Here is a 72,089-nt window from a genome sequence, read left to right on the forward strand (position 1 = left end):
AGCGAATAATGGTAATACAAGGTACATGTGTCACATGTAATAGTATATATATATATATTGTACTAAGCTCTACACCAGAAATAGAAAGTAGTCCCTCTGCCTTCTGTCTAGGTGCCCTGAGTTATGTCCTGTAAACTGTCACAGGGACCCAGACACACATGTGTAGTAGGGGAATATCCCTGCTGAGATGCCAGTGCTAGAGCACTCGTTTGCTGTGGAGTTGAACGCTATGTGAGCAGTTCTTACCTTCAATGAGCAGAAGTCTCTTTTTTCAGATTTCAATATCTCTGTGGGTATCTGGCAGAAATATGGAATACTCTTTACTGCTAAGACCCTGTACACCACTCCCACTAAAGGGGGCTTTACACGCTGCGACATCGCTAATGCGGAGTCGTTGGGGTCACGGAATTTGTGACGCACATCCGGCCGCATTAGCGATGTTGCTGCGTGTGACACCGATGAGCGATTTTGCATCGCTGCAAAAACGTGCAAAATCGCTCATCGGTGACATGGGTCTCCATTCTCGATTATCGTTACTGCAGCAGTAACGATGTAGTTCGTCGCTCCTGCGGCAGCACACATCGCTCCGTGTGACACCGCAGAAACGAGGAACCTCTCCTTACCTGCCTCCCAGCCGCTATGAGGAAGGAAGGAGGTGGGCGGGATGTTCCGGCCACTCATCTCCGCCCCTCCGCTGCTATTGGGCGGTCGCTCAGTGACGTCGCTGTGACGCCGCACGGACCGCCCCCTTAGAAAGGAGGCGGTTCGCCGGTCACAGCGACGTCGCCGGGCAGGTAAGTATGTGTGACGGGTCTGGTCGGTGTTGTGCAGCATGGGCAGCGATTTGCCCGTGTCGCGCAACAGATGGGGGCGGGTATCCACACTAGCGATATCGGGACCGATATCGCAGTGTGTAAAGTAGCCTTTAATAAACTGTGTAAAGGATTTTAAGTAAAAATCCACAATAAACCAGCGCTAGATGGGTTTTTATAATTTTATTAATAGACCACAAATAAAAAATTTTTTGCTATCCTTGTTTCAAGACAGAGTATTTGATAATATACAATACACTGATTATTACTAAAACCAAGGACCACATAAAACAAGGACCACATAAAATAAAAAATGAAAGTAATGAGAATAAAATTATTTTGTATAACCAATTAACTTCGAGGTGATACAATATTCACATTCATTTAGTTTTACCAGTCTAATGTAATGCCCCGGCCGGTGGCATATATTTTGTTTGGTTAATAATTTAGACTTATACAATGAAAGATGTACTATACCACCCCTGGCTAACTTACAAGTTTTAAGTTGTACAATATAAGTTTGCGACGTTATATTCGCCCCCAGGGCCTGGGGGAATAAACCTCACAACAACTTGACCGCAAAAAACACCCCGGATTTCTCCATTGATTAGGCTGGAACCGCTATGTACAGGATTGACCTGTTAGACTTCCAGAGCGGACGTTTTGAGGCCAGTGGCCGCGACTAGTGCTGGCTCTGGGGGAGATGTATGGTTACCGACATCCCTCTTTACAGAGCCTTTATAACACTTCACAAGGCCACAAACCAGCCGGTCCCGTATTCTCCCAAATGTACTTTCGAAATCAAGCAGTACGAAGCCACTGAAAGCACCAAGATGTTGGCTGCGGACAACAATAAGATCAGCGGTAACTACTCAGCCTCTCCAGCGGGCAGTCCAGACCGTATCCAGTGTCAGCTGACTGATTCCACACAGGAGGAAGTTGCTTGGCAGGTTAGCACCACACAAGGCTCCGATCCGCTTCCAAACGAGCAATGCAGAACCGCTGGAGGTACCAATGTATCCTGGTTGCAGACAAAGGAAATGTCAGCGGTAACCTCTCAACCTCTCCAGCAGGCAATCCGTACCGTGTCCAGTGGAAGCCGGTTGATTCCACACGAGGGAGAGATTACTTGGCAGGTTATCAACGCACAGGTGAGGTAGGCTAAAAAAAAGAAAACTGATCCGACGCGCGTTTCGGGGGCGTGTAACGGCCCCCTTCCTCAAGGATAACTCAGCTGTTGCCTAGAGCACTATTTATGCATATATTTAATTGGTTATAATTTGCATAAAATTAAACAATGTTTAAATTCAACCAACATTCAATGACCACTACATATATCAATTTGTGAAAGACCGTTCATAATAGCCATATAATATAATTATGTGCAAAGGTTTTTCTAAAGGTTTTTCTAAAAAGATATAGCCTTGCTTGTATCATCATATACTGGGAAGACAATGTGTATATATGCATATGCTTTTTTTCAACAATAAATTTAACAAAAGGACATCATAAAGGTGTAATATAAATTTGCTATAATATGAAAAGCCCCTTATATCTACATCAACCTTGGGCAAGTGAAGCACCAATTTTAATATATATTATGCATATATACACATATATCTCCATGACAATCGCTTTTTTTTTTTTTTTTTTTTTTTCCTTCTCTCCGTATTATTATCAGTACCTATTACTCCTCTACCTATAAAAATATAAATTAATTAAAAGCAAACAGTTCTATATCATTATTGAGTCCATATGGTTTCAAGGTGTTCAATTCAAAAATCCATTGGCTTTCTGCTCGTGACATTTTTTTAATGAAATCGCCACCTCTCCAATCCTTAGTTATTTTTTGTACGCCCCATACTTGGGATCCTTTAAAGGACCCTCCATGTTTTAACACATAATGTCTGGATAGGGGGTGCTTAGTACATTTATTTTTAACACTTCTAATGTGCTCACCCACCCTTTTCCATAGGGGTCTAATAGTTCTCCCAATGTATTTTTTCTGACAGGGACATTGAATGCAATATACTACTCCCTTTGATTGACATGTAATAAATTCTCTAATCATGACTTCTGACTGCCCCTGTAAGAAGGATTTCCGTGAAATATTTTTTGTATTCTTACATACTATACAGCTTTTGCATGGAAAAAAACCTTTCAGGCCAAATAATCCTCCCTTATTAGGTGCTGTAAGATTACGTAAGGGAAGCAATAAAAGAAAAACAGAAAGCCTTAAAAGAATTAAAGAGGGTAGGTAGTGATGAGGCATTATATAATTATAGAAAATTAAATAAAATATGTAAAAAGCAAATTAAGTTAGCTAAGTTTGAGACAGAGAGACTCATTGCGAGAGAAAGTAAAAATAATCCTAAAATATTCTTTAACTACATAAACAGCAAAAAACTGAAAAGCGATAGTGTTGGCCCCCTTAAAAATAGTCTTGGTGAAATGGTGGAAGGGGATGAGGGTAAAGCTAACCTGCTGAATGACTTTTTTTCTACGGTTTTTATACAAGAAAATGCCATGGCAGATGACATGACCAGTGATGCCATAAATTCACCCTTGAATATTACCTGCTTAACCCAGCAGGAAGTACGCCACCGCCTCGAAATCACTAAGGTTGACAAATCTCCGGGCCCGGATGGCATACACCCCAGAGTACTACAGGAATTGAGTTCTGTGATAGATAGACCATTATTTTTAATCTTCTCAGATTCCTTAATAACAGGGTCGGTACCGCAGGACTGGCGCATAGCAAATGTGGTGCCAATATTCAAAAAGGGGACAAAAACTGAGCCGGGAAATTATAGGCCGGTAAGTTTAACCTCTACGGTTGGTAAAATCCTTGAGGGTTTCTTGAGAGATGCTATACTGGAGTATCTCAAGAAAAATAACCTTATGACAGAGTATCAACATGGGTTTATGAGGGATCGATCCTGTCAAACTAATTTGATCAGCTTCTATGAAGAGGTAAGTTCAAGCCTGGACCAGGGAAATGCAGTGGATGTTGTGTATATGGACTTTTCAAAAGCTTTTGATACGGTGCCACACAAAAGGTTGGTACATAAAATGAGAATAATGGGGATAGGGGAAAATATGTGTAACTGGGTTAAAAACTGGCTCAGTGATAGGAAACAAAGGGTGGTTATTAATGGTACGTACTCGGACTGGGTCTCAGTTCATAGTGGGGTACCACAGGGGTCAGTATTGGGCCCGCTTCTTTTCAACATATTTATAAATGACCTTGTTGGGGGCATGCGGAGTAGAATTTCAATATTTGCAGATGATACTAAACTCTGCAGGGTAATCAATACAGAGGAGGATAATTTTATATTACAGGGAGATTTATGTAAATTGGAGGATTGGGCTGAGAAGTGGCAATTGAAGTTTAATGTAGATAAATGTAAGGTCATGCACTTGGGTAGAGGGAATAACATTTATGATTATGTACTTAATTGTAGAACACTGGGTAAAACAGACACAGAAAAAGACTTGGGTGTATGGGTGGATGGTAAACTTCACTTTAGTGGACAGTGTCAGGCAGCTGCTGCCAGGGCTAATAAAATAATGGGATGTATTAAAAGAGGTATAAGTGTTCATGAAAAAAATATAGTTCTACCTCTGTACAAGTCACTAGTGCGACCGCACTTAGAATACTGTGTACAATTCTGGTCACCGATATATAAGAAGGACATAGCTGAACTGGAGAGGGTGCAGAGAAGAGCGACCAAGATTATTAGAGGAATGGGGGGGCTGCAATACGAAGACAGGTTATTAAACTTGGGGTTATTTAGTCTGGAAAAACGAAGGCTTAGGGGAGATCTAATCACAATGTATAAATATATGAGGGGACAGTACAGAGACCTTTCCAAAGATCTATTTACACCTAGGCCTGCGACTGGAACACGGGGGCATCTGCTACGTCTTGAGGAAAGAAGGTTTAATCATAATCACAGACGAGGATTCTTTACTGTACGAGCAGTGAGACTATGGAACTCTCTGCCGCATGATGTTGTAATGAGTGATTCACTACTAACATTTAAGCAGAGACTGGACGCCTTTCTTGAAAAATTTAATATAACCAGTTATGTATATTAGATTTTATGACAGGGTATTGATCCAGGGAACTAGTCTGATTGCCGGATGTGGAGTCAGGAAGGAAATTTTTTCCCCATTGGAACTTGTTTGCCACATTGGGGTTTTTTTGCCTTCCTCTGGATCAACATGTTAGGCTACGGGTTGAACTAGATGGACTTAGAGTCTCCCTTCAACCTTAAAAACTATGATACTATGATACTATGATGATACGTATGGTGGGTGCCACTAAATTGCCAATATTGTTTGCCTTCCTATATATGAATATAACGTCGCAAACTTATATTGTACAACTTAAAACTTGTAAGTTAGCCAGGGGTGGTATAGTACATCTTTCATTGTATAAGTCTAAATTATTAACCAAACAAAATATATGCCACCGGCCGGGGCATTACATTAGACTGGTAAAACTAAATCAATGTGAATATTGTATCACCTCGAAGTTAATTGGTTATACAAAAGAATTTTATTCTCATTACTTTCATTTTTTATTTTATGTGGTCCTTGTTTTATGTGGTCCTTGGTTTTAGTAATAATCAGTGTATTGTATATTATCAAATACTCTGTCTTGAAACAAGGATAGCAAAAAATGTTTTATTTGTGGTCTATTAATAAAATTATAAAAACCCATCTAGCGCTGGTTTATTGTGGATTTTTACTTAAAATCCTTTACACAGTTTATTAAAGGCTACTTTACACACTGCGATATCGGTCCCGATATCGCTAGTGTGGATACCCGCCCCCATCTGTTGCGCGACACGGGCAAATCGCTGCCCATGCTGCACAACACCGACCAGACCCGTCACACATACTTACCTGCCAGGCGACGTCGCTGTGACCGGCGAACCGCCTCCTTTCTAAGGGGGCGGTCCGTACGGCGTCACAGCGACGTCACTGAGCGACCGCCCAATAGCAGCGGAGGGGCGGAGATGAGTGGCCGGAACATCCCGCCCACCTCCTTCCTTCCTCATAGCGGCTGGGAGGCAGGTAAGGAGAGGTTCCTCGTTTCTGCGGTGTCACACGGAGCGATGTGTGCTGCCGCAGGAGCGACGAACTACATCGTTACTGCTGCAGTAACGATAATCGAGAATGGAGACCCATGTCACCGATGAGCGATTTTGCACGTTTTTGCAGCGATGCAAAATCGCTCATCGGTGTCACACGCAGCAACATCGCTAATGCGGCCGGATGTGCGTCACAAATTCCGTGACCCCAACGACTCCGCATTAGCGATGTCGCAGCGTGTAAAGCCCCCTTTAGTGGGAGTGGTGTACAGGGTCTTAGCAGTAAAGAGTATTCTATATTTCTGCCAGATACCCACAGAGATATTGAAATCTGAAAAAAGAGACTTCTGCTCATTGAAGGTAAGAACTGCTCACATAGCGTTCAACTCCACAGCAAACGAGTGCTCTAGCACTGGCATCTCAGCAGGGATATTCCCCTACTACACATGTGTGTCTGGGTCCCTGTGACAGTTTACAGGACATAACTCAGGGCACCTAGACAGAAGGCAGAGGGACTACTTTCTATTTCTGTTGTAGAGCTTAGTACAATATATATATATATACTATTACATGTGACACATGTACCTTGTATTACCATTATTCGCTGTATATGAACCCCTTTTCTCCGGGCATTATTTGTCTATAGCATTTTTCACGAACCTGAGGCAACTGAGAACCCTTCAGTGAAGGAATTCCACTAACCCTCACAATACCAACCAGGGGCCTCCCTGCAGTAACTCAGGTAGTTGTACCCATTCTCTTTCCGCATTCTATGTGTTCTTCTTCTTTCTTCTTTTTTTTCTTTTTTCTTCTTTTTATTTCTATCATGTAGTTCAGGGGTTTATAGATATATGTCCTGCATCTCATATTTCCTTTAGTGGTGCTTCTTACCCATTCTCATATCATTTACCCTAGTATTTCATGATCCTGAGGCGACTGAGAACCCTTTAATAAAGGAATCCTTTTTCACTTGAATTGTCAAGTGATACTTACCAGTGACTATCACGTAATGTTACAGGTAGTTGCATTTTCTTCCTCTTCTTTCTCTCCTTTCTTCTTTGTCACACGGTCCAGACTGCCAGGACCCAACTACCACCATTTTTCCCCCCTAGAAAGACACGACACCGTTCTCTTATAAATTAAAATACTTTTATTTGAATTTTCCATTTTGGAGAGAGGCATGGAGAAAAAACCACTCTCATCTTTTGGCATAAAATTTGGTCGCAGCTTTAAACCAGGCATTAACTTGCCAACATCACGGGGTTCAGGTAAATGTACCGCCTTCCGGCCGTCCGGCGCGGGTATTTCACCACCACTTTTTCTACCCCTTCCGCTGCTGCGACTTAAACACAGAAAACTCAATCAACTTGGAAAACAAAAAGGGAGGGAGGGTGGGAAAACAGGTCCGGGTCCTGCAGCCGAGAGGCTGGAAGCTGGGCAGCACGGTGATATGTATCCAGGAGGCGGGGCTTAGGCCAGTCACACCACAGGAGGCGGGGGCGGCAGGTCAGTGTCTTTCTAGGGGGAGACCTCTATTTAAACATGCATAGGGGCCAGCAGTCAGGGGGCAGCATCTCAAGTTTCTGGCTGCAGTGCCCCTCAGACTGCCAGGACCCAACTACCACCATTTTTCCCCCCTAGAAAGACACGACACCGTTCTCTTATAAATTAAAATACTTTTATTTGAATTTTCCATTTTGGAGAGAGGCATGGAGAAAAAACCACTCTCATCTTTTGGCATAAAATTTGGTCGCAGCTTTAAACCAGGCATTAACTTGCCAACATCACGGGGTTCAGGTAAATGTACCGCCTTCCGGCCGTCCGGCGCGGGTATTTCACCACCACTTTTTCTACCCCTTCCGCCAAGGAGCAGCACCGCGCCAGCAAGCTGCGACCCCCCCCAAAAACTGAAATACCTGAGCCGTCCCAGGCATTTCCGAAACCACCATATCCATAACATCATCATTTTGGGGTGTACCCATCCGAGCTTAAGGACAGCCAAATATTGCCTTCCAGCTGGCGGTGCCAGACCAACAACCTCTTTTTTTTTTTTTTTTTTTTTTTTAAAAAACACTTTATTAACAGCACAACTTGGGTAGGCCCTGATCGACCATGCGCCAGGAGAGATCCTTATCACATTCTTCCATAGCTCCAAGCCACCTGGGCCAGAGGGTAACCTTCGACCGGATCGTTGTAACACTCCACACTAAAACAGGGAAACTTGTACCTCTCTGACCGGATAAGGGTAAGAGGCCTAGCTAGACGGCCTTGGACCAGCTACTTGAAGCCTATGTGTATCACCAAGTCGGTTGTAGAAAAGAGAGCTCACGCAATCTTGATCGCCTCTGATAGACCCACAGCTGAGCCAAGCTCCGGCAACCTTTCCAATTACTTTCACTGTAACAGGAACCAAGAACCGACCACCAAGGCGAAGAGGCGAAGATCCGCTCTCCTCGCAGACAACATACATGGAAGTAACCTCGGACCCAATCACTGGGCCGACTTGGATCTGAAAGGCAAAAACACTGTCAGAACAGGGAATTCTCGTAACCATCAAACACCTCGTCTCTCCAAGGTGGTACTGACAAAAAGACAAAAACCCACAAAAGTTTTTTTTTTTTTTTTTTTTTTTTTTTTTGGATAAACAAATCACAATCATGTCATTTTACATTAGCCCTGTACACTGTTCTGAATCTCCTTACGTGTCGAATAAAACCCGATTTCAAAAAACCAACTCCGACCTGACGTCCCTCATAATGCATTTCCATTGTCGTTACCTGATCCACTGAAAACTGTGCTCATGTATGCTGGCTCCTGAAGCCTTGTAGCACCCCAACTCTGGGAGAGTACGTGCCGGGTACCACGGCTGGCAAACACCAAAATAACGAGTAACCGTCGCATTACCAACCAAAAACCAGCCCACAAAATGGAGGACCAACTACGTAACGCTAAAATGAAGGGCCGTCGTCATGGGTAAAAACTGGTCCCATACACCCGCTCGCCTAAGAGACATAAACGACAACGTCGGGACACCCGCCGAGTGAGGGAAAAAGATCCAAAATATCAATGTATAGATTTGCAATGGGGCGAACAATCCAAACCCCCACTTTTTTCTTTTTTTTTTTTTTTTTTTTTTTAAAACAAAACAAACAATCTTCGGCTAAAAAAGAATAGGCCTACTGTGCTCCACTCGCTTACCATAATCATCCAACCCTTCAATACCTTTCACCCCACAAGACCCTCATCGCTTCAGTACCGTTCCGCAATTTTAAAATGGGAAGACCGACCTCGTAACAGTTTGCTTGCAACCGAAATTGGTGCACATTCGCTGAATACTGCAGGGTGTGTATTACTAGAGGGTGGCTTGTAAAATCGTCACGCACATCAACCACCAGAGCAACACCCGCTGAATAACGTACCATCGAACCGTCAGGTCAATGCAAAATGGAGGCCCGGATCATAGGCCTAACTTCACCGAGCACCCCACCATCTAGCTGAGAACTCCAACCTTGATCCTGCTGGTGGGTTGAGTTACCAAAATACCTGAGATTGGGATTGCAATAAGGTGCCCGATACTAACCCGGAACCCAGATGCCTGTTTTGCCTTCAACCCTGCGTTGACCCATAATCATTCCAAGCCACAAAAACCTAATCAGCCTGATTACTTATTCGAGGAAAGGGCTGTAGTTGGTTAAGGCTTTTACCCACCGGCATCGTCGGACCACTGGTCATTCTCCTATTTCCCAGTCCACCCCCCCTTTTGTGTAGCTGGAACCGAAATAGGGGGAAAGGCGCAATCAAAGTTAGGTTAATGGACCATGTCCCCCCGGGCCCAGCATAAGGAGCATTTTTTTTTTTTTTTTTTTTTTTATATATAACTATATAAACACTTTGTATCGCAAATGATCCCAAACAGCTGGCCCTGCAACGCCGTAATACTCCATCTACAAATCTGTCTGTTCCTGCTCTTGAAACTATTATGGCATGGCACGGTGGCTCAATGGCTAGCTGCAGCCCTGGGGTCCTGGGCCCAAATCCCGCCAAGGACACCATCCGCAAGGAGCCTGTACGTTCTCCCCGTGACTGCGTGGGTCTACTCCGGGCACTCTAGCCTCCTCCCACACCCCCATAAACATACAGATAGGGAATCCAGACCGTAAGCCCCGATGGGGCAGCGTCCCCAATCCATGCAACGCACACAAAAACTAAAAGTGAATTTATACCTTTTAGAATATGTATGTGGAAGTAATTGTCCAGAAAATATTAGCGGGCATAATTATTCTGCGAATAGCTAACATTGCCGGTTTTCCCATCTCACTTGTTTATTTTCAGTTCTTACGGTAAGGAAAACCAATTAAAACATACGTAATTAACCAAAGAGGGAAAATCTAGTAAAAAAGGATGAAAATTACTTCACTACAAAAAAGAAGCAGTTTTAGAAAAACAATCAAACCATGCAAATGTACAGAGATATACTTCTCACATTTCGATAAAACTAACTGTGACCAATATAGATCCCTTCTTTCAATTACAGCATGACATTAGGGGTAAAACAGGGGGGTTAGATCCCGTGATCCCATAATATTGTCACTAATCAATAAATCACTTGAAGGGTCAGTTAACCGGTGGCAACAAGATTATTACAAGGAATGGAGGCCGCCTGTATTAAACTAAGGTTGAAAAATTAAGATATGTTTAATTTTTGAAAGACGTCTCAGAGGATATCTCATTTGTACCTCTTCCGACAGGCCTACAAGCTGCCGTAACCCTCAGTCCGATACAGCGCCGCACAATCAGCTCTGCCCTCATCTACTGTCTCCTCACCCATCCCCTGTAGACTGTGAGCCCTCGCGGGCAGGGTCCTCTCTCCCCCTGTACCAGTCTGTGCCTTGTACGGTTTATGATTATTATACTGGTACCTATTATGTAAAAACCCCTTTCGCATGCAAAGCGCCATGAATTATATGGCGCATAATAAATAATAATAATTTGTATAAATACCCGTGTGGTCAATATAAATAAACTGCCACCAAACTTAATCCTCCGAAATAGGGAAGGCTTCTTTACAGTTAGAGCAGGTAGATTGTGGAATGCTGTCTACAAGGGGTAGGAATGCTAGATACCATCACAGCTTTTAACAGAAACGGGGGAGGGCGATTCCCTCAGCACCAATAACATTGTTATAAATAACTTAGTGACAACATGTAGAGCTGGGCGGGACGCCTGTTACCTGTGACGTCACGTTATCCTCCCTAGGGGGACTTATCCCACCCCGCATTCCCCATCAGGGTACTCACCTGGTGATTCAGGAAATGACAAGACGACTGGATCTAGATCTACCCACGTAACGCCTGCTACGACGACGCTCACACCTATCCAAGGGTTAAGATGACAGACTCCGGACATGGTGGCTACCCATGCCAAAGCTTGCTACCGTGACCCCTGCACATGACCGTACAACGCGATAGTCGGCACCGCACCCACCGCCGCCATAACATGCTGAAATCCCCTGTGTGACAACGGGGCGGGGCTGTTAACAGTCACCATTGTCATAATGTCAAATGGAGTGTGTTTTGGCCTGGGAGGGGGCTTGGTGTAGGTGTGGTATCAGCAGGAGGGAAAACACGCCACCTGCTGACTGTTGCTTCTTGCCCCTGTTCACTACCAGCCCCCCTCAATTTGAACATTGAAGTCCTAACAGAATCCCTTAACCCGCCCGCTCACTGGGAGGCCCACATGGTCCCTGGTTCATTCCCAGGCTAGCCCCCTTGGCATTCCCGGGGCATACAAACGGAGGGGAGGGGAAGTTCAGTGCGTGTGGGATGGGGTGATTTGACTCTTGCAGGTTAGTGCCTGCATACTAGATTCTCCCCTACCGTGCCTCCAACCTGCGCTGTGACAGGGACTGCACTGAGTCTGCACTTCAATTAGGCTGTGTGCCTAATTCATGCGTCCTGCGTCCCCTGCACAGTCTATGGAGACTGTGTAGAGGCCGTACGCACGTTGCATAGTAGAACGCAGCGATTCAGCTGTTGCCCGAATCGCTGTGTTCTAAGAAGTGACATGTCACTTCCGTGCGCTTTGCCGGCAGCTCCTGCTCTGTCTATGGCAGGAGCTGCAGGCTGAGCGCACGTTCTCTACCGGCACCATGCGCCTCAGAACGGAGCTTTTCAGCTGCGCTCTGAGGCACACCTTTTAGGTGCCGTGCAGAGCGCACACAGCCCTACCCAGCTCCTCCTCGGCACTGGCGACGGTGTCTGGTCGGCGGTTGCTGGGCGGCGGGTGGGCGGGGCCAATGACAAAGAGCGCGAAGCGCTCTTTTTCAAACTTAATGGCGGCTCAAGCTGACCGGCGGGCGGGTAGTTCCCTCAGAACGCCGCTCGCCGGCGCACGTAGCTTGAGCCTCAGCAGGGAGGGAGCCGCTCATAGCAAACAGCGCCGTGAGCAGAACGCTTTCCTCCATGCTGATTTTAGGGGAGGAGGGGGGGGGGTGGGAGGAGGGGGGGGGGGGTGGGGGGAGGGGGGGGGTGAGGTTGTTAAATAATGGCGAGCACAAGCGGACCAGCGGGCGGGTAGTTCCCTTAGAACGCCGCGCTCACCGGTCACACATCGCTTGTGCCTCAGCATAGAGGGAGCCGCTCACAGCTAACAGTGCTGTGAGCTGAAACGCTTACCTCCCTGCTGATAGCTCTCTTACCGCCTCCAGGAGCGGGTCCCTGTGTCCGGCTGCCCAAACAGGTCCGGGTCCTGCAGCCGAGAGGCTGGAAGCTGGGCAGCACGGTGATATGTATCCAGGAGGCGGGGCTTAGGCCAGTCACACCACAGGAGGCGGGGGCGGCAGGTCAGTGTCTTTCTAGGGGGAGACCTCTATTTAAACATGCATAGGGGCCAGCAGTCAGGGGGCAGCATCTCAAGTTTCTGGCTGCAGTGCCCCTCATTGTGTTATAGCCCACGTGTCATGATAACACTTGTACCATCTTTTCATTTAGATTCCACCTACAATTATTTACCGATTCCAATTCTGAAATAGGCTTTCATGATCTACTCACTAGAATTCTCAAGTGCATAAGGTACTGAGACATATACATGTTCACACCATTATAAAGAACAAAGTATAAACATTGAGGTTTTTCTCACACCCATGTTCCTGTGTTCTTTGATATGATATGTGTTCATTTCCTTCACTATATAGGATTGCAAGTTTTCCATTTGTACCTTAATGGCAATGACGCTATACAATTGAACACATATCATCCTGTTATCCATATAGGTGTGTATTTACCTGCTTGACTATTTTTGGTTGTTTGATCCAGAATGTTTCTCCAGATAGGTCATGTGGAAATTTTCTTTCCTCAGTACAAATGTTTTCACTATGGCTTTGGAAAAATTTTTTGTATGTGCATCATGGTCATTTGACCCATTGTACTCTCAAGTAGCAATATATTGTACTGTTATGTTGTACTATGTACTAATTACGTGTTTATATGGTTTTGTAACCCTTTATGATCTTAGATAACTTTATCCTTGATAAAGACCTAAAAACAAGGTCGAAACGTTGGATGAATTATCCTTTTGCACAAATAAAGAATTTTCAGCATTCCAAGAGTTCTTTTCTTACGTTATTGATCACTATAGTGTGCCAGAGCTATTTCTATTGAATTGACTCTTATTTTTTCTGAGCACCTGCTATATACACAGTGACCCAGACATATTCAAGTTTCATTCAGAAGGCAGAGGGAAGCCTTAGCAGCTGAGCCTATATCTTGGCTTGTGAGCATTAGAACAGGCCGGCGATTACAGGGTAACATGAAAAATGTCCAGCTTGCATTATGACTAGAACATGACAATATCCTTTTAAGTACTAACCTATGATGCGTTCCTAAGCAGTTGATGTTATATGTTCTACATTTCATTTTCTGCATACTTTACAAGTAGTAGAATTTGCTTTGATATAGGCAACTGGATTTTCACAATGAAAAGGCAAAGGATAACGCCCGAAAAAGACGCCATACATTATGTCAGTGCCATCACTGACAAACCTGGATTGACCATGAAATACATCAATCCCCTTAAAGGTGAGTTAAAACAAGTTTTAACTAAATTGCCTTAATATTGTCATGCATTAGAATGACTGTCTTAGGTAATGATAAATATTTTCTACAGGAAGAGGAGTGTTTGCTGAAACTGAAATCGAAAAAGGGAGTTTTGTTGCAGAATATCGAGGCGAGCTCACGTATGCACTTACGATGGTAGACAACTACTCGAGATTTATGGTTGTGGTACAAGTCAAAGATCTAATGGCCCATACTGCAGCGAAGGTCTTCCAAGCACACTTATGCAGACCTCATGGCTACTCAGAGAGAGTCCTCACAGATCAAGGCACAGCCTTTGAAGCGGAAATCTTCAAGGACTTCTGCAGCTTTTACCGATGCAGGAAGATGCGCACTACACCCTACCATGCTCAAACCAATGGTTATCAACCTGCTCAGGACTTTACCCCATATTCCAGATGTGGCCTTACAAGTGATTTATAGAGGGGTAACAATACGTTGGGATCACCGGATCTAATCTCCCTTTTTATACACCCTAAAATCTTGTTTGCTTTAGAATAAACAATAACATCATAAAGGTATAGCAGTACCGTTTCAAAGTTTCGGTGTCCCAAGCAGCATTCCATCAGCCTCTGGAAGGTTCCTGGCAAATTGCACAGCTCGAAGGGCATGCTTTTGAACTCGCAGAGACCCATCGGGGTGGCAAAGGCGGTCTTCTCCCGGTCTGCCTCAGCAACGGACACTTGCCAATAGCGACTAGTGAGATCAAGGGTAGAAAAATAATTTGCAGTTCTCAATGCAGCTAGCTATTCCTCAATACAGGGGAGTGGTGCTGTCCTTCTTCTTTAACAGGACCAACGGAGCTGCCCAGAGGCTACAACTGTCACGGATAACCCCAGCCTCCTTCATGTTGCTCAACATGTCCTTGGTACACTGGTAATGTGCAGGTAGTTTTGGCTTATATCTCTCTTTGATGGGTGGGTGTGCACTTGTGGGGATGTAGTGTTTGACCCCTTTTATTCTTCAAAAGTCTAGCGGATGTTTGCTGAAGACTTGCTCGTATTCTTGCACTAGCCTGTAGACCCCCTTCTTGTGATGTGAAGGTGTGGAGTCAGTGCCTACGTGTAATTCCTTACACCACTCCTCTGGCTGACTTGGTGAGCTGTCACTGAATGGGTGGGCTGAAGCAATGGTGGATGCTGCTGTTTGGATAGCATGTGTATCTACTGAGAACAGCTTATCAATGGTGGCAAATCGGAGCAGCTTAATCTCTTGCTCTCCGCAGTTCAACACTCTCATGGGCACTCTTCCCTTCCATATTAATGAATAAAACTATGATGTAAATAGCATATAGATACCCCACAAATGCAGATAAAAGTAGGTTATGGGAAAAGGGGGAAGAGAGAAACAGGAAAATAGTGGAATAAAGTATACCTTCCAGGTGGGAGAGGAAATGGCAGCACAGCCAGTGGAGGTGAAGCAAGGGGAGCCTGCAACTAAAGAGTTGAGAGCGTTATCACATGGTGACTGAGCCTGATTGTAACGGGAGCATAGAGGTGCCGATCCTGTCTTACCTGCGTTGGTGTAGAAATGGGTGTCCTGTGGTGGAGTCAGCTATGTGCAGTGGTGGCCGTGGGTTCTTTTATGTGCGACCGTAGTAATAGCTGCGCCCACTTCCTGTATGGGAGTGGAATGCAGTGAGGGTAATGGAACGCACGCCTGCGCATTTGTGTTTAACGTCGCGCATGTGCAGAACGGAGAAAAGGCTGCGCTCACTTCCTAATGAAAGGGAGTGAGACGCATCTGGGAAGGGAAGGGAAAAGATTAGGGTTTGGGGATGATGAAAGGGCTTTCTACGGGCAAGGATGGCAAAGGGTGGCAGTGACGGAAAGTCAGGCAGCCAGTCCTGTCCTGTCCTGTCCGTCCGTCTTTTTGTATCATGAATTGGAAAGACTGCAAGGGGGAGGGGAGGTGCTTGTGTCCAAAAGGAGGAGTTATTCAGATTCATTGCAGTGGGCGGCGGCTGCAAAAAGCACCATTCTTCTTGTTTTTGCTCTGCAAAACAGCCTTTTCAAGGGTTGGCTTGGGTGACAAAATGTCTTCTGTAGGCGTGGGTTTGTCTCCCTCTCCCTAAGATGTGTCCGGTATAGGCCAGGGTGCCACTCAAGGCCGTAACCAATTCGGGTTATAGCTTCTCGGCCTTTTGGCTAAGATCAAGTGTAGTTTCGGAGGACGCTACCTTGGTCGGTACTGGAAGGTGCCTGGGATTGCACGTCTGCCGGCCTTGAGGAAGTGTGTGCGCCTTCTGGTGACACATAGCCCTCTTGTGCCTGGACGGTTCCCAGGCAACGGGAGGCGATCACCTTTGTTATTTTGAAGTCCTACTGATAAACAGAAAAAAAAAAAAATTAAATCTGTTCTTATCAGTTTAATATCTGATACGTCCCCTCTCTGGGGACCATATATTAAATGGATTTTTAGAACAAGGAGATGGAAAAAATCTTGCTCTGTCCACTGCACGCATTGACCTGGTATTGCAGTACCTCCAGGACCGGTGCACCCCTTCTTAACCCAGTTTCCAAAAGCAGAACTCAATTCACCTGATTCAAATGAGCCCCATTAGTTAATTGAAAGAAAGCAAAAACTTTATATGCACCTCAATTTGGCCAATTCACTTTTCACACTTTCACCCTTTTTTTTATCTTTCACACCTTTTACTTGCTTTATTGATGCAAAAAGCTGTGCCAAATAGCAAACTCATCTCCACTCAACTTGACCAACTCTGCTATGTCCCGTGCAGTATCTTATTCTCAGTCTTATCTAGATCATTTGCAATTGAATAGAATAGATCCCTTTTGGCTGCTTATGACTGTGTAAAATATGTAGTTTTACTGGGCTGGGATGAGAGAATCCATTGAAGCATGGTGTAGGGATTGTGGTTCCTGTGTGCTAAGAAGAGAGGCTGGCACCAGCCAGAAAGCCCCATTGCAGCCAATAATCACTTAATAACTTTTTCAACTTGTCATCATATGGGAGGCCTTCCATTCCTTGTAGTAGTCTAGTTGCCCACCTTTGAACTGACTCTAACTTCTGAATGTCCTTATTAAAATGTGGAGCCCAAAACTGGTTCCCATATTCCAGATGTAGCCTTACAAGTGATTTATAGAGGTGTAACAATACGTTGGGATCACGGGATCTAATCTCCCTTTTTATACACCCTAAAATCTTGTCCCAAGCAGCATTCCATCAGCCTCTGGAAGGTTCCTGGCGCATTGCACAGCTCGAAGGGCATGCTTTTGAACTCGCAGAGACCCATAGGGGTGGCGAAGGCGGTCTTCTCCCGGTCTGCCTCAGCAACGGACACTTGCCAATAGTGACTAGTGAGATCAAGGGTAGAAAAATAATTTGCAGTTCTCAATGCAGCTAGCGATTCCTCAATACGGGGAGTGGTGCCGTCCTTCTTTTTTAACAGGATCAACAGAGCTGCCCAAAGGCTACAACTGTCACGGATAACCCCAGCCGCCTTCATGTTGCTCAACATGTACTTGGTACACTGGCAATGTGAAGGTGGTATTGGCTTATAGCTCTCTTTGATGGGTGGGTGTGCACCTGTGGGGATGTGGTGTTGGACCCCTTTTATTCCCCCAAAATCTAGCGGGCTTCCCACCGGTAACCCGCTCCCCAGCTTGGATGGATGCTGAGGGAGCCCCTTTTGCCCGCAGGCTCTGGCCCTGGGAACTGTAGCCTTGGCGGTGACTGTGCTTCCCTCTACGGTGTGAGCTGTTGCCTTCAATCGGGTCTTGACTGCTGGGAAACCCTGGAGGTTCCTGTCGCTAACGGATTTGACCGGTTTTACGGCGACTCCTAGCCTGGTCGGGGTCCGTAGGCCCTGCCGGATGGTGCTGGCTTCTCTTCACTCCCCGATCTGGTACCGGCGGGCCACCGCCCATCCCCGGTCCGTACGGTTCACTCCAATCAGCCTCTCCTGCAGAAGGTCACCACCGTCTGCCAACCTTGCTGAGTGCCCGGGCCACACACCCGGACACGGTCAGTCTCCTCTCCTCTTCACTTCTCTAACTCCAAAACTGATCTCTAATCTGACTCCTTTTCCCGCCTCCAGGACTGTGAACTCCTCGGTGGGTGGGATCAACCGCCTGGCCCACCCCCTGGTGTGGACATCAGCCCCTGGAGGAAGGCAACTAGGATTTGTGTTTAGCTTCGGTGTGCCTAGCCGGAGTGTAGAGTGTGTTGGTGTAGTACCTGTGACGACCTGGCTTGTCCAGGGCGCCCATGTGGGGTGTTGGCAGTGTATTTGCGCCTGCGTTCAAAGGTTTGCTGAATGGATAACTGAACGCTGCGCTGGGACAAGGACGTGCTTGATGATGGTGTTATTTCTGAGTAGGCAACTGCAGGTGCAGGACCGGAGGAGGCTTGTTCGCAGGCAGCATGGACAGGGGATTGGCTCGCATGCACAACCAGCGAAGACGTAGCAGTGACATTAGCAAGCACTGCTCCTCGACTGTGTTGTACTTCCCACAAAGTCGGGTGCTTGGCTGACATGTGCCTGATCATGCTGGTGGTGGTCAGGCTGCTAGTTTTGGTACCCCTGCTGATGCTGGCACGGCAGGTGTTGCAAATGGCCTTTTTAGAATCATCTGGATCCAACTTAAAAAACTGCCAGACTCGGGAAGACCTAACATTTGTACAGGCACCTTGTGTCGTGTTGTTGTTCCGGGGAACGGTTGCCTGACTTCTGCCTGGAGCCACCACCCTGCTTCTTACTGCCTGTTGGGATGCTACGCCTCCCTCCCCCTGTGCACTGCTGTCCTCGCTCTGCATATCCTCCTGCCAGGTTGGGTCAGTTACTGGATCATCCACCACGTCGTCTTCCTCTTCCGCACCCTGCTCCTCCTCCTGACTTCCTGACAATTGTGTCTCATCATCGTCCACCCCTTGTTGAGACACGTTGCCAACTTCGTGAGAACGTGGCTGCTCAAATATTTGGCCATCTGTACATACGATCTCCTCATGACCCACTTCAACATGAGCTGGCGAGAGGCCAGAATGTGCGAATGGAAATGTGAACAGCTCTTCCGAGTGTCCAAGTGTGGGATCATTAATGTCCGAGGACGTGTACTCAGCCTTGTGGTAGGAAGGAGGATCAGGTTCTGAAATGTGCGGTGCAGTATCACGGCTACTGACACTTGACCGTGTGGAAGACAGAGTGTTTGTGGTGGTGCCAATCTGACTGGAAGCATTATCCGCTATCCAACTAACAACCTGTTGACACTGGTCTTGGTTCAAGAGCGGTGTACTGCTGCGGTCCCCAAGAATTTGGGACAGGACGTGCGAGCGACTAGATGTGGCCCTTTGTTGTGGCAAAATTAGAGCTTGCCCACGACCTCGGCCTCTGCCTGCACCACCATCACGTCCACTTCCTTGTTCCTTGCCAACGCCCTTGCGCATTTTGCAATGCTGTGCTGACGTGTATTCACTAGACTTGGGCGTTATATCAAAGTTTGTGCAAATTGTGCACCTGTACGCTGCCACCGACAGGCACACACGTGCGGTTTTTAAATGCAAGCACGGACGCACTAAGAACCTAACAGGTTTTAGGAGCAAAAATTAATGACGAGAACTCTGACACTATCAGCCACTGCTGACTGACGTGTATTATACACTACACTTGTGCGTTATATAATAGTTTGGTAAAAACGCACACAAGTGCACCTGTACGCTGCCACCGACAGGCACACACGTGCGGTTTTTAAATGCAAGCACGGACGCACTAAGAACCTAACACAGGTTTTAGGAGCAAAAATTAATGACGAGAACTCTGACACTATCAGCCACTGCTGACTGACGTGTATTATACACTACACTTGTGCGTTATATAATAGTTTGGTAAAAACGCACACAAGTGCACCTGTACGCTGCCACCGACAGGCACACACGTGCGGTTTTTAAATGCAAGCACGGACGCACTAAGAACCTAACACAGGTTTTAGGAGCAAAAATTAATGACGAGAACTCTGACACTATCAGCCACTGCTGACTGACGTGTATTATACACTACACTTGTGCGTTATATAATAGTTTGGTAAAAACGCACACAAGTGCACCTGTACGCTGCCACCGACAGGCACACACGTGCGGTTTTTAAATGCAAGCACGGACGCACTAAGAACCTAACACAGGTTTTAGGAGCAAAAATTAATGACGAGAACTCTGACACTATCAGCCACTGCTGACTGACGTGTATTATACACTACACTTGTGCGTTATATAATAGTTTGGTAAAAACGCACACAAGTGCACCTGTACGCTGCCACCGACAGGCACACACGTGCGGTTTTTAAATGCAAGCACGGACGCACTAAGAACCTAACAGGTTTTAGGAGCGACAATTGCTGAGAAGTCTGACACTATCAGGACTGTTTTAGACTGTGTACACCAGCCCCAGATATGATGAAGGCTGGTATACGGTCACCACTAGGAATGGCTATATACCCTGCCTGCCTGCCTGCCTGCCTGCCTGTATACTGCTACAATAGTCCTGACAAGGACTCTTTTGGTCACTAGCCTGTATTCCAACCTGGCTATACCCTGCCTGTATACAGCAACAATAGTCCTGAGAAGGACTCTGTTACTGTACTCCGACCTGGCTATACCCTGCCTGCCTGTATACAACTAGAATAGTCCTGAGAAGGACTTTTGGTCACACTGTTTGCAGCCCTGCTACGGAAATAGCTATAAAGGGCCGCAAACCTTTCCCTGAAGCAGCGACCCTCTCCCTGCACTGACTGTCTGGATAGCTGTGAGCAGAGCACAGCGCGCCCGCCGGTATAAAGGCTCGGTCACGCTGTGCAGGCCGGCCAATCACTGCAATTCCACAACTAACAGGGCTGTGGCATTGCAGTGGTCTGCCAGCCAATCCCTGCATGAGGGCTGGCTCTCAAAAGAGCGCCAACATGCAGGGATGAAGACCACGAGTACAGCACGAGTATCGCGAGATTACTCGGTCCCCGTCGAGTAGACCGAGTACAGTGATACTCGTGCGAGTACCGAGTAGTAACAAGCATGCTCGCTCATCACTATTTATTAGTAAAATGGCTTACACTCCCCTTTTTTCCACTTTTTTCTTCACTACTTTTATAAAGAAATTTTTCCTTTCTTTATTCTTAATGCAATTTTATATAGCAACACCACCATTTTTTGCCACGAACATAATTTTTCTTGTCCGTCATCCCGTTCACCCTTACAGGGTTGTGGACAGATGCACTTGTCACTACACTTCTAAGACTCAATACAGGGTCTGGAGCTCAATGCTCCCTTTTTGTTTTTTTTTTCTTCTTTTTTTCTTTTTTTCATTTTGTCCTTCTTCTTCTTCTTTTTCTGATTTTTGTCTCAAAAAGCTGATGAAATTTGAAACACTATACCCCAGTGATTTTATAAATGTTTCTCAATATATCACTTGAGAACTTTTATGGCCGGTATTGTAACAGTTGACCATCCCGGCAGTATTTGAAATACAGCAGTCAGTCCTCTGACGTAGCTCCATATGTGTATATATAGAGGTTCTTCCTCCTTTGATTGCATACTGTTCTTTTTTTGCCCTGATGAAGGAGACAGTGATCTCTGAAACACATTGACCGGAAAAAAGAATAAAGAGATGAAATAATTAACATCAGTTTCCTTTGGTGACAGCGCGGCACGCACCCGATTTTCCTCCTATACGTTATTGCTCTTCTACTAGGGGCTGCGGCTGTCGCCATTTGTAACGTGCATTTAGGGGTTGTGACTGGCACAACCTTAATAGGTGAGTGCAACTACTATTAATTATTTGTTACCTTACCAGGTAAGACCCTAATTTGTGCGTCTGCTCCAGAGTTATTTCCCTGATTATTAATATCTGACAGGCAGTGATTGATCCTGCATTCTCACCTTCCTCTCTGTTGCACATTCTTATTGTTCCTATATGCTCTCTATTTCCATCAGACTTTTTTTGTCCTTCGGTGGGGCTCTAACATATGTGCACCATTTATTATTTATTTTTATGGATTCCTTTCTTTTTTCATGCTAGCGTTCATTATGCAGTAGTCATTCATGATATATCTTATATTTGTGAATCCATTAGGGCTCTATATGTCTGGTGCATCACATTGGGTCTTTTCAGTGCACAATAGGCACCTTTTTCTGTTATGCTCTGCTGCCACCTTATGGACATCCTATCAGTGATGCCAGAAAAAAATGGACATGTCTCCGTGCAGCAATCACGGACACGCGGGTACGCCGCACGGAGACACGTGCAGTGAAAAATCACTGATGTGTGAGCAGACCCATTCATTATAATGGATCTGCGTATCTCAGTGATTCTGTTATGTTTAAAAAAAAGCACAAACGTACCAGAATCACTGACGTGTGAAACAGGCCTTATAGTGTTTTGATTTATGTATGTATTATACAACTTCTGTGGATCTTGTATGAGTGACTTTTCTTCATTTTATTGGATTGTTTTAAAATATTGAAATAAAGTCACGCTTCCTATGCATCCTTTTGTATTCTGATTGGCTACTATAATACAGTTTTTAGGCACTGAGATCGATACCAGAGGCATGGTCTTCCGCTTACCAGAGGATAAGCTCAAAAGGCTAAGGGACATAATAGAAGGGTTTAGTGCTGTTAAGAAGGTGGCATTAAGATAAATGAAATATATCTTCTCGGTCTTCTCGTTTTCTTGCTGAGTTGTGCCAATGGACAGAGTTTTTTCTAGACATTTGCTATTGGAAACTCAGGGAACCAAAGCTCCTGGATAGAGTTGAGCGCGGTTCGTGGTTCGTGGTTCTCCAGTTCTAGGCTCGAGTGATTTTGGGGCATGTTCTAGATCGAACTAGAACTCGAGCTTTTTGCAAAAGCTCGATAGTTCTAGAAACGTTCGAGAACGGTTCTAGCAGCCAAAAAACAGCTAAATCATAGCTTGGTTTCTGCTGTAATAGTGTAAGTCACTCTGTGAATCAAACTATTATCACATTTCAGTGTATAGTGTGCGTGAACAGCGCCTTCAGATCACTGCTGTTTCTATAATGGCGATCGCCATTTTTTTTTTTTTTTCTTGTCTTCCTTCCCTAAGTGCGCGCGTCTTGTGGGGCGGGCCAGCATGTCAGCCAATCACAGACACACACACAGCTAAGTTGACTTTGAGCCAGAGAAGCAACGGCATGTGTGATAGGATCTGCATGTCACATGTCCCTGCATTATAAAACCGGACATTTTCTTCACGGACGCCATTATCTGCCTTCTGCGTCTTTGGTGTCAGACATCACTGTCGCAGCTCCGTCCTCCTGAGTCCTATAGCCGATACAGCTGTATGCGCTGCATACACAGCGTTAGACAGCATAGGGAGAGCACTTTATAGCAGTCCTTTTAAGGACTCAAACCGGCAGGGTCAGAGAGCCATACGTGACAGGTCCTGCAAACAGCAACAGCATCTGTGTAGCCAAGGTCAGGGATTTCCTCCCTGCATTTCACCATTAGGAGGGAATAGAAAGGCAGGCTTCCATTCCTCTACCCAGAGCACCACAATCCTGCCACTGTACCCTCCTGTCCTCTGCACACTCCAACTCATTATAACTAAGCCATTATACTAGCAAACACTCAGTGTACCTAGTGGCATCCTATCTGTGGCTATTGGACTTTGCTATAGTCCCACTAGTGCAAAGACATTTGCAGAGCACGTCTGCCTGCATTGCACACTCCAACTATTTTAAACTAAGCAATTTTACTAGCAAACACTCAGTGTACCTAGTGGCATCCTATACGTGGCTATTGGACTTTGCTATAGTCCCACTAGTGCCAAGACATTTGCAGAGCGCATCTGCCTGCGTTGCACACTCCAACTAATTTTAACTTAGCCATTATACTAGCAAACACTCAGTGTACCTAGTGGCATCCTATACGTGGCTATTGGACTTTGCTATAGTCCCACTAGTGCCAAGACATTTGCAGAGCGCATCTGCCTGCGTTGCACACTCCAACTAATTATAAGTAAGCCATTATACTAGCAAACACTCAGTGTACCTAGTGGCATCCTATCTGTGGCTATTGGACTTTGCTATAGTCCCACTAGTGCAAAGACATTTGCAGAGCACGTCTGCCTGCATTGCACACTCCAACTTTTTTAAACTAAGCAATTTTACTAGCAAACACTCAGTGTACCTAGTGGCATCCTATACGTGGCTATTGGACTTTGCTATAGTCCCACTAGTGCCAAGACATTTGCAGAGCGCATCTGCCTGCGTTGCACACTCCAACTAATTATAAGTAAGCCATTATACTAGCAAACACTCAGTGTACCTAGTGGCATCCTATCTGTGGCTATTGGACTTTGCTATAGTCCCACTAGTGCCAAGACATTTGCAGAGCGCATCTGCCTGCGTTGCACACTCCAACTAATTATAAGTAAGCCATTATACTAGCAAACACTCAGTGTACCTAGTGGCATCCTATACGTGGCTATTGGACCTTGCTATAGTCCCACTAGTGCCAAGACATTTGCAGAGCGCATCTGCCTGCGTTGCACACTCCAACTAATTATAAGTAAGCCATTATACTAGCAAACACTCAGTGTACCTAGTGGCATCCTATACGTGGCTATTGGACCTTGCTATAGTCCCACTAGTGCCAAGACATTTGCAGAGCGCATCTGCCTGCGTTGCACACTCCAACTAATTATAAGTAAGCCATTATTATAATTATTATTATTATTTATTATTATAGCGCCATTTATTCCATGGCGCTTTACAAGTGAAAGGGTATACGTACAACAATCATTAACAGTACATAACAGACTGGTACAGGAGGAGAGAGGACCCTGCCCGCGAGGGCTTACAGTCTACAGGTAATGGGTGATGGTACAATAGGTGAGGACAGAGCTGGTTGCGCAGTGGTCTACTGGACTGAGGGCTGTTGTAGGTTATAGGCTTGTTGGAAGAGGTGGGTCTTGAGGTTCCTCTTGAAGCTTTCCACGGTAGGGGAGAGTCTGATGTGCTGAGGTAGAGCATTCCAAAGTATGGGGGATGCACGGGAGAAATCTTGTACGCGATTGTGGGAAGAGAAGATAAGGGAGGAGCAGAGAAGGAGATCTTGTGAGGATCTGAGGTTGCGTGCAGGTAGGTACCGGGAGACTAGGTCACAGATGTAGGGAGGAGACAGGTTGTGCATGGCTTTGTATGTCATGGTTAGTGTTTTGAACTGGAGTCGTTGGGTGATGGGAAGCCAGTGAAGGGATTGGCAGAGTGGCGAGGCTGGGGAGTAGCGAGGGGAGAGGTGGATTAAGCGGGCCGCAGAGTTTAGGATAGATTGGAGGGGTGCAAGAGTGTTGGAAGGGAGGCCAGAGAGCAGGAGGTTGCAGTAGTCGAGGCGGGAGATGATGAGGGCATGCACTAATGTTTTTGCTGATTCTTGGTTAAGGAAAGCACGGATCCGGGAGATGTTTTTGAGTTGTAATCGGCATGAGGTGAAGAGGGCTTGGATGTGTGGCTTGAAGGATAGAGCAGAGTCGAGGGTCACTCCAAGGCAACGAGCTTGTGAGACTGGGGAGAGTAAGCAACCATCGAGTTTGATGGAAAGGCTTGTTGGAGGAGATGAGTGAGGAGGAGGAAAGACAATGAATTCTGTTTTGTCCATGTTAAGTTTTAGGAATCGCACAGAGAAGAAGGATGAAATAGCAGACAGACATTGTGGGATTCTGGTTAGTAGAGAGGTAATGTCAGGTCCATTATACTAGCAAACACTCAGTGTACCTAGTGGCATCCTATCTGTGGCTATTGGACTTTGCTATAGTCCCACTAGTGCCAAGACATTTGCAGAGCGCATCTGCCTGCGTTGCACACTCCAACTAATTATAAGTAAGCCATTATACTAGCAAACACTCAGTGTACCTAGTGGCATCCTATACGTGGCTATTGGACCTTGCTATAGTCCCACTAGTGCCAAGACATTTGCAGAGCGCATCTGCCTGCGTTGCACACTCCAACTAATTATAAGTAAGCCATTATACTAGCAAACACTCAGTGTACCTAGTGGCATCCTATACGTGGCTATTGGACCTTGCTATAGTCCCACTAGTGCCAAGACATTTGCAGAGCGCATCTGCCTGCGTTGCACACTCCAACTAATTATAAGTAAGCCATTATTATTATTATTATTATTATTTATTATTATAGCGCCATTTATTCCATGGCGCTTTACAAGTGAAAGGGTATACGTACAACAATCATTAACAGTACATAACAGACTGGTACAGGAGGAGAGAGGACCCTGCCCGCGAGGGCTTACAGTCTACAGGGAATGGGTGATGGTACAATAGGTGAGGACAGAGCTGGTTGCGCAGTGGTCTACTGGACTGAGGGCTGTTGTAGGTTATAGGCTTGTTGGAAGAGGTGGGTCTTGAGGTTCCTCTTGAAGCTTTCCACGGTAGGGGAGAGTCTGATGTGCTGAGGTAGAGCATTCCAAAGTATGGGGGATGCACGGGAGAAATCTTGTACGCGATTGTGGGAAGAGGAGATAAGGGAGGAGCAGAGAAGGAGATCTTGTGAGGATCTGAGGTTGCGTGCAGGTAGGTACCGGGAGACTAGGTCACAGATGTAGGGAGGAGACAGGTTGTGCATGGCTTTGTATGTCATGGTTAGTGTTTTGAACTGGAGTCGTTGGGTGATGGGAAGCCAGTGAAGGGATTGGCAGAGTGGCGAGGCTGGGGAGTAGCGAGGGGAGAGGTGGATTAAGCGGGCCGCAGAGTTTAGGATAGATTGGAGGGGTGCAAGAGTGTTGGAAGGGAGGCCAGAGAGCAGGAGGTTGCAGTAGTCGAGGCGGGAGATGATGAGGGCATGCACTAATGTTTTTGCTGATTCTTGGTTAAGGAAAGCACGGATCCGGGAGATGTTTTTGAGTTGTAATGGGCATGAGGTGAAGAGGGCTTGGATGTGTGGCTTGAAGGATAGAGCAGAGTCGAGGGTCACTCCAAGGCAACGAGCTTGTGAGACTGGGGAGAGTAAGCAACCATCGAGTTTGATGGAAAGGCTTGTTGGAGGAGATGAGTGAGGAGGAGGAAAGACAATGAATTCTGTTTTGTCCATGTTAAGTTTTAGGAATCGCACAGAGAAGAAGGATGAAATAGCAGACAGACATTGTGGGATTCTGGTTAGTAGAGAGGTAATGTCAGGTCCATTATACTAGCAAACACTCAGTGTACCTAGTGGCATCCTATCTGTGGCTATTGGACTTTGCTATAGTCCCACTAGTGCCAAGACATTTGCAGAGCGCATCTGCCTGCGTTGCACACTCCAACTAATTATAAGTAAGCCATTATACTAGCAAACACTCAGTGTACCTAGTGGCATCCTATACGTGGCTATTGGACCTTGCTATAGTCCCACTAGTGCCAAGACATTTGCAGAGCGCATCTGCCTGCGTTGCACACTCCAACTAATTATAAGTAAGCCATTATACTAGCAAACACTCAGTGTACCTAGTGGCATCCTATACGTGGCTATTGGACTTTGCTATAGTCCCACTAGTGCAAAGACATTTGCAGAGCACGTCTGCCTGCATTGCACACTCCAACTTTTTTAAACTAAGCAATTTTACTAGCAAACACTCAGTGTACCTAGTGGCATCCTATACGTGGCTATTGGACTTTGCTATAGTCCCACTAGTGCCAAGACATTTGCAGAGCGCATCTGCCTGCGTTGCACACTCCAACTAATTTTAACTTAACCATTATACTAGAAAACACTCAGTGTACCTAGTGGCATCCTATACGTGGCTATTGGACTTTGCTATAGTCCCACTAGTGCCAAGACATTTGCAGAGCGCATCTGCCTGCGTTGCACACTCCAACTAATTATAAGTAAGCCATTATACTAGCAAACACTCAGTGTACCTAGTGGCATCCTATACGTGGCTATTGGACCTTGCTATAGTCCCACTAGTGCCAAGACATTTGCAGAGCGCATCTGCCTGCGTTGCACACTCCAACTAATTATAAGTAAGCCATTATACTAGCAAACACTCAGTGTACCTAGTGGCATCCTATACGTGGCTATTGGACTTTGCTATAGTCCCACTAGTGCCAAGACATTTGCAGAGCGCATCTGCCTGCGTTGCACACTCCAACTAATTATAAGTAAGCCATTATACTAGCAAACACTCAGTGTACCTAGTGGCATCCTATACGTGGCTATTGGACCTTGCTATAGTCCCACTAGTGCCAAGACATTTGCAGAGCGCATCTGCCTGCGTTGCACACTCCAACTAATTATAAGTAAGCCATTATACTAGCAAACACTCAGTGTACCTAGTGGCATCCTATCTGTGGCTATTGGACTTTGCTATAGTCCCACTAGTGCCAAGACATTTGCAGAGCGCATCTGCCTGCGTTGCACACTCCAACTAATTACAAGTAAGCCATTATACTAGCAAACACTCAGTGTACCTAGTGGCATCCTATACGTGGCTATTGGACTTTGCTATAGTCCCACTAGTGCCAAGACATTTGCAGAGCGCATCTGCCTGCGTTGCACACTCCAACTAATTATAAGTAAGCCATTATACTAGCAAACACTCAGTGTACCTAGTGGCATCCTATACGTGGCTATTGGACTTTGCTATAGTCCCACTAGTGCCAAGACATTTGCAGAGCGCATCTGCCTGCGTTGCACACTCCAACTAATTTTAACTTAGCCATTATACTAGCAAACACTCAGTGTACCTAGTGGCATCCTATACGTGGCTATTGGACTTTGCTATAGTCCCACTAGTGCCAAGACATTTGCAGAGCGCATCTGCCTGCGTTGCACACTCCAACTAATTATAAGTAAGCCATTATACTAGCAAACACTCAGTGTACCTAGTGGCATCCTATACGTGGCTATTGGACTTTGCTATAGTCCCACTAGTGCAAAGACATTTGCAGAGCACGTCTGCCTGCATTGCACACTCCAACTTTTTTAAACTAAGCAATTTTACTAGCAAACACTCAGTGTACCTAGTGGCATCCTATACGTGGCTATTGGACTTTGCTATAGTCCCACTAGTGCCAAGACATTTGCAGAGCGCATCTGCCTGCGTTGCACACTCCAACTAATTTTAACTTAACCATTATACTAGCAAACACTCAGTGTACCTAGTGGCATCCTATACGTGGCTATTGGACTTTGCTATAGTCCCACTAGTGCCAAGACATTTGCAGAGCGCATCTGCCTGCGTTGCACACTCCAACTAATTATAAGTAAGCCATTATACTAGCAAACACTCAGTGTACCTAGTGGCATCCTATACGTGGCTATTGGACCTTGCTATAGTCCCACTAGTGCCAAGACATTTGCAGAGCGCATCTGCCTGCGTTGCACACTCCAACTAATTATAAGTAAGCCATTATACTAGCAAACACTCAGTGTACCTAGTGGCATCCTATACGTGGCTATTGGACTTTGCTATAGTCCCACTAGTGCCAAGACATTTGCAGAGCGCATCTGCCTGCGTTGCACACTCCAACTAATTATAAGTAAGCCATTATACTAGCAAACACTCAGTGTACCTAGTGGCATCCTATACGTGGCTATTGGACCTTGCTATAGTCCCACTAGTGCCAAGACATTTGCAGAGCGCATCTGCCTGCGTTGCACACTCCAACTAATTATAAGTAAGCCATTATACTAGCAAACACTCAGTGTACCTAGTGGCATCCTATCTGTGGCTATTGGACTTTGCTATAGTCCCACTAGTGCCAAGACATTTGCAGAGCGCATCTGCCTGCGTTGCACACTCCAACTAATTATAAGTAAGCCATTATACTAGCAAACACTCAGTGTACCTAGTGGCATCCTATACGTGGCTATTGGACTTTGCTATAGTCCCACTAGTGCCAAGACATTTGCAGAGCGCATCTGCCTGCGTTGCACACTCCAACTAATTATAAGTAAGCCATTATACTAGCAAACACTCAGTGTACCTAGTGGCATCCTATACGTGGCTATTGGACTTTGCTATAGTCCCACTAGTGCCAAGACATTTGCAGAGCGCATCTGCCTGCGTTGCACACTCCAACTAATTTTAACTTAGCCATTATACTAGCAAACACTCAGTGTACCTAGTGGCATCCTATACGTGGCTATTGGACTTTGCTATAGTCCCACTAGTGCCAAGACATTTGCAGAGCGCATCTGCCTGCGTTGCACACTCCAACTAATTATAAGTAAGCCATTATACTAGCAAACACTCAGTGTACCTAGTGGCATCCTATACGTGGCTATTGGACTTTGCTATAGTCCCACTAGTGCCAAGACATTTGCAGAGCGCATCTGCCTGCGTTGCACACTCCAACTAATTTTAACTTAGCCATTATACTAGCAAACACTCAGTGTACCTAGTGGCATCCTATACGTGGCTATTGGACTTTGCTATAGTCCCACTAGTGCAAAGACATTTGCAGAGCACGTCTGCCTGCATTGCACACTCCAACTTTTTTAAACTAAGCAATTTTACTAGCAAACACTCAGTGTACCTAGTGGCATCCTATACGTGGCTATTGGACTTTGCTATAGTCCCACTAGTGCCAAGACATTTGCAGAGCGCATCTGCCTGCGTTGCACACTCCAACTAATTATAAGTAAGCCATTATACTAGCAAACACTCAGTGTACCTAGTGGCATCCTATCTGTGGCTATTGGACTTTGCTATAGTCCCACTAGTGCCAAGACATTTGCAGAGCGCATCTGCCTGCGTTGCACACTCCAACTAATTATAAGTAAGCCATTATACTAGCAAACACTCAGTGTACCTAGTGGCATCCTATACGTGGCTATTGGACCTTGCTATAGTCCCACTAGTGCCAAGACATTTGCAGAGCGCATCTGCCTGCGTTGCACACTCCAACTAATTATAAGTAAGCCATTATACTAGCAAACACTCAGTGTACCTAGTGGCATCCTATACGTGGCTATTGGACCTTGCTATAGTCCCACTAGTGCCAAGACATTTGCAGAGCGCATCTGCCTGCGTTGCATACTCCAACTAATTATAAGTAAGCCATTATTATTATTATTATTATTATTTATTATTATAGCGCCATTTATTCCATGGCGCTTTACAAGTGAAAGGGTATACGTACAACAATCATTAACAGTACATAACAGACTGGTACAGGAGGAGAGAGGACCCTGCCCGCGAGGGCTTACAGTCTACAGGGAATGGGTGATGGTACAATAGGTGAGGACAGAGCTGGTTGCGCAGTGGTCTACTGGACTGAGGGCTGTTGTAGGTTATAGGCTTGTTGGAAGAGGTGGGTCTTGAGGTTCCTCTTGAAGCTTTCCACGGTAGGGGAGAGTCTGATGTGCTGAGGTAGAGCATTCCAAAGTATGGGGGATGCACGGGAGAAATCTTGTACGCGATTGTGGGAAGAGGAGATAAGGGAGGAGCAGAGAAGGAGATCTTGTGAGGATCTGAGGTTGCGTGCAGGTAGGTACCGGGAGACTAGGTCACAGATGTAGGGAGGAGACAGGTTGTGCATGGCTTTGTATGTCATAGTTAGTGTTTTGAACTGGAGTCGTTGGGTGATGGGAAGCCAGTGAAGGGATTGGCAGAGTGGCGAGGCTGGGGAGTAGTGAGGGGAGAGGTGGATTAAGCGGGCCGCAGAGTTTAGGATAGATTGGAGGGGTGCAAGAGTGTTGGAAGGGAGGCCAGAGAGCAGGAGGTTGCAGTAGTCGAGGCGGGAGATGATGAGGGCATGCACTAATGTTTTTGATGATTCTTGGTTAAGGAAAGCACGGATCCGGGAGATGTTTTTGAGTTGTAATCGGCATGAGGTGAAGAGGGCTTGGATGTGTGGCTTGAAGGATAGAGCAGAGTCGAGGGTCACTCCAAGGCAACGAGCTTGTGAGACTGGGGAGAGTAAGCAACCATCGAGTTTGATGGAAAGGCTTGTTGGAGGAGATGAGTGAGGAGGAGGAAAGACAATGAATTCTGTTTTGTCCATGTTAAGTTTTAGGAATCGCACAGAGAAGAAGGATGAAATAGCAGACAGACATTGTGGGATTCTGGTTAGTAGAGAGGTAATGTCAGGTCCATTATACTAGCAAACACTCAGTGTACCTAGTGGCATCCTATCTGTGGCTATTGGACTTTGCTATAGTCCCACTAGTGCCAAGACATTTGCAGAGCGCATCTGCCTGCGTTGCACACTCCAACTAATTATAAGTAAGCCATTATACTAGCAAACACTCAGTGTACCTAGTGGCATCCTATACGTGGCTATTGGACCTTGCTATAGTCCCACTAGTGCCAAGACATTTGCAGAGCGCATCTGCCTGCGTTGCACACTCCAACTAATTATAAGTAAGCCATTATACTAGCAAACACTCAGTGTACCTAGTGGCATCCTATACGTGGCTATTGGACTTTGCTATAGTCCCACTAGTGCAAAGACATTTGCAGAGCACGTCTGCCTGCATTGCACACTCCAACTTTTTTAAACTAAGCAATTATACTAGCAAACACTCAGTGTACCTAGTGGCATCCTATACGTGGCTATTGGACTTTGCTATAGTCCCACTAGTGCCAAGACATTTGCAGAGCGCATCTGCCTGCGTTGCACACTCCAACTAATTATAAGTAAGCCATTATACTAGCAAACGCTCAGTGTACCTAGTGGCATCCTATACGTGGCTATTGGACATTGCTATAGTCCCACTAGTGCCAAGACATTTGCAGAGCGCATCTGCCTGCGTTGCACACTCCAACTAATTATAAGTAAGCCATTATACTAGCAAACACTCAGTGTACCTAGTGGCATCCTATACGTGGCTATTGGACTTTGCTATAGTCCCACTAGTGCCAAGACATTTGCAGAGCGCATCTGCCTGCGTTGCACACTCCAACTAATTATAAGTAAGCCATTTTACTAGCAAACACTCAGTGTACCTAGTGGCATCCTATACGTGGCTATTGGACTTTGCTATAGTCCCACTAGTGCCAAGACATTTGCAGAGCGCATCTGCCTGCGTTGCACACTCCAACTAATTTTAACTTAGCCATTATACTAGCAAACACTCAGTGTACCTAGTGGCATCCTATACGTGGCTATTGGACTTTGCTATAGTCCCACTAGTGCCAAGACATTTGCAGAGCGCATCTGCCTGCGTTGCCCACTCCAACTAATTATAAGTAAGCCATTATACTAGCAAACACTCAGTGTACCTAGTGGCATCCTATACGTGGCTATTGGACTTTGCTATAGTCCCACTAGTGCCAAGACATTTGCAGAGCGCATCTGCCTGCGTTGCACACTCCAACTAATTTTAACTTAGCCATTATACTAGCAAACACTCAGTGTACCTAGTGGCATCCTATACGTGGCTATTGGACTTTGCTATAGTCCCACTAGTGCCAAGACATTTGCAGAGCGCATCTGCCTGCGTTGCACACTCCAACTCATTATAACTAAGTTGCATTGTCAGGGATATTTATTCTTTATTATTCTGCTGTTAATAAAGCTAGACCACCACTGCAATCTTCACCACCTCTCAATTTTTACTACCACATTTTCAGTCCACAATCTTGTCGCAATCAACATGAGTGGCAAAATGACAGATGCTGGTGGAAAGGGGAAGAGGCGTGGTGGAAAAGGCAAAAAAGGTTTTGTCTGTGGGGAAAGTGCAGCAGCACTGAATACACGTTCAGAGACAACGCTGGCAGCTGGACACGACAAAATCTCCAAGGCGTAACTGGAGAGCTCTGGCCATTTTTCTAGGTTTGAAGCCCAAAAGGAGCAAGGCTCCAGTTGCACAGCCATGGCATCGATGTTCATTTGGAGATACTCCTGTATCATCCTCTCCAGCCGTTGAGTATGTGTCAGACTTGTTGTCTCTGGTGGCCTTGCAAAAGAGGGTCTAAAAAAATTATGAAAAGATTCCATAAAATTGCTGTTACCGGCACCAGATACGGTCCTACTGGTACGGGTAGACTGTTGAAGATGACGAGACCGTCCCATGTTTGTCAAGTTACAACTGGGAGATTCCCTCCCTGCACCTGCACGGTTGTTTGGTGGAAAAGCCGAGCTAAGATCGAGTAACAGCTTCTGCTGATACTCCTGCATACGTGCGTCCCTTTCTATGGCTGGAATTATGTCACAAAATTTGGACTTGTACCGGGGATCTAATAGTGTGGCAATCCAGTAGTCATCATCACTTCTAATTTTGACAATACGACTGTCATGTTGGAGGTAGTGCAACAAAAAGGCACTCATGTGTCTTGCGCAGCCATGCGGACCAAGTCCACGCTGTGTTTGTGGCATAGAGGTGCTACCCGTTCTTTCTTCCTCTGACATCTCCCCCCAACCTCTTTCAACTGAAATTTGACCAAGGTCTCCCTCATCCGCTGAGTCTTCCATGTCCATGGACAGTTCGTCCTCCATTTCTTCATGTTCTCCTGCACCTTGCTCAACATTTCGCCTGCTACTATGCGCCCTTGTCGATCCCTGTTCCCCATGGTCCCATGCCTGCTGCGTTGGTGATGATGAACGTCTGGACCTTGGTGATGTTGTTGTCCCTTGCGCATATGAATCCTCCTGTAGTTCCTCCCCTTCATGTTGTCCCACCCCCTGACTCCGAATAGTGTTTAGCGTGTGCTCCAGCATGTAAATGACTGGAATCGTCATGCTGATAATGGCATTGTCAGAGCTAAACATATTCGTCGCCATGTCGAAACTGTGCAGAAGGGTGCATAGGTCCTTGATCTGAGACCACTCCATCAGGGTGATCTGCCCCACCTCTGCATCTCGTTGGCCCAGGCTATACGTCATGACGTATTGCACCAGGGCTCTGCGGTGCTGCCACAGTCGCTGTAACATGTGGAGAGTTGAATTCCAGCATGTCGCCACATCGCATTTCAGGCGATGAACCGGCAGGCCGAAAGACTTCTGGAGCGATGCAAGTCGCTCTGCTGCGGCGCTTGAACGGCGGAAGTGAGCTGACAGTTTTCGTGCCCTGTTCAGAAGGCCATCTAGGCCGGGATAGTGTGTTAAAAATTGCTGGACGACAAGGTTCAACACGTGAGCCATACAAGGTACGTGTGTCACAATGCCCAGGCGAAGTGCCGCACCCAGGTTTGCAGCATTGTCGCACACGGCCTTACCAGGCTGCAGGTTGAGTGCAGACAACCATTTATTAAACTCGGACCGCAGAGCTGACCACAACTCCTCAGCTGTGTGACTCTTATTCCCAAGACATGTCAAGCTAAAGACCGCCTGATGCCGTTACGCTCTGCTGCCAGCATAGTAATGAGGCGTGCGTGATTCCTTCTGCGCAGTGAGAACGCTGGTGGCCTGACCAGGCAGGCTTGGGGCGGAGGTGGAGGACCCAGATGAGGTGGAGGATGCAGAAGCTGTGGCGGAACTTGGACAGACAGAGGATTGACACACAAGTCGTGGGGACGGCAAGACTTGTGCAGCAGACCCTTCACCATCTATCACCATAGTTACCCAGTGCCCAGTCAGCGACATGTAACGTCCCTGTCCATGCTTACTGGTCCAAGTATCGGTGGTGAAATGCACCCGTTCACACACAGAGTTTCTCAAGGAAGCGGTGATGTTGTGTGCGACATGCTGGTGTAGCACGGGCACACCTTTCTTAGAGAAGTAGTGGCGACTAGGCATCTGGTACTGGGGCACAGCGACAGACATAAGGTCTCTAAAATCCTGTGTGTCCACTAGGCGGAAAGGCAGCATTTCGGTAGCCAACAGCTTACAGAGGGATAGAGTCAACCTCTTAGCTTTGTCATGGGTCGGAGGAAGTGGCCTTTTATTTGACCACATCTGAGGGACAGAGATCTGGCTGCTGTGTGTAGACGGTGTTGAGTAGGGTGTCCCTGGAAAAATGCAGGTTTGTGAGGAAAGTGCAGGCGGAGACATGATGTTGCCTTCATCCAACGTTGGTGCTATCGATGTCTGAGAGAGCTGTACACACTCACTTGTTTCCCCTTCCAAACCAACTGACGACCTTACAAGCAAACTGCCTGTTGTGGTTACAGTGGTGGAAGTTTGGCGTGGAAAAACAGGTGTGACAGCTGTCCCCACAGTCCTAGAAGATGAAGAGCGCGCGGATGCACTGGAAGGGGCGGGCGGTGGATGGTTCGCTCTTGCAGCATTGCAGCACAGTGAGCTTCCCACCGGGACCTATGATATTTATTCATGTGACGATTCATGGAAGAAGTTGTCAAACTGCTGAGGTTTTGACCTCTACTAAGAGAATCATGACAAATTTTACATATCACATGATTTGGGCGATCTTTTTCTATGTCAAAAAAGGACCAGGCTAGGCAAGGCTTAGAGGCCATGCGACCTGTTGATCCACCCCGAATAATGCTCATAGGCAGAGTGGTGGCTGAGGATGCAGTTGTAGACGTGCTACCAGTGCTCCGACTCTGTCCAGGAAGGCGCAAGGTAACTTCGTCGTCGGTTGCATCCTCCTCCACCGCCTCTGTTGACCTCCTCGAGTGCCTGACTGGGGGTTGACAGTAGGTGGGATCTAGAACTTCATCATCAATTGTTGTGTTTGCACTCCCCTCCCCCTCAGACCGAGCCTCTTCTTGCCCTGACCGAATATTTAAGTTGTCATCCCAATCGGGTATCTGCGTCTCATCTTCATCAGTATGTTCCTCATTGTCTATAACCACAGGTGTTACAGTTTGTGACAAAGGGTCAACATTATGCTCAGAAACTTGGTCCTCACGGCCTGAATCAGAGTCACAAAGGTTCTGGGCATCACTGCAGACCATTTCCTGTTCTGTACTCACTGTAGCTTGGGAGCAGACCTCTGATTCCCAGGCTATAGTGTGACTGAACAGCTCTGCAGACTCAGCCATCTCAGTTCCACCATACTGTGCAGGGCTGATGGAGACTTCAGAGCTGGGAGAAATCAAGTGTGATTGGGATGACAACTCAGAGGACTGGTGTTTTTTGGATGCGGTACTTGAAGTGGCTGAGAGGGCACTTGTTGGACCACTTGAGATCCATTCAAGCATTTTCCTTTTTTGCCCATCATCTACCTTTCTTCCTGTTGTTCGTGTCCGTAAAAAAGGGAGCACATCGGATTGTCCACGGTAAGTAGTAGACATCTTACTTTTGCTGGTAGATGGTCTATCTTCAGCAGATGATAATGGAGCTTTGCCACTTTCCCCACAGACAAAACCTTTTTTGCCTTTTCCACCACGCCTCTTCCCCTTTCCACCAGCATCTGTCATTTTGCCACTCATGTTGATTGCGACAAGATTGTGGACTGAAAATGTGGTAGTAAAAATTGAGAGGTGGTGAAGATTGCAGTGGTGGTCTAGCTTTATTAACAGCAGAATAATAAAGAATAAATATCCCTGACAATGCAACTTAGTTATAATGAGTTGGAGTGTGCAACGCAGGCAGATGCGCTCTGCAAATGTCTTGGCACTAGTGGGACTATAGCAAAGTCCAATAGCCACGTATAGGATGCCACTAGGTACACTGAGTGTTTGCTAGTATAATGGCTAAGTTAAAATTAGTTGGAGTGTGCAACGCAGGCAGATGCGCTCTGCAAATGTCTTGGCACTAGTGGGACTATAGCAAAGTCCAATAGCCACGTATAGGATGCCACTAGGTACACTGAGTGTTTGCTAGTATAATGGCTTACTTATAATTAGTTGGAGTGTGCAACGCAGGCAGATGCGCTCTGCAAATGTCTTGGCACTAGTGGGACTATAGCAAAGTCCAATAGCCACGTATAGGATGCCACTAGGTACACTGAGTGTTTGCTAGTATAATGGCTAAGTTAAAATTAGTTGGAGTGTGCAACGCAGGCAGATGCGCTCTGCAAATGTCTTGGCACTAGTGGGACTATAGCAAAGTCCAATAGCCACGTATAGGATGCCACTAGGTACACTGAGTGTTTGCTAGTATAATGGCTTACTTATAATTAGTTGGAGTGTGCAACGCAGGCAGATGCGCTCTGAAAATGTCTTGGCACTAGTGGGACTATAGCAAAGTCCAATAGCCACGTATAGGATGCCACTAGGTACACTGAGTGTTTGCTAGTATAATGGCTTACTTATAATTAGTTGGAGTGTGCAACGCAGGCAGATGCGCTCTGCAAATGTCTTGGCACTAGTGGGACTATAGCAAAGTCCAATAGCCACAGATAGGATGCCACTAGGTACACTGAGTATTTGCTAGTATAATGGCTTACTTATAATTAGTTGGAGTGTGCAACGCAGGCAGATGCGCTCTGCAAATGTCTTGGCACTAGTGGGACTATAGCAAGGTCCAATAGCCACGTATAGGATGCCACTAGGTACACTGAGTGTTTGCTAGTATAATGGCTTACTTATAATTAGTTGGAGTGTGCAACGCAGGCAGATGCGCTCTGCAAATGTCTTGGCACTAGTGGGACTATAGCAAAGTCCAATAGCCACGTATAGGATGCCACTAGGTACACTGAGTGTTTGCTAGTATAATGGCTTACTTATAATTAGTTGGAGTGTGCAACGCAGGCAGATGCGCTCTGCAAATGTCTTGGCACTAGTGGGACTATAGCAAGGTCCAATAGCCACGTATAGGATGCCACTAGGTACACTGAGTGTTTGCTAGTATAATGGCTTACTTATAATTAGTTGGAGTGTGCAACGCAGGCAGATGCGCTCTGCAAATGTCTTGGCACTAGTGGGACTATAGCAAAGTCCAATAGCCACGTATAGGATGCCACTAGGTACACTGAGTGTTTGCTAGTATAATGGCTAAGTTAAAATTAGTTGGAGTGTGCAACGCAGGCAGATGCGCTCTGCAAATGTCTTGGCACTAGTGGGACTATAGCAAAGTCCAATAGCCACGTATAGGATGCCACTAGGTACACTGAGTGTTTGCTAGTAAAATTGCTTAGTTTAAAAAAGTTGGAGTGTGCAATGCAGGCAGACGTGCTCTGCAAATGTCTTTGCACTAGTGGGACTATAGCAAAGTCCAATAGCCACAGATAGGATGCCACTAGGTACACTGAGTTTTTGCTAGTATAATGGCTTACTTATAATTAGTTGGAGTGTGCAACGCAGGCAGATGCGCTCTGCAAATGTCTTGGCACTAGTGGGACTATAGCAAGGTCCAATAGCCACGTATAGGATGCCACTAGGTACACTGAGTGTTTGCTAGTATAATGGCTTACTTATAATTAGTTGGAGTGTGCAACGCAGGCAGATGCGCTCTGCAAATGTCTTGGCACTAGTGGGACTATAGCAAGGTCCAATAGCCACGTATAGGATGCCACTAGGTACACTGAGTGTTTGCTAGTATAATGGCTTACTTATAATTAGTTGGAGTGTGCAACGCAGGCAGATGCGCTCTGCAAATGTCTTGGCACTAGTGGGACTATAGCAAGGTCCAATAGCCACGTATAGGATGCCACTAGGTACACTGAGTGTTTGCTAGTATAATGGCTTACTTATAATTAGTTGGAGTGTGCAACGCAGGCAGATGCGCTCTGCAAATGTCTTGGCACTAGTGGGACTATAGCAAGGTCCAATAGCCACGAATAGGATGCCACTAGGTACACTGAGTGTTTGCTAGTATATATGGCAAAATTATAGATGGAAAGGGAGAAGGGGAGGGGGGGAGAGAGGAGGATGTAATTGACTACAAGGGTATGAGTTATGAGTGATCATAGGGATAGTGTTACATAAGTGGAAATACCTATGGAGGACCGGATGTGTAAGCGCATACCTTATACAAACCTATAGAGTGCTGATGGGTGAGAGTGTGATGTTAGATATAAGACATCCTATAGTGAATAGTGAGCCGTAATCAAGTGCAACAGGGATATTTCACGTGACTATGGGAACATGGAAGGTAAAGAAAGGGGAGAAAAAACTGTTAGACAAGGTAATCAGACATAATGTAACCAGTTGATCAGACATGACAAACATGACAAATAAAAAACAAGGAAGAATGGAACTCCATACATAGTGGAACCATATATAGTGTGAACACGAAAAAGAACCGGGCGTTAGAAAAAATGTGCACGGCCCAATGAATCAAGTCGGTTCTTCATATTCATGGTTTAAGCCCTTGGGTTCCAACGTGCCCAGAGTATATATCCAGAAAGATTCCCTTTCTTTGAGCTTCCTAATTCTATTGCCTCCTCTGCGTATGGCTGGGACATGTTCGATGACTTGGAATCTTAATTGGGCCACTGTGTGATTATGCGTCACAAAATGGTGTGGGACTGGTAATAGAATCTGCTTACAATGTATTGTTGACTTGTGCTTAGCACAAAAAAAGGGAATCTTTCTGGATATGTACTCTGGACACATTAAAACCCAAGGGCTTAAACCGTGAATATGAAGTACAGACTTGATTCATTGGGCCGTGCACCATGTCACCATGTGTGCAATTGCATTGTCCAATGGCTCACAATGGTTATGCGTTTTCATTGGATGGATAATCGAAGCCATGTTTTTTTCCTTTCTCTTGGGTTTGTTGTGTGAGTAGCCTATAGGATTAAGTTAGTTACCGCAGGCAGTGGATTTAGCTTCCTGTCTTTGGTCCAGTGGTAGATTGATTGTTTGGTCTATGAGCTGTTATGGGTTTTAATCCAGGTGAATGCCCATGGGCTGCCTATAACTGTGTGAAATATGTAGTTTTACTGGGCTGGGATGAGAGAATCCATCGAAGCATGGTGTAGGGATTGTGGTTCCTGTGTGCTAAGAAGAAAGGCTAGCACCAGCCAGAAAGCCCCATTACAGCCAATAATCAACCGCTAGCCGCTGGAACTCGTTGCTCTAGATCATGTCAAACTCTCACCAAGCAGGAATAGATACATTAGCCCACCATCCCACCCAAAGAGCAACTTCTGCTGCGCAGCTGGCTTTCTAGGCAGCAGCGCTATTGTGATGTCAGCGGGGGACATTGTGACAAGCCAGTGTTCCGTCACTTCATGTTGTGCACTGTTCAAACGGAAAATACATCAACAGGCAGACTACAGAAAAGCTTACTGACAAAGGATAGAGAGGGGCTTTCTCAGAGGGCTTTTTACAGTTTGTCTATTCCCAATTAGCCGTTTAAGTATGCTTAATGAAAGTACTAATTCTTTCATAGGCCGCCCATTCTTAGTATTTGACGTTCCTTATATTGCGGTATCAGGCTTCGCAGCAGGTTGCAAAACATTCATCACCCATGACTGTCCCCAATTGGGCTCAGAAGCTAAATGTCTATCATAACCTCTCTTTTTGAAAGTCCAAGAGCAAGCAAACTCTTCCTCCAGGAGAGGGAGCCAACAGATCACTAAAGACATCATCATTGCTCAAAGAAAACACCGAAAAACAATGGAAGCTTTAATTGGAGTGGAATCTGATAGACAGCACCTGATGCCAAGTCTGCATCTTCTAACACCTGCAGTCACTGCAGCAGCTGAATCCAATGTGTCCAAAAGGGATCTATTCTATTCAATTGCAAATGATCTAGATAAGACTGAGAATAAGATACTGCACGGGACATAGCAGAGTTGGTCAAGTTGAGTGGAGATGAGTTTGCTATTTGGCACAGCTTTTGCATCAATAAAGCAAGTAAAAGGTGTGAAAGATAAAAAAAAAGGGTGAAAGTGTGAAAAGTGAATTGGCCAAATTGAGGTGCATATAAAGTTTTTGCTTTCTTTCAATTCACTAATGAGGCTCATTTGAATCAGGTGAATTGAGTTCTGCTTTTGGAAACTCGGTTAAGAAGGGGTGCACCGGTCCTGGAGGTACTGCAATACCAGGTCAATGCGTGGAGTGGACAGAGCAAGATTTTTTCCATCTCCTTGTTCTAAAAATCCATTTAATATATGGTCCCTAGAGAGGGGACGTATCAGATATTAAACTGATAAGAACAGATTTAATTTTTTTTTTTTCTGTTTATCAGTAGGACTTCAAAATAACAAAGGTGATCGCCTCCCGTTGCCTGGGAACCGTCCAGGCACAAGAGGGCTATGTGTCACCAGAAGGCGCACACACTCCCTCAAGGCCGGCAGACGTGCAATCCCAGGCACCTTCCAGTACCGACCAAGGTAGCGTCCTCCGAAACTACACTTGATCTTAGCCAAAAGGCTGAGAAGCTATAACCCGAATTGGTTACGGCCTTGAGTGGCACCCTGGCCTATACCGGACACATCTTAGGGAGAGGGAGACAAACCCACGCCTACAGAAGACATTTTGTCACCCAAGCCAAACCCTTGAAAAGGCTGTTTTGCAGAGCAAAAACAAGGAGAATGGTACTTTTTGCAGCCGCCGCCCACTGCAATGAATCTGAATAACTCCTCCTTTTGGGCACAAGCACCTCCCCTCCCCCTTGCAGTCTTTCCAATTCATGATACAAAAAGACGGACGGACAGGACAGGACAGGACCATCTGCCTGACTTTCCGTCACCGCCACCCTTTGCCATCCTTGCCCGTAGAAAGCCCTTTCATCATCCCCAAACCCTAATCTTTTCCCTTCCCTTCCCAGCTGCGTCTCACTCCCTTTCATTAGGAAGTGAGCGCAGCCTTTTCTCCGTTCTGCACATGCGCGACGTTAAACACAAATGCGCAGGCGTGCGTTCCATTAGCCTCACTGCATTCCACTCCCATACAGGAAGTGGGCACAGCTATTACTACGGTCGCACATAAAAGAACCCACGGCCACCACTGCACATAGCTGACTCCACCACAGGACACCCACTTCTACACCAACGCAGGTAAGACAGGATCGGCACCTCTATGCTCCCGTTACAATCAGGCTCAGTCACCATGTGATAACGCTCTCAACTCTTTAGTTGCAGGCTCCCCTTGCTTCACCTCCATTGGCTGTGCTGCCATTTCCTCTCCCACCTGGAAGTTATACTTTATTCCACTATTTTCCTGTTTCTCTCTTCCCCCTTTTCCCATAACCTACTTTTATCTGCATTTGTGGGGTATCTATATGCTATTTACATCATAGTTTTATTCATTAATATGGAAGGGAAGAGTGCCCATGAGAGTGTTGAACTGCGGAGAGCAAAAGATTAAGCTGCTCCGATTTGCCACCATTGATAAGCTGTTCTCAGTAGATACACATGCTATCCAAACAGCAGCATCCACCATTGCTTCAGCCCACCCATTCAGTGACAGCTCACCAAGTCAGCCAGAGGAGTGGTGTAAGGAATTACACGTAGGCACTGACTCCACACCTTCACATCACAAGAAGGGGGTCTACAGGCTAGTGCAAGAATACGAGCAAGTCTTCAGCAAACATCCGCTAGACTTTTGAAAAATAAAAGGGGTCAAACACTACATCCCCACAAGTGCACACCCACCCATCAAAGAGAGATATAAGCCAAATCTACCTGCACATTACCAGTGTACCAAGGACATGTTGAGCAACATGAAGGAGGCTGGGGTTATCCGTGACAGTTGTAGCCTCTGGGCAGCTCCGTTGGTCCTGTTAAAGAAGAAGGACAGCACCACTCCCCTGTATTGAGGAATAGCTAGCTGCATTGACAACTGCAAATTATTTTTCTACCCTTGATCTCACTAGTCACTATTGGCAAGTGTCCGTTGCTGAGGCAGACCGGAAGAAGACCGCCTTTGCCACCCCGATGGGTCTCTGCGAGTTCAAAAGCATGCCCTTCGAGCTGTGCAATTTGCCAGGAACCTTCCAGAGGCTGATGGAATGCTGCTTGGGACACCGAAACTTTGAAACGGTACTGCTATACCTTTATGATGTTATTGTTTATTCTAACGCAAACAAGATTTTAGGGTGTATAAAAAGGGAGATTAGATCCGATGATCCCAACGTATTGTTACCCCTCTATAAATCACTTGTAAGGCCACATCTGGAATATGGGGTAAAGTCCTGAGCAGGTTGATAACCATTGGTTTGAGCATGGTAGGGTGTAGTACGCATCTTCCTGCATCGGTAAAAGCTGCAGAAGTCCTTGAAGATTTCCGCTTCAAAGGCAGTGCCTTGATCTGTGAGGACTCTCTCTGAGTAGCCATGAGGTCTGCATAAGTGTGCTTGGAAGACCTTCGCTGCAGTATGGGCCATTAGATCTTTGACTTGTACCACAACCATAAATCTCGAGTAGTTGTCTACCATCGTAAGTGCATACGTGAGCTCACCTCGATATTCTGCAACAAAACTCCCTTTTTCGATTTCAGTTTCAGCAAACACTCCTCTTCCTGTAGAAAATATTTATCATTACCTAAGACAGTCATTCTAATGCATGACAATATTAAGGCAATTTAGTTAAAACTTGTTTTAACTCACCTTTAAGGGGATTGATGTATTTCATGGTCAATCCAGGTTTGTCAGTGATGGCACTGACATAATGTATGGCGTCTTTTTCGGGCGTTATCCTTTGCCTTTTCATTGTGAAAATCCAGTTGCCTATATCAAAGCAAATTCTACTACTTGTAAAGTATGCAGAAAATGAAATGTAGAACATATAACATCAACTGCTTAGGAACGCATCATAGGTTAGTACTTAAAAGGATATTGTCATGTTCTAGTCATAATGCAAGCTGGACATTTTTCATGTTACCCTGTAATCGCCGGCCTGTTCTAATGCTCACAAGCCAAGATATAGGCTCAGCTGCTAAGGCTTCCCTCTGCCTTCTGAATGAAAATTGAATATGTCTGGCTCACTGTGTATATAGCAGGTGCTCAGAAAAAATAAGAGTTAATTCAATAGAAATAGCTCTGGCACACTATAGTGATCAATAACGTAAGAAAAGAACTCTTAGAATGCTGAAAATTCTTTATTTGTGCAAAAGGATAATTCATCCAACGTTTCGAGCTTGTTTTTAGGTCTTTATCAAGGATAAAGTTATCTAAGATCATAAAGGGTTACAAAACCATATAAACACGTAATTAGTACATAGTACAACATAACAGTACAATATATTGCTACTTGAGAGTACAATGGGTCAAATGACCATGATGCACATACAAAAAATTTTTCCAAAGCCATAGTGAAAACATTTGTACTGAGGAAAGAAAATTTCCACATGACCTATCTGGAGAAACATTCTGGATCAAACAACCAAAAATAGTCAAGCAGGTAAATACACACCTATATGGATAACAGGATGATATGTGTTCAATTGTATAGCGTCATTGCCATTAAGGTACAAATGGAAAACTTGCAATCCTATATAGTGAAGGAAATGAACACATATCATATCAAAGAACACAGGAACATGGGTGTGAGAAAAACCTCAATGTTTATACTTTGTTCTTTATAATGGTGTGAACATGTATATGTCTCAGTACCTTATGAACTTGAGAATTCTAGTGAGTAGATGATGAAAGCCTATTCCAGAACTGGAATCGGTAAATAATTGTAGGTGGAATCTAAATGAAAAGATGGTACAAGTGTTATCATGACACGTGGGCTATAACACAATGGACCGTGTGACAAAGAAGAAAGGAGAGAAAGAAGAGGAAGAAAATGGAACTACCTGTAACATTACGTGATAGTCACTGGTAAGTATCACTTGACAATTCAGGTGAAAAAGGATTCCTTTATTAAAGGGTTCTCAGTCGCCTCAGGATCATGAAATACTAGGGTAAATGATATGAGAATGGGTAAGAAGCACCACTAAAGGAAATATGAGATGCAGGACATATATCTATAAACCCCTGAACTACATGATAGAAATAAAAAGAAGAAAAAAGAAAAAAAAGAAGAAAGAAGAAGAACACATAGAATGCGGAAAGAGAATGGGTACAACTACCTGAGTTACTGCAGGGAGGCCCCTGGTAGGTATTGTGAGGGTTAGTGGAATTCCTTCACTGAAGGGTTCTCAGTTGCCTCAGGTTCGTGAAAAATGCTATAGACAAATAATGCCCGGAGAAAAGGGGTTCATATACAGCGAATAATGGTAATACAAGGTACATGTGTCCCATGTAATAGTATAAATATATATATATTGTACTAAGCTCTACACCAGAAATAGAAAGTAGTCCCTCTGCCTTCTGTCTAGGTGCCCTGAGTTATGTCCTGTAAACTGTCACAGTGACCTAGACACACATGTGTAGTAGGGGAATATCCCTGCTGAGATGCCAGTGCTAGAGCACTCGTTTGCTGTGGAGTTGAACGCTATGTGAGCAGTTCTTACCTTCAATGAGCAGAAGTCTCTTTTTTCAGATTTCAATATCTCTGTGGGTATCTGGCAGAAATATGGAATACTCTTTACTGCTAAGACCCTGTACACCACTCCCACTAAAGGGGGCTTTACACGCTGCGACATCGCTAATGCGGAGTCGTTGGGGTCACGGAATTTGTGACGCACATCCGGCCGCATTAGCGATGTTGCTGCGTGTGATACCGATGAGCGATTTTGCATCGTTGCAAAAACGTGCAAAATCGCTCATCGGTGACATGGGTCTCCATTCTCGATTATCGTTACTGCAGCAGTAACGATGTAGTTCGTCGCTCCTGCGGTAGCACACATCGCTCCGTGTGACACCGCAGAAACGAGGAACCTCTCCTTACCTGCCTCCCAGCCGCTATGAGGAAGGAAGGAGGTGGGCGGGATGTTCCGGCCACTCATCTCCGCCCCTCCGCTGCTATTCGGCGGTCGCTCAGTGACGTCGCTGTGACGCCGCACGGACCGCCCCCTTAGAAAGGAGGCGGTTCGCCGGACACAGCGACGTCGCCGGGCAGGTAAGTATGTGTGACGGGTCTGGTCGGTGTTGTGCGGCATGGGCAGCGATTTGCCCGTGTCGCGCAACAGATGGGGGCGGGTACCCACACTAGCGATATCGGGACCGATATCGCAGTGTGTAAAGTAGCCTTTAGTCACATGACCAAGACTGTATCTGTGTCCCTACAACACACTTGAGACAAATGTGTGTGTGAGCCTGCATTGTGGGGTATATATAATATATTATAGAGCTGGGAAGGATCATTCTAAGCAGTGAGCTGTTCCAGTATTTGTAGGAAAATACCCAGTAGAAGCATCAAACACAGCACCAATACCTCCCATCAGTATTCCACCACAGTGCCATGTAACCCATGCCCTACACTCCCATCTACACCAATACTATACAGGCACAAACTAGTATATCTGACTAAAAGCCCCCAAAATATGAAGAACGGCCTATAGTTGAGTGTGGATATAAAATCTATGTGAGCAGAGCTAGAATAGAAATCACTGATCGCATTGAAGTCATTCTGACCATAAATCACCATGATATCAAGGTGAGGAGTTGTGTGTTACTGCTGGGAGGAAAGGGTTAACAGTGGAATATTAAGGTGCATTTCTGTGTGCAGTGTTACTAGTCAATGTAACAATTCAGTATGAGCTGCTCTTGGTGCCGGGGGAGGGAGATGCTCTCCTGAGCAAGATAGATGGGGAATGAACATGATATCTATATAGTGTAAGGCAGGGGGTCTCAAACCAGGTGATCATGTCTGATCAACTGGTTACATTATGTCTGATTACCTTGTCTAACAGTTTTTTCTCCCCTTTCTTTACCTTCCAGGTTCCCATAGTCACGTGAAATATCCCTGTTGCACTTGATTACGGCTCACTATTCACTATAGGATGTCTTATATCTAACATCACACTCTCACCCATCAGCACTCTATAGGTTTGTATAAGGTATGCGCTTACACATCCGGTCCTCCATAGGTATTTCCACTTATGTAACACTATCCCTATGATCACTCATAACTCATACCCTTGTAGTCAATTACAGCCTCCTCTCTCCCCCCTCCCCTTCTCCCTTTCCATCTATAATTTTGCCAGTACAATATTAGTTTACATTAGGCACACACTCACATATTCCTTTCCTTAGTGATTTATTGTAATTCACATTCACATACAATTCTCTATGCCTGCCCCATTACTACATTCATACCTACTTGACCCTATCCTGATACCCCTTGTCTCACCTTGTTGGTCCCTACACCTGTTATCATGTCCTTTCCTGTGTCTGTCTTGTACGTTTCTAGGTAACAACAAAGAATCAAAATTTAAGTCCATCGTGGAGAACATGCTGAAACGTTTCAAAGCCTTGGGTTGTCTAATGAATTTGAAGTTACATTTTTTACATTCCTATTTGGACTACTTGTCTGAAAACCTTGGTGCTGGTGGGAAGAACAAGAAGGTTTTCATCGGAATATCAAGGAGATGGAACGACGATACCAAAGTAAATGAAACGTGAACATGATTGCCGGATGCTTCACAGAGAAGATCCACAGGCCTTCTATAAGAGAAAAGGGGGATCTAGAGAAAAGGAAAAAGTGCAAGAATAAATTTCTAATAAAGTTGCAGAATGACTGTACAATAAATAAATGTATTTTATATATAAAATTGTGAATATTTTTGGTTACAATAAGTATTTTTCTTGTTCATGTCACTTGTATGTAACTTCACACATGGATTGTACAAAATCAATATTTGATGGTTAAAAAAAAATATTTATTTTTTTTTTTAAATCAGGACATTAGAGCATGTGTTCTGCCTTCTTTTACGTAATGCTGTGAATCTCTAGCATACAGCTAAACCCTAGTTCACATTTCAAATAAACAGACTGTGAAGTTCAATAGCCTTGATTTATTAGCTGGTAACGTGAACTTGATTGCAGTATACATGGAATATACAGTGAATATAGGAATATCCAAGATGCAGTTGAAGACAGAATACGGTATATCCAAGATACTGTTTTATACGGGTAAAAACTATAACAAGAAAATGATTACAGTCAGTACAGTGTTAATACAGAGTTAACATAGCATAACAGTACATGAGATGCAGTTCTTACGAGAATGTAGGTGAAAGGTCACTGCATCTGCAATACATAGAAATCTTATCTAGACAAACAAGACAGGGATGACACTAAAGGTGTAGAAGTACAATGTACAATGCATTTACTACACTTCCATCTAGGATTCTATCACTAACACATGTAATTTGCTTTGCTCACCGGATTACACTAGGCAGGGGTGAATGTACAGAGAGGTAAGTCGGCATGTCCTTTCCTGACAAATCCAAAGAAAAAATGGCTGCAGGCTTCTTCTCAGCTCAGGGAGGCATTCCTTACCCAGAATACCTTTAGCTTAAAGGGAAACTCAGCAATTCAAAAGAATAACAATGACCTCTAGGGATTGTAACAGAAATTTCAATGAATGACTATTAGCAGGCTGCCATGAGGCAGAACAGCATGGGTATTTAATATATCCTCCTTGCTGCCCAAGAAGCAATGAGAACATTTTTAGACCACCACATATTGACCATCCCTGCTCCTTGTAGTTAAGTTTCTTGAGAATAAAGTCTAAATTCTCACAGCTTTCTTCCAAGTGCATAGCATGTGTGACGCCCTGGACTAGCCAGGTAGTCACAAACACAAAATCACACACACCCCCTCCCCTGGATAGTCTACATCAGTCACACAAAATCCTTGTTGCCTCCTCCAGGCTCTGATGTCCACACCAGGTGGGGCGGAGCCAGGCGGTTGGCCCCACCCACCGAGGAGTTCACAGGCCCGGAGGCGGGAAAAAGCAGTTAGTTTAGTTTTGTAGTGGAAAGTGAGAGGACAGAAACTGTTAGTGTCTGGGTAGGAGCCCAGGCACTGTCAGCAAGGTCGGCAGACGGTGGTGGCCGTCTGCAGGAGGTGGTACAAGTCAGCTGAACCGTAGGACCGGGGACGGGCGGTGACCCGAGGGGAACTGAACCGGTGAGCGGATCTGTACCAAGCACAAAGGCAGGGCCATTGGACCCTGACCAGGCTAGGAGCCGCCGACAATGGTCAAATCCGAGAGTGACCGGAATCCCAGGGGTTCCCTAACACCCAAGACCCGACAGAAGGCAACCGTCCACACCGTGAGGATAAAAAGCCACCGCCATAGGCTAGAGATCCAAGGGCCAGCGCCTGCGGGCAAACGGGCTCCCTCGGTACGTACACCCCAGCCATCCAGCCTCCCCGTACCGCCACCGGGCCCCGGGATCACCAACCCCTACCCACGGAGGGGGAACCAACATCCTAGCTGCTCCCTGCCATCGCTCCCGGGATCCCCGTCACCAGCAGTGGTGGTGCCCATTATCACCACGACCTGTGGGTGACGTCACTAACTATCTCCCCAAACAAACCACCCCCTTTTCACTCGTGGGCGAGGAGCGCTGCTCGAGTCCCCGGATCTGGCCCTCCGCTCGAGCCACCGAGCAGCAGCAGCAGCAGAAGTCCCCGAACCCGAGCGTAGCGTGCGTGGCCCCTCTGCCCGCGACACATGCCCTACACACACTGAAGAATACTTACTGCCATTGAGCAGTAGCACAGCTTTCAGACTTTTTGGATGAAACAATGACGTGTCTCCACTCGCTCACATTGTACTTAATGTTACATTTTCCATCAGCACAGGAACATCGCTTGAATACACTAGAGCACCATCTTCAGAAAAGTATGGAGGGAATCTTTTCAGAATTCTAACCTTTTGGAAACCTATTGTCACGCTCTCCGGGTCCCCTGCTCTGCCCCCCGGCTCACCTGCCACGCTCCCCGGCTTCCCTGCTTCGCTCCCCGGCTCCTCTGGCAGACATCCCCCGCTCCACGGTCTCCAGCCTCCACCACCTGCGGTCCCCAGGCGGCCCGGTCCCCGCTCCCGGCGCCCGTCGGCAGCCCTGCTCCAGGCCGGCTCCCATAACAGATGCAAGCTTGTCCTGTTTGGTGGAGATGATATTTAATAAAATAAGTAGAAATCCACTAAAAGTTTTGTTTGGTTATCTTGCAATCCCGAGATAATCGTCTCCATGCTCCAAATCCATTTTAAAGCCATTTTTAAGGCATTTCGCGCATACATGAAATGAACACATTTTTCTCCAAAACTATAACAGATGCAAGCTTGTCCTGTTTGGTGGAGATGATATTTAATAAAATAAGTAGAAATCCACTAAAAGTTTTGTTTGGTTATCTTGCAATCCCGAGATAATCGTCTCCATGCTCCAAATCCATTTTAAAGCCATTTTTAAGGCATTTCGCGCATACATGAAATGAACACATTTTTCTCCAAAACTATAACAGATGCAAGCTTGTCCTGTTTGGTGGAGATGATATTTAATAAAATAAGTAGAAATCCACTAAAAGTTTTGTTTGGTTATCTTGCAATCCCGAGATAATCGTCTCCATGCTCCAAATCCATTTTAAAGCCATTTTTAAGGCATTTCGCGCATACATGAAATGAACACATTTTTCTCCAAAACTATAACAGATGCAAGCTTGTCCTGTTTGGTGGAGATGATATTTAATAAAATAAGTAGAAATCCACTAAAAGTTTTGTTTGGTTATCTTGCAATCCCGAGATAATCGTCTCCATGCTCCAAATCCATTTTAAAGCCATTTTTAAGGCATTTCGCGCATACATGAAATGAACACATTTTTCTCCAAAACTATAACAGATGCAAGCTTGTCCTGTTTGGTGGAGATGATATTTAATAAAATAAGTAGAAATCCACTAAAAGTTTTGTTTGGTTATCTTGCAATCCCGAGATAATCGTCTCCATGCTCCAAATCCATTTTAAAGCCATTTTTAAGGCATTTCGCGCATACATGAAATGAACACATTTTTCTCCAAAACTATAACAGATGCAAGCTTGTCCTGTTTGGTGGAGATGATATTTAATAAAATAAGTAGAAATCCACTAAAAGTTTTGTTTGGTTATCTTGCAATCCCGAGATAATCGTCTCCATGCTCCAAATCCATTTTAAAGCCATTTTTAAGGCATTTCGCGCATACATGAAATGAACACATTTTTCTCCAAAACTATAACAGATGCAAGCTTGTCCTGTTTGGTGGAGATGATATTTAATAAAATAAGTAGAAATCCACTAAAAGTTTTGTTTGGTTATCTTGCAATCCCGAGATAATCGTCTCCATGCTCCAAATCCATTTTAAAGCCATTTTTAAGGCATTTCGCGCATACATGAAATGAACACATTTTTCTCCAAAACTATAACAGATGCAAGCTTGTCCTGTTTGGTGGAGATGATATTTAATAAAATAAGTAGAAATCCACTAAAAGTTTTGTTTGGTTATCTTGCAATCCCGAGATAATCGTCTCCATGCTCCAAATCCATTTTAAAGCCATTTTTAAGGCATTTCGCGCATACATGAAATGAACACATTTTTCTCCAAAACTATAACAGATGCAAGCTTGTCCTGTTTGGTGGAGATGATATTTAATAAAATAAGTAGAAATCCACTAAAAGTTTTGTTTGGTTATCTTGCAATCCCGAGATAATCGTCTCCATGCTCCAAATCCATTTTAAAGCCATTTTTAAGGCATTTCGCGCATACATGAAATGAACACATTTTTCTCCAAAACTATAACAGATGCAAGCTTGTCCTGTTTGGTGGAGATGATATTTAATAAAATAAGTAGAAATCCACTAAAAGTTTTGTTTGGTTATCTTGCAATCCCGAGATAATCGTCTCCATGCTCCAAATCCATTTTAAAGCCATTTTTAAGGCATTTCGCGCATACATGAAATGAACACATTTTTCTCCAAAACTATAACAGATGCAAGCTTGTCCTGTTTGGTGGAGATGATATTTAATAAAATAAGTAGAAATCCACTAAAAGTTTTGTTTGGTTATCTTGCAATCCCGAGATAATCGTCTCCATGCTCCAAATCCATTTTAAAGCCATTTTTAAGGCATTTCGCGCATACATGAAATGAACACATTTTTCTCCAAAACTATAACAGATGCAAGCTTGTCCTGTTTGGTGGAGATGATATTTAATAAAATAAGTAGAAATCCACTAAAAGTTTTGTTTGGTTATCTTGCAATCCCGAGATAATCGTCTCCATGCTCCAAATCCATTTTAAAGCCATTTTTAAGGCATTTCGCGCATACATGAAATGAACACATTTTTCTCCAAAACTATAACAGATGCAAGCTTGTCCTGTTTGGTGGAGATGATATTTAATAAAATAAGTAGAAATCCACTAAACGTTTTGTTTGGTTATCTTGCAATCCCGAGATAATCGTCTCCATGCTCCAAATCCATTTTAAAGCCATTTTTAAGGCATTTCGCGCATACATGAAATGAACACATTTTTCTCCAAAACTATAACAGATGCAAGCTTGTCCTGTTTGGTGGAGATGATATTTAATAAAATAAGTAGAAATCCACTAAAAGTTTTGTTTGGTTATCTTGCAATCCCGAGATAATCGTCTCCATGCTCCAAATCCATTTTAAAGCCATTTTTAAGGCATTTCGCGCATACATGAAATGAACACATTTTTCTCCAAAACTATAACAGATGCAAGCTTGTCCTGTTTGGTGGAGATGATATTTAATAAAATAAGTAGAAATCCACTAAAAGTTTTGTTTGGTTATCTTGCAATCCCGAGATAATCGTCTCCATGCTCCAAATCCATTTTAAAGCCATTTTTAAGGCATTTCGCGCATACATGAAATGAACACATTTTTCTCCAAAACTATAACAGATGCAAGCTTGTCCTGTTTGGTGGAGATGATATTTAATAAAATAAGTAGAAATCCACTAAAAGTTTTGTTTGGTTATCTTGCAATCCCGAGATAATCGTCTCCATGCTCCAAATCCATTTTAAAGCCATTTTTAAGGCATTTCGCGCATACATGAAATGAACACATTTTTCTCCAAAACTATAACAGATGCAAGCTTGTCCTGTTTGGTGGAGATGATATTTAATAAAATAAGTAGAAATCCACTAAAAGTTTTGTTTGGTTATCTTGCAATCCCGAGATAATCGTCTCCATGCTCCAAATCCATTTTAAAGCCATTTTTAAGGCATTTCGCGCATACATGAAATGAACACATTTTTCTCCAAAACTATAACAGATGCAAGCTTGTCCTGTTTGGTGGAGATGATATTTAATAAAATAAGTAGAAATCCACTAAAAGTTTTGTTTGGTTATCTTGCAATCCCGAGATAATCGTCTCCATGCTCCAAATCCATTTTAAAGCCATTTTTAAGGCATTTCGCGCATACATGAAATGAACACATTTTTCTCCAAAACTATAACAGATGCAAGCTTGTCCTGTTTGGTGGAGATGATATTTAATAAAATAAGTAGAAATCCACTAAAAGTTTTGTTTGGTTATCTTGCAATCCCGAGATAATCGTCTCCATGCTCCAAATCCATTTTAAAGCCATTTTTAAGGCATTTCGCGCATACATGAAATGAACACATTTTTCTCCAAAACTATAACAGATGCAAGCTTGTCCTGTTTGGTGGAGATGATATTTAATAAAATAAGTAGAAATCCACTAAAAGTTTTGTTTGGTTATCTTGCAATCCCGAGATAATCGTCTCCATGCTCCAAATCCATTTTAAAGCCATTTTTAAGGCATTTCGCGCATACATGAAATGAACACATTTTTCTCCAAAACTATAACAGATGCAAGCTTGTCCTGTTTGGTGGAGATGATATTTAATAAAATAAGTAGAAATCCACTAAAAGTTTTGTTTGGTTATCTTGCAATCCCGAGATAATCGTCTCCATGCTCCAAATCCATTTTAAAGCCATTTTTAAGGCATTTCGCGCATACATGAAATGAACACATTTTTCTCCAAAACTATAACAGATGCAAGCTTGTCCTGTTTGGTGGAGATGATATTTAATAAAATAAGTAGAAATCCACTAAAAGTTTTGTTTGGTTATCTTGCAATCCCGAGATAATCGTCTCCATGCTCCAAATCCATTTTAAAGCCATTTTAAGGCATTTCGCGCATACATGAAATGAACACATTTTTCTCCAAAACTATAACAGATGCAAGCTTGTCCTGTTTGGTGGAGATGATATTTAATAAAATAAGTAGAAATCCACTAAAAGTTTTGTTTGGTTATCTTGCAATCCCGAGATAATCGTCTCCATGCTCCAAATCCATTTTAAAGCCATTTTTAAGGCATTTCGCGCATACATGAAATGAACACATTTTTCTCCAAAACTATAACAGATGCAAGCTTGTCCTGTTTGGTGGAGATGATATTTAATAAAATAAGTAGAAATCCACTAAAAGTTTTGTTTGGTTATCTTGCAATCCCGAGATAATCGTCTCCATGCTCCAAATCCATTTTAAAGCCATTTTTAAGGCATTTCGCGCATACATGAAATGAACACATTTTTCTCCAAAACTATAACAGATGCAAGCTTGTCCTGTTTGGTGGAGATGATATTTAATAAAATAAGTAGAAATCCACTAAAAGTTTTGTTTGGTTATCTTGCAATCCCGAGATAATCGTCTCCATGCTCCAAATCCATTTTAAAGCCATTTTTAAGGCATTTCGCGCATACATGAAATGAACACATTTTTCTCCAAAACTATAACAGATGCAAGCTTGTCCTGTTTGGTGGAGATGATATTTAATAAAATAAGTAGAAATCCACTAAAAGTTTTGTTTGGTTATCTTGCAATCCCGAGATAATCGTCTCCATGCTCCAAATCCATTTTAAAGCCATTTTTAAGGCATTTCGCGCATACATGAAATGAACACATTTTTCTCCAAAACTATAACAGATGCAAGCTTGTCCTGTTTGGTGGAGATGATATTTAATAAAATAAGTAGAAATCCACTAAAAGTTTTGTTTGGTTATCTTGCAATCCCGAGATAATCGTCTCCATGCTCCAAATCCATTTTAAAGCCATTTTTAAGGCATTTCGCGCATACATGAAATGAACACATTTTTCTCCAAAACTATAACAGATGCAAGCTTGTCCTGTTTGGTGGAGATGATATTTAATAAAATAAGTAGAAATCCACTAAAAGTTTTGTTTGGTTATCTTGCAATCCCGAGATAATCGTCTCCATGCTCCAAATCCATTTTAAAGCCATTTTTAAGGCATTTCGCGCATACATGAAATGAACACATTTTTCTCCAAAACTATAACAGATGCAAGCTTGTCCTGTTTGGTGGAGATGATATTTAATAAAATAAGTAGAAATCCACTAAAAGTTTTGTTTGGTTATCTTGCAATCCCGAGATAATCGTCTCCATGCTCCAAATCCATTTTAAAGCCATTTTTAAGGCATTTCGCGCATACATGAAATGAACACATTTTTCTCCAAAACTATAACAGATGCAAGCTTGTCCTGTTTGGTGGAGATGATATTTAATAAAATAAGTAGAAATCCACTAAAAGTTTTGTTTGGTTATCTTGCAATCCCGAGATAATCGTCTCCATGCTCCAAATCCATTTTAAAGCCATTTTTAAGGCATTTCGCGCATACATGAAATGAACACATTTTTCTCCAAAACTATAACAGATGCAAGCTTGTCCTGTTTGGTGGAGATGATATTTAATAAAATAAGTAGAAATCCACTAAAAGTTTTGTTTGGTTATCTTGCAATCCCGAGATAATCGTCTCCATGCTCCAAATCCATTTTAAAGCCATTTTTAAGGCATTTCGCGCATACATGAAATGAACACATTTTTCTCCAAAACTATAACAGATGCAAGCTTGTCCTGTTTGGTGGAGATGATATTTAATAAAATAAGTAGAAATCCACTAAAAGTTTTGTTTGGTTATCTTGCAATCCCGAGATAATCGTCTCCATGCTCCAAATCCATTTTAAAGCCATTTTTAAGGCATTTCGCGCATACATGAAATGAACACATTTTTCTCCAAAACTATAACAGATGCAAGCTTGTCCTGTTTGGTGGAGATGATATTTAATAAAATAAGTAGAAATCCACTAAAAGTTTTGTTTGGTTATCTTGCAATCCCGAGATAATCGTCTCCATGCTCCAAATCCATTTTAAAGCCATTTTTAAGGCATTTCGCGCATACATGAAATGAACACATTTTTCTCCAAAACTATAACAGATGCAAGCTTGTCCTGTTTGGTGGAGATGATATTTAATAAAATAAGTAGAAATCCACTAAAAGTTTTGTTTGGTTATCTTGCAATCCCGAGATAATCGTCTCCATGCTCCAAATCCATTTTAAAGCCATTTTTAAGGCATTTCGCGCATACATGAAATGAACACATTTTTCTCCAAAACTATAACAGATGCAAGCTTGTCCTGTTTGGTGGAGATGATATTTAATAAAATAAGTAGAAATCCACTAAAAGTTTTGTTTGGTTATCTTGCAATCCCGAGATAATCGTCTCCATGCTCCAAATCCATTTTAAAGCCATTTTTAAGGCATTTCGCGCATACATGAAATGAACACATTTTTCTCCAAAACTATAACAGATGCAAGCTTGTCCTGTTTGGTGGAGATGATATTTAATAAAATAAGTAGAAATCCACTAAAAGTTTTTTGTTTGGTTATCTTGCAATCCCGAGATAATCGTCTCCATGCTCCAAATCCATTTTAAAGCCATTTTTAAGGCATTTCGCGCATACATGAAATGAACACATTTTTCTCCAAAACTATAACAGATGCAAGCTTGTCCTGTTTGGTGGAGATGATATTTAATAAAATAAGTAGAAATCCACTAAAAGTTTTGTTTGGTTATCTTGCAATCCCGAGATAATCGTCTCCATGCTCCAAATCCATTTTAAAGCCATTTTTAAGGCATTTCGCGCATACATGAAATGAACACATTTTTCTCCAAAACTATAACAGATGCAAGCTTGTCCTGTTTGGTGGAGATGATATTTAATAAAATAAGTAGAAATCCACTAAAAGTTTTGTTTGGTTATCTTGCAATCCCGAGATAATCGTCTCCATGCTCCAAATCCATTTTAAAGCCATTTTTAAGGCATTTCGCGCATACATGAAATGAACACATTTTTCTCCAAAACTATAACAGATGCAAGCTTGTCCTGTTTGGTGGAGATGATATTTAATAAAATAAGTAGAAATCCACTAAAAGTTTTGTTTGGTTATCTTGCAATCCCGAGATAATCGTCTCCATGCTCCAAATCCATTTTAAAGCCATTTTTAAGGCATTTCGCGCATACATGAAATGAACACATTTTTCTCCAAAACTATAACAGATGCAAGCTTGTCCTGTTTGGTGGAGATGATATTTAATAAAATAAGTAGAAATCCACTAAAAGTTTTGTTTGGTTATCTTGCAATCCCGAGATAATCGTCTCCATGCTCCAAATCCATTTTAAAGCCATTTTTAAGGCATTTCGCGCATACATGAAATGAACACATTTTTCTCCAAAACTATAACAGATGCAAGCTTGTCCTGTTTGGTGGAGATGATATTTAATAAAATAAGTAGAAATCCACTAAAAGTTTTGTTTGGTTATCTTGCAATCCCGAGATAATCGTCTCCATGCTCCAAATCCATTTTAAAGCCATTTTTAAGGCATTTCGCGCATACATGAAATGAACACATTTTTCTCCAAAACTATAACAGATGCAAGCTTGTCCTGTTTGGTGGAGATGATATTTAATAAAATAAGTAGAAATCCACTAAAAGTTTTGTTTGGTTATCTTGCAATCCCGAGATAATCGTCTCCATGCTCCAAATCCATTTTAAAGCCATTTTTAAGGCATTTCGCGCATACATGAAATGAACACATTTTTCTCCAAAACTATAACAGATGCAAGCTTGTCCTGTTTGGTGGAGATGATATTTAATAAAATAAGTAGAAATCCACTAAAAGTTTTGTTTGGTTATCTTGCAATCCCGAGATAATCGTCTCCATGCTCCAAATCCATTTTAAAGCCATTTTTAAGGCATTTCGCGCATACATGAAATGAACACATTTTTCTCCAAAACTATAACAGATGCAAGCTTGTCCTGTTTGGTGGAGATGATATTTAATAAAATAAGTAGAAATCCACTAAAAGTTTTGTTTGGTTATCTTGCAATCCCGAGATAATCGTCTCCATGCTCCAAATCCATTTTAAAGCCATTTTTAAGGCATTTCGCGCATACATGAAATGAACACATTTTTCTCCAAAACTATAACAGATGCAAGCTTGTCCTGTTTGGTGGAGATGATATTTAATAAAATAAGTAGAAATCCACTAAAAGTTTTGTTTGGTTATCTTGCAATCCCGAGATAATCGTCTCCATGCTCCAAATCCATTTTAAAGCCATTTTTAAGGCATTTCGCGCATACATGAAATGAACACATTTTTCTCCAAAACTATAACAGATGCAAGCTTGTCCTGTTTGGTGGAGATGATATTTAATAAAATAAGTAGAAATCCACTAAAAGTTTTGTTTGGTTATCTTGCAATCCCGAGATAATCGTCTCCATGCTCCAAATCCATTTTAAAGCCATTTTTAAGGCATTTCGCGCATACATGAAATGAACACATTTTTCTCCAAAACTATAACAGATGCAAGCTTGTCCTGTTTGGTGGAGATGATATTTAATAAAATAAGTAGAAATCCACTAAAAGTTTTGTTTGGTTATCTTGCAATCCCGAGATAATCGTCTCCATGCTCCAAATCCATTTTAAAGCCATTTTTAAGGCATTTCGCGCATACATGAAATGAACACATTTTTCTCCAAAACTATAACAGATGCAAGCTTGTCCTGTTTGGTGGAGATGATATTTAATAAAATAAGTAGAAATCCACTAAAAGTTTTGTTTGGTTATCTTGCAATCCCGAGATAATCGTCTCCATGCTCCAAATCCATTTTAAAGCCATTTTTAAGGCATTTCGCGCATACATGAAATGAACACATTTTTCTCCAAAACTATAACAGATGCAAGCTTGTCCTGTTTGGTGGAGATGATATTTAATAAAATAAGTAGAAATCCACTAAAAGTTTTGTTTGGTTATCTTGCAATCCCGAGATAATCGTCTCCATGCTCCAAATCCATTTTAAAGCCATTTTTAAGGCATTTCGCGCATACATGAAATGAACACATTTTTCTCCAAAACTATAACAGATGCAAGCTTGTCCTGTTTGGTGGAGATGATATTTAATAAAATAAGTAGAAATCCACTAAAAGTTTTGTTTGGTTATCTTGCAATCCCGAGATAATCGTCTCCATGCTCCAAATCCATTTTAAAGCCATTTTTAAGGCATTTCGCGCATACATGAAATGAACACATTTTTCTCCAAAACTATAACAGATGCAAGCTTGTCCTGTTTGGTGGAGATGATATTTAATAAAATAAGTAGAAATCCACTAAAAGTTTTGTTTGGTTATCTTGCAATCCCGAGATAATCGTCTCCATGCTCCAAATCCATTTTAAAGCCATTTTTAAGGCATTTCGCGCATACATGAAATGAACACATTTTTCTCCAAAACTATAACAGATGCAAGCTTGTCCTGTTTGGTGGAGATGATATTTAATAAAATAAGTAGAAATCCACTAAAAGTTTTGTTTGGTTATCTTGCAATCCCGAGATAATCGTCTCCATGCTCCAAATCCATTTTAAAGCCATTTTTAAGGCATTTCGCGCATACATGAAATGAACACATTTTTCTCCAAAACTATAACAGATGCAAGCTTGTCCTGTTTGGTGGAGATGATATTTAATAAAATAAGTAGAAATCCACTAAAAGTTTTGTTTGGTTATCTTGCAATCCCGAGATAATCGTCTCCATGCTCCAAATCCATTTTAAAGCCATTTTTAAGGCATTTCGCGCATACATGAAATGAACACATTTTTCTCCAAAACTATAACAGATGCAAGCTTGTCCTGTTTGGTGGAGATGATATTTAATAAAATAAGTAGAAATCCACTAAAAGTTTTGTTTGGTTATCTTGCAATCCCGAGATAATCGTCTCCATGCTCCAAATCCATTTTAAAGCCATTTTTAAGGCATTTCGCGCATACATGAAATGAACACATTTTTCTCCAAAACTATAACAGATGCAAGCTTGTCCTGTTTGGTGGAGATGATATTTAATAAAATAAGTAGAAATCCACTAAAAGTTTTGTTTGGTTATCTTGCAATCCCGAGATAATCGTCTCCATGCTCCAAATCCATTTTAAAGCCATTTTTAAGGCATTTCGCGCATACATGAAATGAACACATTTTTCTCCAAAACTATAACAGATGCAAGCTTGTCCTGTTTGGTGGAGATGATATTTAATAAAATAAGTAGAAATCCACTAAAAGTTTTGTTTGGTTATCTTGCAATCCCGAGATAATCGTCTCCATGCTCCAAATCCATTTTAAAGCCATTTTTAAGGCATTTCGCGCATACATGAAATGAACACATTTTTCTCCAAAACTATAACAGATGCAAGCTTGTCCTGTTTGGTGGAGATGATATTTAATAAAATAAGTAGAAATCCACTAAAAGTTTTGTTTGGTTATCTTGCAATCCCGAGATAATCGTCTCCATGCTCCAAATCCATTTTAAAGCCATTTTTAAGGCATTTCGCGCATACATGAAATGAACACATTTTTCTCCAAAACTATAACAGATGCAAGCTTGTCCTGTTTGGTGGAGATGATATTTAATAAAATAAGTAGAAATCCACTAAAAGTTTTGTTTGGTTATCTTGCAATCCCGAGATAATCGTCTCCATGCTCCAAATCCATTTTAAAGCCATTTTTAAGGCATTTCGCGCATACATGAAATGAACACATTTTTCTCCAAAACTATAACAGATGCAAGCTTGTCCTGTTTGGTGGAGATGATATTTAATAAAATAAGTAGAAATCCACTAAAAGTTTTGTTTGGTTATCTTGCAATCCCGAGATAATCGTCTCCATGCTCCAAATCCATTTTAAAGCCATTTTTAAGGCATTTCGCGCATACATGAAATGAACACATTTTTCTCCAAAACTATAACAGATGCAAGCTTGTCCTGTTTGGTGGAGATGATATTTAATAAAATAAGTAGAAATCCACTAAAAGTTTTGTTTGGTTATCTTGCAATCCCGAGATAATCGTCTCCATGCTCCAAATCCATTTTAAAGCCATTTTTAAGGCATTTCGCGCATACATGAAATGAACACATTTTTCTCCAAAACTATAACAGATGCAAGCTTGTCCTGTTTGGTGGAGATGATATTTAATAAAATAAGTAGAAATCCACTAAAAGTTTTGTTTGGTTATCTTGCAATCCCGAGATAATCGTCTCCATGCTCCAAATCCATTTTAAAGCCATTTTTAAGGCATTTCGCGCATACATGAAATGAACACATTTTTCTCCAAAACTATAACAGATGCAAGCTTGTCCTGTTTGGTGGAGATGATATTTAATAAAATAAGTAGAAATCCACTAAAAGTTTTGTTTGGTTATCTTGCAATCCCGAGATAATCGTCTCCATGCTCCAAATCCATTTTAAAGCCATTTTTAAGGCATTTCGCGCATACATGAAATGAACACATTTTTCTCCAAAACTATAACAGATGCAAGCTTGTCCTGTTTGGTGGAGATGATATTTAATAAAATAAGTAGAAATCCACTAAAAGTTTTGTTTGGTTATCTTGCAATCCCGAGATAATCGTCTCCATGCTCCAAATCCATTTTAAAGCCATTTTTAAGGCATTTCGCGCATACATGAAATGAACACATTTTTCTCCAAAACTATAACAGATGCAAGCTTGTCCTGTTTGGTGGAGATGATATTTAATAAAATAAGTAGAAATCCACTAAAAGTTTTGTTTGGTTATCTTGCAATCCCGAGATAATCGTCTCCATGCTCCAAATCCATTTTAAAGCCATTTTTAAGGCATTTCGCGCATACATGAAATGAACACATTTTTCTCCAAAACTATAACAGATGCAAGCTTGTCCTGTTTGGTGGAGATGATATTTAATAAAATAAGTAGAAATCCACTAAAAGTTTTGTTTGGTTATCTTGCAATCCCGAGATAATCGTCTCCATGCTCCAAATCCATTTTAAAGCCATTTTTAAGGCATTTCGCGCATACATGAAATGAACACATTTTTCTCCAAAACTATAACAGATGCAAGCTTGTCCTGTTTGGTGGAGATGATATTTAATAAAATAAGTAGAAATCCACTAAAAGTTTTGTTTGGTTATCTTGCAATCCCGAGATAATCGTCTCCATGCTCCAAATCCATTTTAAAGCCATTTTTAAGGCATTTCGCGCATACATGAAATGAACACATTTTTCTCCAAAACTATAACAGATGCAAGCTTGTCCTGTTTGGTGGAGATGATATTTAATAAAATAAGTAGAAATCCACTAAAAGTTTTGTTTGGTTATCTTGCAATCCCGAGATAATCGTCTCCATGCTCCAAATCCATTTTAAAGCCATTTTTAAGGCATTTCGCGCATACATGAAATGAACACATTTTTCTCCAAAACTATAACAGATGCAAGCTTGTCCTGTTTGGTGGAGATGATATTTAATAAAATAAGTAGAAATCCACTAAAAGTTTTGTTTGGTTATCTTGCAATCCCGAGATAATCGTCTCCATGCTCCAAATCCATTTTAAAGCCATTTTTAAGGCATTTCGCGCATACATGAAATGAACACATTTTTCTCCAAAACTATAACAGATGCAAGCTTGTCCTGTTTGGTGGAGATGATATTTAATAAAATAAGTAGAAATCCACTAAAAGTTTTGTTTGGTTATCTTGCAATCCCGAGATAATCGTCTCCATGCTCCAAATCCATTTTAAAGCCATTTTTAAGGCATTTCGCGCATACATGAAATGAACACATTTTTCTCCAAAACTATAACAGATGCAAGCTTGTCCTGTTTGGTGGAGATGATATTTAATAAAATAAGTAGAAATCCACTAAAAGTTTTGTTTGGTTATCTTGCAATCCCGAGATAATCGTCTCCATGCTCCAAATCCATTTTAAAGCCATTTTTAAGGCATTTCGCGCATACATGAAATGAACACATTTTTCTCCAAAACTATAACAGATGCAAGCTTGTCCTGTTTGGTGGAGATGATATTTAATAAAATAAGTAGAAATCCACTAAAAGTTTTGTTTGGTTATCTTGCAATCCCGAGATAATCGTCTCCATGCTCCAAATCCATTTTAAAGCCATTTTTAAGGCATTTCGCGCATACATGAAATGAACACATTTTTCTCCAAAACTATAACAGATGCAAGCTTGTCCTGTTTGGTGGAGATGATATTTAATAAAATAAGTAGAAATCCACTAAAAGTTTTGTTTGGTTATCTTGCAATCCCGAGATAATCGTCTCCATGCTCCAAATCCATTTTAAAGCCATTTTTAAGGCATTTCGCGCATACATGAAATGAACACATTTTTCTCCAAAACTATAACAGATGCAAGCTTGTCCTGTTTGGTGGAGATGATATTTAATAAAATAAGTAGAAATCCACTAAAAGTTTTGTTTGGTTATCTTGCAATCCCGAGATAATCGTCTCCATGCTCCAAATCCATTTTAAAGCCATTTTTAAGGCATTTCGCGCATACATGAAATGAACACATTTTTCTCCAAAACTATAACAGATGCAAGCTTGTCCTGTTTGGTGGAGATGATATTTAATAAAATAAGTAGAAATCCACTAAAAGTTTTGTTTGGTTATCTTGCAATCCCGAGATAATCGTCTCCATGCTCCAAATCCATTTTAAAGCCATTTTTAAGGCATTTCGCGCATACATGAAATGAACACATTTTTCTCCAAAACTATAACAGATGCAAGCTTGTCCTGTTTGGTGGAGATGATATTTAATAAAATAAGTAGAAATCCACTAAAAGTTTTGTTTGGTTATCTTGCAATCCCGAGATAATCGTCTCCATGCTCCAAATCCATTTTAAAGCCATTTTTAAGGCATTTCGCGCATACATGAAATGAACACATTTTTCTCCAAAACTATAACAGATGCAAGCTTGTCCTGTTTGGTGGAGATGATATTTAATAAAATAAGTAGAAATCCACTAAAAGTTTTGTTTGGTTATCTTGCAATCCCGAGATAATCGTCTCCATGCTCCAAATCCATTTTAAAGCCATTTTTAAGGCATTTCGCGCATACATGAAATGAACACATTTTTCTCCAAAACTATAACAGATGCAAGCTTGTCCTGTTTGGTGGAGATGATATTTAATAAAATAAGTAGAAATCCACTAAAAGTTTTGTTTGGTTATCTTGCAATCCCGAGATAATCGTCTCCATGCTCCAAATCCATTTTAAAGCCATTTTTAAGGCATTTCGCGCATACATGAAATGAACACATTTTTCTCCAAAACTATAACAGATGCAAGCTTGTCCTGTTTGGTGGAGATGATATTTAATAAAATAAGTAGAAATCCACTAAAAGTTTTGTTTGGTTATCTTGCAATCCCGAGATAATCGTCTCCATGCTCCAAATCCATTTTAAAGCCATTTTTAAGGCATTTCGCGCATACATGAAATGAACACATTTTTCTCCAAAACTATAACAGATGCAAGCTTGTCCTGTTTGGTGGAGATGATATTTAATAAAATAAGTAGAAATCCACTAAAAGTTTTGTTTGGTTATCTTGCAATCCCGAGATAATCGTCTCCATGCTCCAAATCCATTTTAAAGCCATTTTTAAGGCATTTCGCGCATACATGAAATGAACACATTTTTCTCCAAAACTATAACAGATGCAAGCTTGTCCTGTTTGGTGGAGATGATATTTAATAAAATAAGTAGAAATCCACTAAAAGTTTTGTTTGGTTATCTTGCAATCCCGAGATAATCGTCTCCATGCTCCAAATCCATTTTAAAGCCATTTTTAAGGCATTTCGCGCATACATGAAATGAACACATTTTTCTCCAAAACTATAACAGATGCAAGCTTGTCCTGTTTGGTGGAGATGATATTTAATAAAATAAGTAGAAATCCACTAAAAGTTTTGTTTGGTTATCTTGCAATCCCGAGATAATCGTCTCCATGCTCCAAATCCATTTTAAAGCCATTTTTAAGGCATTTCGCGCATACATGAAATGAACACATTTTTCTCCAAAACTATAACAGATGCAAGCTTGTCCTGTTTGGTGGAGATGATATTTAATAAAATAAGTAGAAATCCACTAAAAGTTTTGTTTGGTTATCTTGCAATCCCGAGATAATCGTCTCCATGCTCCAAATCCATTTTAAAGCCATTTTTAAGGCATTTCGCGCATACATGAAATGAACACATTTTTCTCCAAAACTATAACAGATGCAAGCTTGTCCTGTTTGGTGGAGATGATATTTAATAAAATAAGTAGAAATCCACTAAAAGTTTTGTTTGGTTATCTTGCAATCCCGAGATAATCGTCTCCATGCTCCAAATCCATTTTAAAGCCATTTTTAAGGCATTTCGCGCATACATGAAATGAACACATTTTTCTCCAAAACTATAACAGATGCAAGCTTGTCCTGTTTGGTGGAGATGATATTTAATAAAATAAGTAGAAATCCACTAAAAGTTTTGTTTGGTTATCTTGCAATCCCGAGATAATCGTCTCCATGCTCCAAATCCATTTTAAAGCCATTTTTAAGGCATTTCGCGCATACATGAAATGAACACATTTTTCTCCAAAACTATAACAGATGCAAGCTTGTCCTGTTTGGTGGAGATGATATTTAATAAAATAAGTAGAAATCCACTAAAAGTTTTGTTTGGTTATCTTGCAATCCCGAGATAATCGTCTCCATGCTCCAAATCCATTTTAAAGCCATTTTTAAGGCATTTCGCGCATACATGAAATGAACACATTTTTCTCCAAAACTATAACAGATGCAAGCTTGTCCTGTTTGGTGGAGATGATATTTAATAAAATAAGTAGAAATCCACTAAAAGTTTTGTTTGGTTATCTTGCAATCCCGAGATAATCGTCTCCATGCTCCAAATCCATTTTAAAGCCATTTTTAAGGCATTTCGCGCATACATGAAATGAACACATTTTTCTCCAAAACTATAACAGATGCAAGCTTGTCCTGTTTGGTGGAGATGATATTTAATAAAATAAGTAGAAATCCACTAAAAGTTTTGTTTGGTTATCTTGCAATCCCGAGATAATCGTCTCCATGCTCCAAATCCATTTTAAAGCCATTTTTAAGGCATTTCGCGCATACATGAAATGAACACATTTTTCTCCAAAACTATAACAGATGCAAGCTTGTCCTGTTTGGTGGAGATGATATTTAATAAAATAAGTAGAAATCCACTAAAAGTTTTGTTTGGTTATCTTGCAATCCCGAGATAATCGTCTCCATGCTCCAAATCCATTTTAAAGCCATTTTTAAGGCATTTCGCGCATACATGAAATGAACACATTTTTCTCCAAAACTATAACAGATGCAAGCTTGTCCTGTTTGGTGGAGATGATATTTAATAAAATAAGTAGAAATCCACTAAAAGTTTTGTTTGGTTATCTTGCAATCCCGAGATAATCGTCTCCATGCTCCAAATCCATTTTAAAGCCATTTTTAAGGCATTTCGCGCATACATGAAATGAACACATTTTTCTCCAAAACTATAACAGATGCAAGCTTGTCCTGTTTGGTGGAGATGATATTTAATAAAATAAGTAGAAATCCACTAAAAGTTTTGTTTGGTTATCTTGCAATCCCGAGATAATCGTCTCCATGCTCCAAATCCATTTTAAAGCCATTTTTAAGGCATTTCGCGCATACATGAAATGAACACATTTTTCTCCAAAACTATAACAGATGCAAGCTTGTCCTGTTTGGTGGAGATGATATTTAATAAAATAAGTAGAAATCCACTAAAAGTTTTGTTTGGTTATCTTGCAATCCCGAGATAATCGTCTCCATGCTCCAAATCCATTTTAAAGCCATTTTTAAGGCATTTCGCGCATACATGAAATGAACACATTTTTCTCCAAAACTATAACAGATGCAAGCTTGTCCTGTTTGGTGGAGATGATATTTAATAAAATAAGTAGAAATCCACTAAAAGTTTTGTTTGGTTATCTTGCAATCCCGAGATAATCGTCTCCATGCTCCAAATCCATTTTAAAGCCATTTTTAAGGCATTTCGCGCATACATGAAATGAACACATTTTTCTCCAAAACTATAACAGATGCAAGCTTGTCCTGTTTGGTGGAGATGATATTTAATAAAATAAGTAGAAATCCACTAAAAGTTTTGTTTGGTTATCTTGCAATCCCGAGATAATCGTCTCCATGCTCCAAATCCATTTTAAAGCCATTTTTAAGGCATTTCGCGCATACATGAAATGAACACATTTTTCTCCAAAACTATAACAGATGCAAGCTTGTCCTGTTTGGTGGAGATGATATTTAATAAAATAAGTAGAAATCCACTAAAAGTTTTGTTTGGTTATCTTGCAATCCCGAGATAATCGTCTCCATGCTCCAAATCCATTTTAAAGCCATTTTTAAGGCATTTCGCGCATACATGAAATGAACACATTTTTCTCCAAAACTATAACAGATGCAAGCTTGTCCTGTTTGGTGGAGATGATATTTAATAAAATAAGTAGAAATCCACTAAAAGTTTTGTTTGGTTATCTTGCAATCCCGAGATAATCGTCTCCATGCTCCAAATCCATTTTAAAGCCATTTTTAAGGCATTTCGCGCATACATGAAATGAACACATTTTTCTCCAAAACTATAACAGATGCAAGCTTGTCCTGTTTGGTGGAGATGATATTTAATAAAATAAGTAGAAATCCACTAAAAGTTTTGTTTGGTTATCTTGCAATCCCGAGATAATCGTCTCCATGCTCCAAATCCATTTTAAAGCCATTTTTAAGGCATTTCGCGCATACATGAAATGAACACATTTTTCTCCAAAACTATAACAGATGCAAGCTTGTCCTGTTTGGTGGAGATGATATTTAATAAAATAAGTAGAAATCCACTAAAAGTTTTGTTTGGTTATCTTGCAATCCCGAGATAATCGTCTCCATGCTCCAAATCCATTTTAAAGCCATTTTTAAGGCATTTCGCGCATACATGAAATGAACACATTTTTCTCCAAAACTATAACAGATGCAAGCTTGTCCTGTTTGGTGGAGATGATATTTAATAAAATAAGTAGAAATCCACTAAAAGTTTTGTTTGGTTATCTTGCAATCCCGAGATAATCGTCTCCATGCTCCAAATCCATTTTAAAGCCATTTTTAAGGCATTTCGCGCATACATGAAATGAACACATTTTTCTCCAAAACTATAACAGATGCAAGCTTGTCCTGTTTGGTGGAGATGATATTTAATAAAATAAGTAGAAATCCACTAAAAGTTTTGTTTGGTTATCTTGCAATCCCGAGATAATCGTCTCCATGCTCCAAATCCATTTTAAAGCCATTTTTAAGGCATTTCGCGCATACATGAAATGAACACATTTTTCTCCAAAACTATAACAGATGCAAGCTTGTCCTGTTTGGTGGAGATGATATTTAATAAAATAAGTAGAAATCCACTAAAAGTTTTGTTTGGTTATCTTGCAATCCCGAGATAATCGTCTCCATGCTCCAAATCCATTTTAAAGCCATTTTTAAGGCATTTCGCGCATACATGAAATGAACACATTTTTCTCCAAAACTATAACAGATGCAAGCTTGTCCTGTTTGGTGGAGATGATATTTAATAAAATAAGTAGAAATCCACTAAAAGTTTTGTTTGGTTATCTTGCAATCCCGAGATAATCGTCTCCATGCTCCAAATCCATTTTAAAGCCATTTTTAAGGCATTTCGCGCATACATGAAATGAACACATTTTTCTCCAAAACTATAACAGATGCAAGCTTGTCCTGTTTGGTGGAGATGATATTTAATAAAATAAGTAGAAATCCACTAAAAGTTTTGTTTGGTTATCTTGCAATCCCGAGATAATCGTCTCCATGCTCCAAATCCATTTTAAAGCCATTTTTAAGGCATTTCGCGCATACATGAAATGAACACATTTTTCTCCAAAACTATAACAGATGCAAGCTTGTCCTGTTTGGTGGAGATGATATTTAATAAAATAAGTAGAAATCCACTAAAAGTTTTGTTTGGTTATCTTGCAATCCCGAGATAATCGTCTCCATGCTCCAAATCCATTTTAAAGCCATTTTAGGCATTTCGCGCATACATGAAATGAACACATTTTTCTCCAAAACTATAACAGATGCAAGCTTGTCCTGTTTGGTGGAGATGATATTTAATAAAATAAGTAGAAATCCACTAAAAGTTTTGTTTGGTTATCTTGCAATCCCGAGATAATCGTCTCCATGCTCCAAATCCATTTTAAAGCCATTTTTAAGGCATTTCGCGCATACATGAAATGAACACATTTTTCTCCAAAACTATAACAGATGCAAGCTTGTCCTGTTTGGTGGAGATGATATTTAATAAAATAAGTAGAAATCCACTAAAAGTTTTGTTTGGTTATCTTGCAATCCCGAGATAATCGTCTCCATGCTCCAAATCCATTTTAAAGCCATTTTTAAGGCATTTCGCGCATACATGAAATGAACACATTTTTCTCCAAAACTATAACAGATGCAAGCTTGTCCTGTTTGGTGGAGATGATATTTAATAAAATAAGTAGAAATCCACTAAAAGTTTTGTTTGGTTATCTTGCAATCCCGAGATAATCGTCTCCATGCTCCAAATCCATTTTAAAGCCATTTTTAAGGCATTTCGCGCATACATGAAATGAACACATTTTTCTCCAAAACTATAACAGATGCAAGCTTGTCCTGTTTGGTGGAGATGATATTTAATAAAATAAGTAGAAATCCACTAAAAGTTTTGTTTGGTTATCTTGCAATCCCGAGATAATCGTCTCCATGCTCCAAATCCATTTTAAAGCCATTTTTAAGGCATTTCGCGCATACATGAAATGAACACATTTTTCTCCAAAACTATAACAGATGCAAGCTTGTCCTGTTTGGTGGAGATGATATTTAATAAAATAAGTAGAAATCCACTAAAAGTTTTGTTTGGTTATCTTGCAATCCCGAGATAATCGTCTCCATGCTCCAAATCCATTTTAAAGCCATTTTTAAGGCATTTCGCGCATACATGAAATGAACACATTTTTCTCCAAAACTATAACAGATGCAAGCTTGTCCTGTTTGGTGGAGATGATATTTAATAAAATAAGTAGAAATCCACTAAAAGTTTTGTTTGGTTATCTTGCAATCCCGAGATAATCGTCTCCATGCTCCAAATCCATTTTAAAGCCATTTTTAAGGCATTTCGCGCATACATGAAATGAACACATTTTTCTCCAAAACTATAACAGATGCAAGCTTGTCCTGTTTGGTGGAGATGATATTTAATAAAATAAGTAGAAATCCACTAAAAGTTTTGTTTGGTTATCTTGCAATCCCGAGATAATCGTCTCCATGCTCCAAATCCATTTTAAAGCCATTTTTAAGGCATTTCGCGCATACATGAAATGAACACATTTTTCTCCAAAACTATAACAGATGCAAGCTTGTCCTGTTTGGTGGAGATGATATTTAATAAAATAAGTAGAAATCCACTAAAAGTTTTGTTTGGTTATCTTGCAATCCCGAGATAATCGTCTCCATGCTCCAAATCCATTTTAAAGCCATTTTTAAGGCATTTCGCGCATACATGAAATGAACACATTTTTCTCCAAAACTATAACAGATGCAAGCTTGTCCTGTTTGGTGGAGATGATATTTAATAAAATAAGTAGAAATCCACTAAAAGTTTTGTTTGGTTATCTTGCAATCCCGAGATAATCGTCTCCATGCTCCAAATCCATTTTAAAGCCATTTTTAAGGCATTTCGCGCATACATGAAATGAACACATTTTTCTCCAAAACTATAACAGATGCAAGCTTGTCCTGTTTGGTGGAGATGATATTTAATAAAATAAGTAGAAATCCACTAAAAGTTTTGTTTGGTTATCTTGCAATCCCGAGATAATCGTCTCCATGCTCCAAATCCATTTTAAAGCCATTTTTAAGGCATTTCGCGCATACATGAAATGAACACATTTTTCTCCAAAACTATAACAGATGCAAGCTTGTCCTGTTTGGTGGAGATGATATTTAATAAAATAAGTAGAAATCCACTAAAAGTTTTGTTTGGTTATCTTGCAATCCCGAGATAATCGTCTCCATGCTCCAAATCCATTTTAAAGCCATTTTTAAGGCATTTCGCGCATACATGAAATGAACACATTTTTCTCCAAAACTATAACAGATGCAAGCTTGTCCTGTTTGGTGGAGATGATATTTAATAAAATAAGTAGAAATCCACTAAAAGTTTTGTTTGGTTATCTTGCAATCCCGAGATAATCGTCTCC

The 72,089-nt window shown here is 42.4% G+C and overlaps 2 pseudogenes; one reads left to right on the forward strand and one right to left on the reverse strand.

The window, feature by feature from the left end:
- The first annotated feature begins 16,323 nt into the window (after positions 1 to 16,323).
- On the forward strand, positions 16,324 to 16,530 carry LOC142261063 (U2 spliceosomal RNA; annotated as a pseudogene).
- Positions 16,531 to 41,743: 25,213 nt separating this feature from the next.
- Positions 41,744 to 41,949, reverse strand: LOC142261061 (U2 spliceosomal RNA; annotated as a pseudogene).
- Between the last annotated feature and the right edge of the window lie 30,140 nt (positions 41,950 to 72,089).

The sequence above is a fragment of the Anomaloglossus baeobatrachus genome, unplaced genomic scaffold, assembly GCF_048569485.1.
Source record: "Anomaloglossus baeobatrachus isolate aAnoBae1 unplaced genomic scaffold, aAnoBae1.hap1 Scaffold_207, whole genome shotgun sequence".
Taxonomy (NCBI): domain Eukaryota; kingdom Metazoa; phylum Chordata; class Amphibia; order Anura; family Aromobatidae; genus Anomaloglossus; species Anomaloglossus baeobatrachus.